The 72089-nt window shown below is 29.1% G+C and overlaps 1 protein-coding gene and 1 long non-coding RNA gene across 2 annotated transcripts; both read right to left on the reverse strand.

Annotated features, from left to right (window-relative positions):
* Window positions 1-9330: 9330 nt before the first annotated feature.
* Window positions 9331-60119, reverse strand: LOC132922807 (uncharacterized). The gene is made up of 6 exons (XR_009661051.1): window positions 60031-60119; window positions 34782-34918; window positions 25451-25562; window positions 16380-16502; window positions 16081-16302; window positions 9331-11318 (listed from the first exon to the last, which is right to left on the reverse strand). It is a non-coding gene; the product is annotated as an uncharacterized LOC132922807 (long non-coding RNA).
* Window positions 60120-68361: 8242 nt separating this feature from the next.
* On the reverse strand, window positions 68362-69959 carry LOC132919011 (uncharacterized). The gene is made up of 2 exons (XM_060980363.1): window positions 69938-69959; window positions 68362-68942 (listed from the first exon to the last, which is right to left on the reverse strand). Exons 1-2 carry the CDS (start codon window positions 69957-69959, stop codon window positions 68362-68364), a joined length of 603 nt encoding a protein of 200 aa, XP_060836346.1.
* Window positions 69960-72089: the final 2130 nt, after the last annotated feature.

A 72089-nucleotide genomic window follows, 5' to 3' on the forward strand; every position in this document is an offset into this window, starting at 1 on the left:
GCAATTTAACCATTGGAATGGCTGGTGTGAATTATGAATTAAACTTTTATGATTACATGAATTGAATATTTATAGATGACCATCTTAGAGTAGTAATAAACTACCCGAAAACAAATACAATATGTTTACATGTTAAAATTTCATCTCGAGAAGAGCTATTGAAAAGGACAAACATTATGTAATAAATGTCAATTAGTGTGCATTAAAAAAAAAAATCACCATTCAAGCAAAAATAATCTATGTATACAATAATCTTGTAAAATAATATAATATATTATGATATAAAAATATTCAAATATGCCAATTTACATTCATAAAAATATTTCGAATTGACCTGTATGATATAAATAAGAGTACTTCTTAATGTATTCTTTTAAAATATAAAGTCTTTAGATTCGAACAAACTTAATTTGAAATAACATATTATATGTAACAATAAATACACAATTACAATATTAATGACTTCAGTGTATTCAAAATTTCAAAATTATATTCTAAGTAATAAATTAACCGGATTTGATACATTGTCGTTATTTGAACATAACTGATTATGAATTTTTTTCATTTAAGATAAATTATTAATCCATCCTAAAGTTGTAAAATATTAATGCATCGTATTCATCACCAAAACGTCAAACTTTGGATAACACGGATTTATAATTAAAATAGAACAAAATAAATAAACTACCTAGTACCTAATAATAATAAAAAAATAACATTTCTGTACAATATTTTTTTAAAATTAGTATTTAGTATAGGTATACTATATAATTATTATTCAAGTATTTTAGTCTTTAATATATTGTTCATTTATTCACAAATTCTTATTAGTTTAATAGAATAATATTTCATATAAAAAAGTTCTTAATGTTTAGCTGATTAATCATATTTTAACGTTTTTAACGAAGACTTGAATTTTTTTCAAGTTTGATTTTTTTCCTATCCCCAGAGTTGTAACTCAAATGTCCAAATAGGTCTTAAGAGAGTTTAATAGTAATTTTACCTTAAAATGTTAATAAAAAATAATTACCTTTGTATATTTATAAGAATTTATGGCTTAAGTAGGTATAAGATACTCACTGGGAATCTTTTATTAAATTTCCCAAACTTAAATATACTAATAAAAGTATTTATGAGTTTAAAACTACAGAATAGTTTTCAATATTTAGTGACTTCGATAAATTTCATCAACAACATTAATTGAAATACATATAAAAAAAAATTGTGTCTATGTATTTTTAATATTTTTATACAGATATAAAAACAACTTATGTGCGATGTTGTTTTAAATTTTCAAAAATTTTGATTAATCAAATATTTATTTATTAGCATTTATGTAAAAAAAAAAAAATCGAAAATATAAAATAATTCAAAATTTCTTATGTCTATAAATAACTCAAAATATTTTGAAAATGTTTTTGTATAATAAAAATGATATTATAAACATAAGTATCTATTGGAATGATTATTATTTTAAATACAAATATCTATCAAATATTGTTTGTGGAGAAATAGTCATTTTACGGGTTAATATCAAATTTATTAATAATTATTGAACTTAAAATGCTCATAAAAATGCTTCAATTGTCAACTTGAAAGGTAGTTTTTGTAGTAAATTGGATCTAATTGGTAATCAGAATTTCTTAAGTAAAAAAGTACTTTTACAAATTAATCAAGAAAAAACGAAAATATGATGCCATCAAAATCATTATTTATTTCTACTCAATTTAAAGGTAAAATGCAGTAGATAATTTAAATATTTTCAAAAGGTTTATAAAATAATTTTTTAGATTACAAATGTAATACCATCATAATATACATTTTTCTTGAACTATCGAAAATTCAAATTTTGACTTCTATGAACGATGACGATAATATATAATAATAATTTATCTTCAAATGATTTTTATTTTTATATTATTATTTAACAAATTTAACTATAGAAACTTGAACTATTTCACTATGATATTTTAAGTTATCATTTTCCATACACGATGGCATTTTAAATATTTAGACTAATTTTACACAATTTATAAGTATTTAAAATTTATTTTTTTTTTAAATATGTGTTGTCAACATATTTTATGCTCTATTAAAAAGCTTGAAAGTTGAATACGAAACACCTAAAAAACTATATTTGTTTCAATTTAAAAATATAAAAACACAAATACGCACAATTATTTTTTTAATCATAAAATATGATTATATTTTATAGATTATAAATGCTGATTTGATAGTCCCGACCACTGTTCTCGTATAAATATGTTTGTCGTTATTGTTTATTCGTCCACTAAACTATTATAAGTTATAATAGGTAGTTATAATTTATAACTAAATAATATTTAGACCATTCTGACATATCACATACATATCATATACTGTGACAATAATGATAATATATTAAAAAATAGTTTCAAAGATTTCACAAATTTCTACAAACATATTTTCGTTAACTTGAACCTGTTCACTGTGCTATGCATCATCACCCAATTCCCGGTATTTACAGCATTGGGCGCTGTCCTTTTTTAACGATGAGAAAAAAAAGTGACTAAACAAATATTAACTGTACAGTGTACATTAAAATCAGTTTTTTTATTTTAAATTTAGATTATTAGTAGGTATCAGATATATCTGGTAAATTATAATTTTTACCTATTGCGATAAGTTTTATGTTAAGCTAATTATTGTACAAAATAAGTATTTGTTTTTAGACACCGTATATAATGTACATTTAAGAATAATAGATGAAAAGATAATAATATAGATAATTTACGATTATATATTTATTAAATAGTTGAATACATCAAAATTCTGGCCTGGAAAACCACCCGAAGATTTAAAACGTATAAAGTATATTAATCTAAGTATGTATTTACTTTAATATATCTGGCCAAAGTTAATTAAGAAAAATAATGTTTTGTGCAAAATATAATCGCTTCTCACTATTTTTAGTATTTAGCTTTGCACATCAATTCAAAATGTCTAATAACCATTAGTCCGAGACCTTAAGTATTTATCTTGGTTAAAACTTAAGGAGTTCTTCTATAGACATGAACATTGCCCATCACTTTAATAGGAAAGTTTTCTCATGCGATAACTTCTCTCATCAGCCAAGCTCCTGCCGCTGGAATGCGTTCGATTGAAAACCCTGGAAAATTTCAACGGGGGAGGCAAGGTTGATAAAGGAAAGAGGATATATATATATATATATATTAACGTATGTGCGGAAGAGTGGTAAAGAGGTATATAGAAAGAGAGAAAACGATACTGAGACATATAAGTAGGAGAAAGATGGGACGGACGAGGGAGTGAGAGAGAACTGTGGGAGAAAGAGACTTTGACGGAAATGTCGTCAGAACTTTGTATAGAAAATTAAATCGCACGGTGTCTGTGGCGGTGGGCGGAAAGCAGGTCGGTAGCAGTGGAGCAGTGGATGGCATTTTCCATGATGGCTTCTTCTTAAAACCTACCCCACCGGTAGTCCGGGGGGTTGGTACGGTAAGGTGTTTGTCAAGGAAAGGGTGGAGCTCCCAAAGTATCTCCGGCATTCTTATTGGCCCAAAGAATTTCCACACGCACGCACACACACGCGCGCGCGCATACATACAAACACACACGCACACATTTACGCACTCGCATACGCACACACACAGAGCATATACGCGAGCGAGCTCAGTTCTATATAAGTATATACAATATACGTAAGCGAAGCACAAAACACACAGAGGGATGAGTTCTGCCGCTACACCCTCTCCCCACCCGTTCTAGTGGACGACGTGTTCCGGGCGTTTCGTGTTAAATTAGAATTTCCCGGAGCCACTGTCTTTTAGCTCTCTTGACGCGGCATACAATTTAATAATGCACGCTAAGACGGCTCGAAAGTAGACCCGCAGGGACCCTTTGTTCCTTCCGAATAATCTCGTATACCTTAATACAAAACCCGAAGACATACACCCTGCTCGCACTACCCCGCCAGCCGTTTGCTGAGCGGTGCGGACCCGGTACGTCAAAGTCCCACCACCCGGTCGGCACCACCACCACCACCGCCACTGTCGACGACGGCGTGCCCGGGAAGAAATTTGAATCGTATTCCTCTTCCGCCGACGCCCAAGGCTCCTTCGTACGAAGTCGCAGTCGTAGTATCTCGCGCCCGCTTCTAATTAATATTTTGCTCAGCGTGTTTTATCAAACGAGTCACTACCCCCCGTCCTCTCCCTTTACAGTACTTTATGGTAATACGAGATAATATACGCGCGCACCACAGCGAGTGTTTACCAACTTGCTGAATTATTAATAAAACGAAAAATGTATGATGTATTATAATATTATTTTAACGTTAAGGTAATATCTTTATTACGATATATATATATATATTAATAGAAAAACAGTCGAGAAAAATAATTAAATATTAAATACATCCAAAACAGTATCAAAATAGTAATATACAAATTTGACTTTTTTATTATATATTTTGATTAATTATATCAACAAGATAATTTGCGATTATTCATATAGGCATACAAAGATAAAGAATCATAATATAATTAATATTACCTAGGTAGCTAAATTGTAATATCTATAGTAGGTAATAAACCAATAACAATATTATCTGTATGCACAATGATGTAAGTGTATTTTCGTGTATACATTTTGTTATTAGATTTAAATTTTGAATTTGAAATCCAACTGCAATCAAATTTTATAACTCTATTGCTGTATTGTAGATTTCTAGTGTATTTTGTAATTAAGTATTTAGTAGGTATTAAGTAAGTGGAAACTATGAGTTAGTCTCTATTTTTAAGAATATTATGTAATTTATAATGTTATTCGTAAATCGTAAATCGTCATATTAATTTTCTATTAATACTATGTAATTATGTAGTATATTATTTTGAATTATTTTTATATTTTTAATATATTTTATTATTAATCAATATAATATTAAATCATGTATTATTTTTATTAACATACAATTCAATACATTGTATCATAGAATGGCACCACTAAGTTGTTGATATAATGGTATAAATGGTTTGAAGTAATAATATTTCTTCAAATGTGTATAAAAAATTATACCTGCATAATGGAAAAAGTTAATACACGTTATATATATGCTCTAAGTATTATATTATATTATTCCTATAGCTCAATAATAATAATAATAATTATATAATTATAATCATAATTATAAAAATTATATTTAAATTCCCCTGCTAATCTCCTCACGGTAGCCGGTAACACCTACCCCTTTGATTTTATATAACTTGTCTATTATCTTTATTATATACCTTAACACACTTTATAATTTTCTTATTATATTCATTTAAATACTATTAATTTTATGTATAATTTTTGTTATATTGTTTTTTTCTTGTTTACTAATTTGTTAATATCTTATGTAACATGTTTGAAATTGTAATAACACTTACGTCCGTATATTTTAATAAATAAATAAATAATAATGATTTTACGTAAAAATATTTCAATTTTTTTTTTTATTTAAATAAAATATGAATTTATGCTCAAACATTACAAACAATGAGATAATTTTTATTTGGCCATCCAGTGATATATTATACGTATTTTTTTATAATTTTATGTGTATATAATATACTTTAGGTATAGGTTTATTTGATAAGATTTGTAACACTAATCGATTTATTAAACGTATATATTATTATATATTAAATTTGTAACTTTGAGTAGATTAATTAATAATTTGTAATGTTTCGAGGCGAATTTATAAAATGATTCAATTTAAAATATATGTGCATAAGTTAACATACATGGATGGTTTTGCTCAGCCCTAAATGTTGACTTCAAATATTCAGATAAGCCATAATATAAGACATTTATATATAATAAATTTAGTCTGGGTTAGGTGCTTAGATATTATAGCTGGATGTAATAAATGCAATCTGCTATTCCTAATTCAGACTTATTCCAAGTGTAATGCCTAGCCACTTAGCTATTTAAAATCGGGAAAAAGTTGGAATTGCAGTTCTTAAGAATTTGAAGAGATTGAGGGTTGGATTTATTTAAAAAATAAATTCATTGACGTATTCTGTTATAGATATTAATATATTGTATACAATAGTATAATGTATTCTTGTACTGATTTAACAGAAGTGTGTATTGAAATACCAATCAACAAAAATCTAAATATCTAAATATCTATTAATGTATTTTATTCAATATACAGTTGTATAAATATGGAAATTTTAAAAAATATATTGTATTCCCCTTAAGACCATGTTTTTAAAAATAAAGGGACCATTTAAAAATGACAAGTTTGTAGTGGTCAACAAAAATAATGGTGAATAAATAAGGAGGGAAATGTGTATAATTTTAAAACCGCGTTGATCAAAGTCTCTTAACATAAATAATGAGTGTTCACTCATCAAAAACATGACTTACCTACTTAATGTCTGGCAGTGGATTGTTTTGCAGTATATATTATTAGATAATAATATAATATTAGATTTTCATAAGCATTATCTGACCGACATATGTAACCCCGACACCCCGTATATTGTTACAGCAAAAAAAAAAAATACGTCTTGCGGACGAACAATATTAATTTACTGAAGATATGACCGAACAAAACAAATTTTTTTTCAAATTTCGAATTCAAATTGTGATCGATTAAAACTTCTATAACTTATACAGTTACGTTATTTGCATCTTGTATGTGCATATCGTAATTATAGAACATTATTACCGTAACAGCCGAATAAAATTCGGTGTCACTGTCACTTATAAAGTGGAAAGAAGAAAAAAATAATTTTTTTTCGATAAAAGTGTTGATTAAAGAAAATATGCGTATTCAATCATTATCATACTTCATCGTATCATACTTCACACAATCATTTCTGTAGTATGCATCCTCCCATTTATGTGAAAATTTGGAGCTATCATTGGCCCCTACGATATAGTAAGAAAGTCGAATCAATAGTTATCAATTTAAATTATAAGAATTTTTATTATTATTACATTTATTTGATTTTTTTAATACGTTTTTGAAAATTTAATCTTATTAATAAGTAGAACACTATTATAGTTTGGGTTATGGCTTAATGTCAACGTACCAAGTTGGCAGGGGCCTAACTTTCAGGTAAAAATTACTCTGTGGAGTCGTGAGATGATTTGAAAATATTTAACATAAACTTGAAAATGTAGTATAATTTAGTAAATTTGTATAATGGATAATTTGATACTGGTTATGGCCACTGGAACAAAAATTTGTAAGGGTTTCGTAAAGTTATCCTTTCCTTAAAAGTTTTAAGTATTAAAAGTTTAGATAAGTGGAGTGTAGTGGTATAATAGGGATACTTCGCTAAATGTTGGTTCACTACTCCCCTTGTTTAAACTTTAAATACTTTTAACTAATAAAGTAAATATTCAAAATTTGATTTTAATAAATTAAAATCCTTCAAATAATATTTTGTTTTGAAATATGAAATTAAAATGTATGCCTAATTTAAAAAAAAAAGAAATAAAAAATATAACAGTAAAAATAGTAAAAATACATTTTTTCTTACAGTGCTACACGTGCTTATATATACTTGTTGAAGTTTCGCGTTACGATTTGTAACGTTGAAAAGTTAATAAACATACAAATGGATGGATATTTTGATAAATCAATAACTTATAATTTTATTTAGTCTGAAAAATAAAAAAAATATTTTAAAAATTGAATGTTAAAAATAAAAAAATAAAAAAATATTGTGATTTAGTTTCTTGCTTATGTTTTTAAATAACGAACTTTAAGATATATCATTAATTAATGGATGGTATAAGTCAGCTTATTTTTCTACTCAAATTTAAATGTTTTTTATCATATATTATTTAGTTTAATATTTAAGTTTATTGAATGTAAATTAAAATAAATATATAACTAGGTACTAAAAAATAGTAATTAATAATAAAAAATAGTATTTTTTTTACGTTTTACATGTATTTAAAGATAATCATTACATTAGTATTTAAAAATATATACTTTTAAATGTGCGTTATACTTAAATATAGTAACTTGTAAGAAATTTGTCCTTATATTAAAAAAAAAAAAATGTATATTATTGTATACCAGCTTAACTTAAACCAGAATATAAAATAATGAATGTAGTTTATACTCGTACATACAATATTTCGAATAGTCTGTGTTAATCTTTATTTTCAATAAGGTTGTTCATATAATCATATGGCATATGTTTTTACCATTCATATTTTGAATTGTATCCATAACGTACAACTTGTTATATTTATAATTATAATATAATATGTGTAGTTTTTGATATTAATTTACTTTTGGAATTTAAAACTATGAATATAAGGTTTTAAAAAAGTAATTTTTAAATATTTTTTCAACTCAACCAATTATTTTTTAAACCTTACGAGTTATTTGTCAAAATAACAATGCCATTAAAGAGTATTTTTCGCTGTAGTATATATTTAAAAATTTTTATTTTTAATATAATTGATTCAAAAGTATTTACGTAATTTTATTAATATTTAATTTAATATAAACGTTTTGTTTTGTAGTTTTGATTAGAATTTGTCAATACAATAAAAAATATAAATGATTAGGTCATACAATTTTTTAATAACAACACTTGTATACATAATATTAGGTATCATTAAACAAATTTGACACCTTTATACAATTTAGGTAGGTACTTAATATATTTTTTTTTCACTAATATCAATAAAAATAAAAAGTATTTAACGTTTCAATTATAATAAATTACAATTTGTTTTTAATTAAATTAATTTAAATCAATTAAAAAAATTAACTTTATAATATCGTCACTACTTGAATATTTGTCTATTTTCTTTGACTGTTAATTTGCATACCTACTGCATATTTGAGTAGGTAATAAAGCAAATAACTACATATTTAATAAATAGTTAATGAGCACTAGATTTAGCTATAACAGTCAATATTAATATTCTAATCAAACTATATTACATAGTTAATAAAATATGATGTATAGTTTGTGAACATTTAAGTAATATAAGTTTGAATACATTTTTTGTGATAGATGAACTTAAATAAAAATTAAATAATTAAAAGTATCTAGTATAGATTAATTAAAAGTTATATTTTAATTGAATATGTTATAAGTGTAAATGTCCACAATTTTTTTTTTTAATTGTGTGATAGTTATAAATACAACCAACTAAATACAAAATTCTTTTAAATTGAATTAAAATATATTTTTAAAGTATATTATTTGTAGTTTGAATAATGTATACAAGGTATTAATATTGCAGATTGAATTCATTAGATTTTTTAAATATAAATATTATGTGTAATAAAAAATCACTAAATATATATCATATTATATATATTAACTAGTTTTTTCATTATAATAATATACAAGTACTTATTAAGTAATTTAAATAAATAAATACAATATTTGTATTGTTTTAATTTTGATTACAATTTTTTAAACTATAGGTGCATAAATATAAGATTTGATTAAAAAAGTTATTTTATTATATAATTAAAGTTTTTAAGTTCAATCAGATCACAATAAAAAAAGAAATATTCACAGTGAATTTATATAAATTTTTAAGTATTTAAATTAAAATAATTTTATTATTATATAACTCTGATAATTTTTTTTAACATTTTTACATTTATTGAAAAAATGTGATGTTATGTGAGAAACAACTACACGTGTCTTATTGTAATGAGATGCCATTATTCAGTTTTATTTGCAATTTAAATTTGTATTAATGTGTCAATAATAACGAATGCTATGTCTCTGTGAATATTTTCTTTTACACTTCTAAAATATATTGATTTTTTTTTAAATATTTCGTAAGCCTCTAGTTCTTATAAATTGTCTTCTTTTTATAAAATATGTATTAAAACAGAGATTTTAAAAACCTACTCATTACACACAGATATAAATTACAAAGTAATCCAATAATCAGGAATAATTTACAATAAACGATTAAGAAAAGTCAATATTCTCAATATTATTGGTTTGTGTTGTATACTATATAGGCATTACAATTTTCATTTTAATGAAACATAATAGTTTTATTTAAATATTATATTACACTCCATACTTTACATTAAAGGTAACAAAATAGAGATAATACTGTATTACATTGGTTTAAAACAGGATATTATATCAATATTCAGTATCAGTTATTACTGTTATTAGTTCTATTTGTATTATACAGATAGCCATGACAAAAATACAATTTTATACATAGAAAATAATATAGTGTATTAATGATGTAAAATTTTTTATTAAACCCAATATAATCTAACGGAATTTTGTGACATTTGATGACTGAATTGGAAGTTTAAATCTTTTACATGGTATAAGAGTTTTAATTATTATTTAATTATTTTGTTTAATTTTTTTACTATTGATGCATATACGTACATGTTTCATTATTCCATTTCAGTATATTTAGTATTAAATACAATAAACATAATATATAGGCTAAATGAGTTGTTGCTTAAAATTGAAATTATTTAAAAAAACATTATGATAATTGATAGTTAGCTATCTATTTATTATTACTACTAATATATTTTGTTAAAAGCACGTTATTTGACATGTGTTGTATTCGTCTTACAACGATCAACACACTGAATTTGTGTTCATAAAAAACAATTTTGTGTTGTTATTTATTTTATTAGCTTGAAAGATGATTAATTGTGCGAGTTGAGCTATAATTTTAATGCGAACTGTGATCATTTTAAAATTGTAATATTTTATACGATTAATAATATATTAATAAAAACTTAAAATATGCCCTAGATAATTATATTTTTAACTTTAAGTTTAATAATAGAGCAATTGTTTAAAATACTAAAATTATCAATTTAAAATTTGTTATATTTAATTTTTATAGTACGGATACAACAAATGTGGGGTTGTGGTGTTCTCTTGTTATGGCATATGGTAACTAAATAATATTTTCAATTTATCGACTTATAAATTAATATCATACACAACTCGAGTATAATATGTATGGATCCATTTTAATTAAACACAATAAATAATTAGTAATATTATCAAATTCACTCGCTAGCTGTCGAGTCAAATATGATGGTCATTATTTTTTTTATAGGTGGTCATTCATTTTTATACAATACTGAGGAACGATGTTTTGTCATAATAAATAATATAATAATAGCTGTAACGAATAATTTAAAGTTCTACGTTTATTAGCAGCATCAGCTTTTAACGAGTGTTCTGATTGCGGGAGATGGCGATGTCCTCGATCGTTCTGCTCGCGACGCATCACGCAGATGGCAGCACACAATGATATTGCCGGTTTACTGATTCCTGAAAGTAAAATAAATTTATATAATTTTCTTGTCTGTTTTTTGACCATTTAAAGTCCATAACAAAGTCCTTAAGTAAAAAGATCAAAATTGTATTAAAAAAAAAAAAATTATAAAATGGGTAATATTATACTATGTTTTATAACTAAAGTATATGCACTCGGCGGCGCCCATCGAGTTTTATATCGGACATATTCGAACTCGCATAAAACCAATTTATCGTAATTGTTTCATGACAATTAAGGTATGTACTGTTTAAGGCTGACGTGTAAAAATATTAAATAATATTACGATTTATATATAAGTAATACTATACTGTTAAACCCAATAAACCATAATATGGTAATATTATTAAATAAATATGCGAATATTATACAGAGTATTGCCTGCGCGATATAAGATAGCAATTTTATAAAAGTTCGGATAATTCACGGGTCACGCCGTTAAGGTCGCCCCGATCGAATTCGTTTCGTTTTTAGGAGACACATTGCGATTCGACGATCCGTAGTTTGCCGCGGTCCGCATACTTCACTATAATATGAGTGTATGTGACACTAGACAATAATTATTGAACCATTCTATATTATAGCCATTCGTGTATTACTCAATAACGGCCAGACTTCCGACGGGGCGAATAGACAAATGTTACGACTTATTACGATGCACAATAATAAAATTACCACAGACTAGCTACGTACACGATATTCAAGCGTAATTTTTTTTGATCAACAGCCCACGTAATTATTTATGTCGACGACGAGACTCGTCTCTTAAAAAGGTTTATATACGTATAATATATGGAATATACGATTTAGGTACATACAAATAGATTTTTTTTTAAATCGCTAATTTTACACAATTTTACATACTTTTGCCTGAAATTATATTTATAGTATATTAATATCTTCTAAAAACGTTTCAACGGCTCCATTAGTATAGGTACAAGGACAACATAGGTAATATTTACATATTCAAAAGTAATTTTATCGGCACCTAAAACAATGATTACTATTATTTATTTTTGAAAATAATATTTTATTTACATATTGTTAAGTCATTCTGCGTCGAGATTTGAAACTAAGAATGTATATATTATATTTTTGTTTAAAAAAGTACAAAACTTCGAAAATAGAAATAAATTTGATTTGTTTCTTAAAAATGTTATGTTGTAGATTGTAACGAATATAGTTGAGTGGAAGTGTAAAAATATTTACAAACAATTTACATTTGTCGAGTAAATTATTGTCTAGTTATCTTGTATTTATATATTATTGATACACACATATCAAATGTCATTAAATATTATTTTTGATATGCGTCATATTTAAAAATGTTTGTCATTTATAGAAGTATATCAAGTTCACTTGATTTTTAAGACGTACATTTAAAATTACTTCTTCGGAATCAATAACCTGTAACCACTTATTCATAGATGGAAAGCAATTTTAACTCCTTGAGACGATTCTAATAAATAACGTTAAATTATGATGTAATTAATAATAAGTTAATTAATAAATTTATTCATTACTTAAGTCATCGTGTTTTTATTTCATAGGTTTTAAGTAGGTATATCGAATATTAATACATGAAAATTAATTTTTTAATTTGAAGTTTTGACTGTCATATTTTTAGTTCAACAATAATACTTAAATTATCAAAGTTAAGGTAAAATGTTGCAAAACAATTTTTTAAAATGGTCAGTACTCGACGAAAAAAAATATAAAAAAATACAGCGAATAAAAAAAATATTTAATAATTATTACAAAATATATATTATTTGCCACTTACTAAGAGCATGAAAAACACTAGTCTTGTTAAAATAACTAGTTAATTATGATTATAAAAAAATTGACGATAGGAGGAGATTCGTCCCTAGCACCTCTACTCACCTCATCACGAGAATACTCAATATGCTCAAATCAAACAATACGTGTTTTAACGTAGTAGTATAGATGCATGTTTATGAATAGATCCTATGATATACGTAGGCCCCTACTTAATTTTATAAACATCTTTTAATGTCATAGAGGAATCTATGGGTGAAGAATTTTTGTAAATTTTAAACATTAATGAAAAATGTATCTAAGAATAGTTTTAGAATTGTTAATGACATGCATGCAAAAATGTTTTTAAGATAAATTAATATTATAGAATCAGCGAATATAACATATTAATATCTAAGTGCTGTAGTAGTCAAGTTTTCCATTTCAATAATTATAGGAACTCTCTTAGTCTTTTCTATACTATAAGACAACTACGTTTAATGTGCGGCGGAAACTTCTGTGCGTTTCTTCAATGCGGTTGCACGGCAGTATTGTGAGCTCTAAATTAAGGCGAGAAAACGTTTTAATTAAACTCGGACAATAATTTTAAGGTTTTTGCAGTTACGAAATACGATCGATTTCATACAACTTTGTTAATAATGTACAAAATATTAGTTGTTTCTAAAAAAATAAAGATGCACTTTATGATTGAAAATTAATATATTATGAGAAATTACAAACAGTTATTGAAATTAAATACTAAACTAAAATACTATGTAGAATAACATACTGTATAATACTCGTAATAGTAATATAGATTAATTACCTATACAAAATAAAATTATGCATTTTAGATTACCAATAAAGTGTTCTTTCTTAATTTTTATAATTAATTTCTATTAATACTTTGCCGGATAGATTGTTTAAAATTGAGTCTAAATGATATTATAATTTTCCGATTTTATTAAAAGTATTTGCATGACTGAAAATATTATCGACAACTGTTGATTCGTTTTTACAAAATGTCACGGGGAGTGGTAATAAATAACCGGACTCGGCTCTAAATCATTATTCGATACAAAGATTTATCATTGTCTTAAAATGTTATAACACTGCGTGCGTAACCTGCGTCTTCGAGGTGAACGACGCGAAGTAAATCTAGTGACCAACGCTTATTAGTAATCTCAAGACAGTTTTTTGATCAGCATTTTTTCCCTCTTACATTCACGGATTAAAATTATAGGTGTAAATATATTTTTTTAGAAGTCAAGTCTATTATATTCCCAGAAAATCGATGGCAATATCTACAATGTCCCGTTAGGATCATACAAAGAGCACAACAGATGTACCATTTACATAAGCATTAACGATTTTAATTATGGCAACGGTCGCGAATCAACGATCTACTTGTTTCGTTGTGGCAATCAGCAGATGTTGCGAGGGTGTAAATATCTTTACCCCGCATTTGGTCAGCCGAACTGTTTAGCGGTAAGTGCGTAAAATGTTGTAATAACAACACCAACGACGACGGAAATTGGTAGTTAGCAACGTAAAATACGATAAACGAAAAATTGTTTCGACTCAGTTTTGAGGCGTAAAATAAACGGTATGACGTATAAACGTGTGTAAAGCACGTAGTGTCGATGTGTAAAAACAATATTAAGAAAAAGGATCAGCTTATCAACATTTGCAAGACACGCAAATAAATTAAAATCGATTGTAAAAGGTGTTGTTTTATCCATTCGTAATATTGTTTAATCATATATATATATAAATATAAATGTTATAAATATATTATCTTTAAATTTTTAAATCGATTGTTTTCGGTCGGACGAACAGGTCGCGAGTGTTGTCAAACATTGCGGGTTGACAAACGTATAGGTCCAACGACTAAGTCCAATTGCACAAATAGATTTGTGTACTAAAATAAGTCATTTTTTTTATTGTACATTATATCTATTTATTTATAAAAAACATTCTTTATCTATAGTCGTGTAAATCACTATGAATTTTTAATTAGTGCATCAGTGCGGCTATTGGACAATAATATATTTAAATTTATTTGTGATTTCAAAATGTTCCTAATAGATTTTCACTATACCCAATCAATATTAAATTCTCCGACTGACGTCAATTTTTTGTTTTTGTATATCACATACACATACAACATTAAACAGAGTCGCACTTTGGACTTTGGTCGTCAATCATTTGGACACAGTCGATCGGACTCAATGAGGTCCGCGAACGAACCGCTTTTGCACTTATTGGTCCGTATATATATATATATATATATATATATATATATAGTGTGCAATGGGTTCTGTAATGCGTCTCTGCATTTCGTCTCGGTCGACGTTCATTTGTTATATCCGTCGTCGTCCGCAGTGCCAGCACACGGCGTACGCGATCGAAACGGATTTTTGATCGCATTCCCGTGCTCCGGGCGATTGCTTCGCCGCCGCCGTAACAAAATAATATACTGCCGACCGTTATCGCGGCGACGAGTCCGCGACGATGTAAACCATTATCGTTTTAACGTCATATAATGTGCACGGGCGACCGTCCCTGCCGGCTCCGCCACACCGCGACCGCCGACGTCGTGGCGATTATATTATTTTCACACGACGATCCGCGTCGCCACCGGTCTCGCGTTAATTCGTTAATTTTCCGACTCATCGCCACCCGTTTCCCAAGTAGGTATCCTCCACACGTATATTTGCACACATATTATATATATAAACGTATTATAGTCGCGCGCAGATTCGGTCCTTAATCGCCGTTCGCGGTGTCGGACGATTGAGTTCAGCAAACGACGACACGTCGTCGGGATACGGTTTAAAATATATTATTATAATACATTACGATGACGTTTTAGGTCTTTCTGTGTGTGTGTGTGTGTGTGTGTGTATATACACGAACGAACCACTGACGACGCATTTAAACGACCATTATATTGTTATTATCTACTGCATTATACTCTATACGTGTATATATACATACCGGCCCGATGCAGTGAACCGCGCGCGGCTATAATTGTCGGAGAAATAATATTGTCATTTGTTATTATATAGTCGCAGAGGATTCTGTCGTCGACCTGTGCAAATCGCTATATTATAATATATATATATATTATATATAATATTATTGTACTGCAATCAAACGCCGCCGCCGCCGCCGCAAGATTCTCGTCTCGCCATCATCTCCGTGCTTCGGGCGCGGTTCCTATATAGACATTGTTATGATATCGTACAAATATTATTTACGTCGTTGTCGTTAATATTCTATACTAGGGTACATACAACTATTAAAATGTGCAATATTTTAGAGCCACAGATTTTGTTTCTTCTCGTTTGGATGTGAATGAAATCATTACGGATGCAAAAGATTTTTATTTTCGTTGACAATTTGACACTATTCATGTTCTAAAAAAAAAAAAGATAAATAAATAAAAAAATTATTTTATTAATTACGCATAAACATCATTTTTTCTATTAACAATTAATTAAATGCAATTTCAACTTTTGTAAGTGTAAGCGTACTTAAAGAATTTGTTTTTAAATATTAATTATTTAACACCATCATATGACATATCATGTTGCGACACAAAACAATTTTTTTTCACTTGAGGCCAACCCTTTTTTACTGCAAATTTTAAAGCAGATTTTTTTTTATGGCAATATAATATTATATCTAAATCAAAATGAGAACGAAGTTTCTGAGTTATTAAAACATTTTACATACTCACTCGAAAAAACTATAAAATAAAATATGATATATTAAATATAGTACCTATCTATAACCATTATACTAGGAAAATTTTTACAATATAGTATATACGGTATGTTATCGTTATGTGTCCAACTCACAAATGGATAATCATATAGCAAAATATTCACTTTTAGTAGTTTCAATTTTGTATTTTAGAATTAAAAATAAGATGAAATTGTTCTATATTATTAATGGTATAAACATAATTATCTTGGATCTCTCGATTGCTTTTCATAGTATTTTAACTTTTAAACTAGTTATGGACACAAGTATTTCACATACATACTTACTATTTACATTATAACTCGTATAAATATTAAAATATTGTAAAAAACCAACGGTAAAACCCAAATAATATCCTCACCTTTATTATTGATATTTTGTCAATTTACTTTATTTAAGCTAACAATACATTAAATTAGAATTTATAAACGTAAATGTAGGTATATTTTAAGGCTTAAGCATTATTAAGATAGAAACTCAATATATCCAGATATGGTACAATGTTCTACGATTAAAAATATTTAGTCATAAAAAAAAAAATTTAATATACAGCATATACAGCTATTTTTTTTATTAAACAATACTCTTCATCTCAAAATCTATAAACGTTTTTGAAAATATTGTTTTTATATAATTTCTACTTGAAATAAAAAAATATTTTTTATAGTTATAATTGTAATGTTTTTAAATACTTAAAACTTAAAATTTCGATTTTTTAGAATGTTGTGTATACAAATTCTCCGAAAAATATTTCGCTCCAGAATATGAAATTGTAAATGTATATTTTTATTCAAAAAAGTAAAACTTAAAAAAATTATCACGATAAAAAATCATAAAAAAATATGTTTTTTTATTTTGACTAGATATTATGTATAAACCAAAATGTATGCATAAAAAGCGCAATAAATAATGTTTTTAATCGGTCAAAGATAATTCGATAATTATGTATGAAAATAGCTATATGAAAATCTATTGTTAATTATACCTTTAAGCTTAGTGAAATGTTATAGTAAGCTATTTCCATAATATTCAACATAAAATTTCTTATTGAAATTATTTGTATACTAACTTTAGTTTTTTGCGACTTTATTATATTCATCTATGTTTCACTATTTATGCAAATGGTTATGCAAATGCTTAAGTGTCGAACCCTGAATTTATAACGGACGATTGAAAATGAGTTCATAAGTAGGTATAGTGTATGCAGATCTACTCTCAATAGTATTATATTATTGTACAATATTCGATATAGCGTATGATATATAATATGAAAGCGCGCGATATAGAACACGGGACGTTCGAAGAAATTTCTAAAGTATTCCTCTAAAATAATAATTGAAAATCCCTCTAGCGTTTCGTAAAGTTTTCACTATATAAAGGGTATTCCGCTGTGTATGGTAACTGTTATACACAACTTCTCATCCGACAGTTCAAAAGTTTTGTAATATTTTCGATATTCGAATTTCTCTCGGAGAATGCCTATGCAATATAGCATGTATCGTAATAATAATACGCAAGTACACGTTACAATATAATAGCATAAATACAAATTACCTTTTATGTAGCCGTATGAAATAATTTACAAGAAATAGCATTAAGATGTATGATAAAATATATACTGCTGGAAGGTAATCGATATTATTGATAGAAATATGATTTCAATATGATTATTATGTGAGATGCGTAGGCCTGTAATATAGAATTTCACTTTGTTGACATAATTTCGAACATGCAATGATTATTAATATATATATATGTATGACGCAATTGAATAGACATAACTATAAATGCTATTAATTCAGTTTATATCAAAAAGCCTTAGTTTGTTCATAATAATATTGCATTGAATTTAATTTAAGATTATGCAGTTTAGTCATTATTGTTATAAGATAGGTACGTACCTATATTAACTGCTAATATATCAAAGAGGCTAGTCTCTATTACTTACATTTAAACAAAGCATTTTGTATATTATACGGATGATATTTTCTTCGATAAGTACTATATATATAGACGTGCAGGTTACAGTGCAATATGATGTATTGCAGTATACTCGTAATGCTCGTATTTATCGTAAATGTTGTTTGTGCACCAACACCAGTTAAAAAAATATAAACAAATCTAATTAAAAAAAAAAAATAGAGTAACCACACAATGCAAAGCGAAGAAGGGCTATTCATTGTTCAACAATAAAATCTGTTAGGAACAAAAAAAAAACACAGGAAAGGGGAGAGGAATAGAGTACTAATTTACGACCACCGGCCATTTGGGTATCACCTGTTGTTGTTATTGTTGTTTTTACCAATCTGTTTTCTACGGTATAGTTTGAAAAGTATGGTAAAGGTTTATATGGACTTTGGATAAATTTACCCCAGTTTACTGCAATTATAGTTTTAATCTAAAATTAAGTTTCAACCGTATTTTATTTGGTATCATTTGCATAAATATAGTTTTTATAAAATATATTTTTAATAGTTATTTTTTTTAAATTTTGATCTGAGGTGCGTGAATCGAATAATTAATTAATTTGTGTTAGTAATATGATATTTGTTTATTTATTTTTTAAATATTATGTACAGGTAAAATATTCCAACGAAATAAGATTATTAATTATGTAAATGGAACATTTGAAATATAGAAATAATTTACATTAAGTTCCTATAAATAACTATAAACAATAATGAATAAAAATAAATCAGGTATGAACAGTTTAAAAAATGTTCTTAATATAAATATTGAGAGATATAATGGTACTAAATTTAAGACTAAAAAAATCAATTGGTACATAATTATAATGATTCATTAGTTTATAAGAGCAGATAATGCATAATAATTAGATTTAGGTTATATATGTTGATATAGAATGTCTTTGGATATTGTATAATGCCTTCAACGCAATACCTAATGTTATTGTACAAAATTTATCTTCATCTAACTTAAAGAAGAATTTATCACAAGTTATTCTGATTAAATGAATGCATTAAATATAAAGTATGATCGAAATGATTTTCTATAGCACAAAGTCAATTATTAATATCTACAATTATCGGGGACTCAATTTTGTTTATAATTTAATAAATCTAAATGTATCTATTATTACTTTTTGAATAGGTGTTCAATTATTAAGTTTAAATTTGTATTAATATAATAATAAAATAAGATTAATTAAATTCAGCGTTCCTTTGTTTACATAATAATATTTACTTACTGTATGTATGAAGGAACTACAAAGCCAAAAGCTGATAAAGCTATAATTTTTGTTTATACAAATTAAATTCTATGTGCTACGATTTACAAGTAGACCCACGTCAAAATTAACTGTAAATGATTATGCCAATTTGAAAATAATATTATATAAAATATGTGTTATTGACAAAATTATATTAGTCATTATATAAGACCGTTATTTTTAAAACTACTGAAATATATGATTAAGTATTTTATTTGTATTTTTATAAGCAATGTATGTGAATAAAATAAAATATATTTGAATGTATAATATGTTCAATAAATTTAAATGTTTTACTTGGGATATTTGTTATCTATACATAGGTGTTAAATAAAATACATTAATATTTCTGATGGGTTTATTTTGGACTACAATAAATCACAGCATCCAATGATTTCGTTTTTCTAAATGTTTAACAAAAAATGAAAATTTAAACTATAAGTGTTTAAATTTGAATTAATTATATTATAATTGGGATATTAAAATTGTTATTAATGATCCAAAGAGACAGTGCCATGACTAACTGGCATACCACTAATATAACTACCACAATGATTTTTACAAATCGGCGGTAACCAGCAAATATACACAAATGGATTTTAAACGTTGGATCGACTCTTAACCTAACATACGAATTATTAAAATATGTCAATTGTTATTTTATAAATGTTTGGTTAATTTTAATTCGTGTTACAGAGATTACCAAAAGTTTGCCGTGATATGAATTTCCGGCACGATATTATATTCTGAGTTAAGCCTTTTAAGGTACAGTAAACTAATTTCAAGTGGTTTTATTTGTCTATGCTAAAGATAAACAAAAATAGTAGAACATATATTGGGATTATCGAAAATTACTTGGTAAAGTGTGTATCTACTCCTGAGGTGGTCATAGGTTTTGATCATTTCGGAGAAGTTTAGTCTCGTGAAAGATCCAATATAATATGTCCAGTCAGGAAATCAAGAAGAGTGTTATGATGTTTAATCAAAATAATGCCACAATACTAAAATATGCACATATATTATTTTTAAGTAAAATTTTATTTTTTCGTAAAAAAATCTCTGCTTTCCTATTTTAAGCTGTAATAGGTAGGTATACCATTAATTGAAATCTAGATATACTTGGATGTACAAAATGTTATGATTATAATTGTTATACATATCTCGTGCATTTACGAATGAAGTGCATTCTGTACTTGAGCAAACCACACTTTAAATGCAATACCCATCTGAGTGTATTATATTTTATATCATAATAGGTAATAATAATAATACCATACGGTGATGCAGCTGAGGTTGTATTAAATACGAGTAATAACGATATGAATGGAGTCTGTCGAGGTAGTGCAATACGAGTAATACTATCGTAAAAACTAGGAACTGAGAAGAAAGGTCGCCCAAACGTTTCTGTATAATATGCGTATCGTAAGAACGGAAAGTTGGAAATAGTAGCGTGCGATATTATATTCGTCATTTAAGAACTGCAAGTTAGTTTTGTTGGACTTTAATTATACGCCATCGTCGTCGTCGTCGAGTCGTTTTGTCATTTCCTCTGGTAGTGACTGGTGCAGGTGGCGGTGCACCAAATTTGAGTGTGGAGTTCGGAGTGTTCGGGTGTGGCTAAATAGACCATGTACAGTGACGAGGCTGTGGTGGTGGTAGAAGAATGGCGAGGGGGTAGTGAAACAGCGGTTGATTAATCCCCGGGTCGAGCCGGAGACAAAAGTCTCCGGTGCTCGTCAATAATTATTTCGACAACAAACCTCTCCTCAACGACGACGACGTTAAAACTGACGTATGTGTGTGTGTGTGTTGTCGTCGAGTACGTGCAGTGTGAGTCCAAGTGTGTGTGTGTGTGTGTGTGTGCGTATACGAAGAAAGTTGCATACAAAACGCGCGCGCTACCGAGTCATAAATTACAAGTTGGAAGTTTCTCGCCTCCCCCGTCGTCGTCGCGACCCGAGAATGGCATTACTCAAAAGAGTGCGCTTGAAGGCAACGAAATTACACTATCCCCCGACCTCATCCACCTAGCCTGTTTACAAAACACGGGCATCCGCACGAGAGTATACGCGGTGGTAGGTACCAACCATTCGTATTCGTGATAAATCGACCTAAGGGGGTGGGACGGCAAGTCAATTACCAGTGAGCGTTCCACCTTGGAATTTCTCCGTAGAACTTTCACCACTGCCGCACACGACTGTATTGTGTACATGTGCATGTGTACACCGCCAACACCACCACCACCAACACCACTACCGTTGCCGGGCAGTACACGCACACACAAACAAATATTTATGTATATATATATATATATATTATGTACCTAGTTCCAAAGAGTATACGTATATAACTAAATAAGTAACGCGTAGAAGAAAGGTCGGCATATAGGTCGTAAAATGGTAAGGAGGAAAAGGCGTGATTGAGATAGAAAGGGTGTGTGCGTGTGTGTATGAGAAAGAGAGTGGGTGAGAGAGAGAGAGAGAGAGAGAGGTAGAGTGAGAGAGAGAGGCCGTTGCGCGCAAAATTGTTTTCTTTGAATGTGCACACCTATATATGATATACACTAGCTATACAGAATATAATATACCGACACAAAAACGGCGCGACAACGGTCTTTACAGCTGACATGTACAGAGCGATTAGAGTATATTATTATATAAGTATAGTACTAGTTGTGTGCCGATTCGGCGGAGGAGGTGGAAACCAGGAGCACTTGTACTGTAACAATCATTCACGCGACATTTTAATGGATATAATATAATATAATACACGTGTGTATGTGTACATATGCCGTGTGCGTATCCAGTGTGTTTGAGCGCGAAGTTCGACGAATAAAAGCAACGGCCGCAGCAGTCGTTTCGATCCGCTGTAGGTAGGTAACTGACAAAATTGAATTTTCGCACATCCAGTACCTACACGATAATTGATAACGATATTATTATCCGTTAACGCGCCTTTAGTACGCTACTTACGAGGTATCGGTCGAGTGATATACGTACGTTAAATTACAGATAGGTGAACAAGTGTAAATTATATATATATATAACTAATGAAAACGCGTACACATATAGGCGTTAGGCCTGATAATATATTAATTTCTTTAAAAGTAATACATTGATATTATTAATTCTGATTCATACACATTATTTTTATTTAATTTCACAAGTTGGTTGACTTTCATGTGATTGATTATAATATTATTATTAGGAAGATAATAATATGGTTCAGTTTTTTTTTTTTTTTTGGTAAATATCATTTTACAAATTACGAGACCGAAATATACTAGGAATTATTATCATTTATAGATTATAAAATAATTTAGGTTTCCCCAAAAGCATATTAAATGAATGACCCATGTTCGTGCGTAAATCGAACAGCTCATTAAAAATGCAGCAAAGTGCTAAAGTTTTTATAATACTCGTAGTTTAAAAAATGTCGAAAAATTATTTTAAACTACTTCTATTGTAGCTTTTAATACGACGTGTACACAAGTACACGTATTAAAGTCGTGTTAGAACATTTAGTATTCGAGACTGATATTTTAATATTATTTTTCCACATAGCTGAACTTTTAGTGAAAATGTCAAATTGATTTGATTGTAACCATCATAATTTGTTATATGTTAATCATTATACATTTTTAATACGAAATATGAATGAAGTAGCACTGGATTAAAAGTATTTATACTAGAATGCATGTAAATTGCAGCTAAGTGAGTTACCCTTATAAGTGTTTATATGCTTTTAAAATGTCCACTCGTGGCAATGGCGCCATCATATTCTTGTGACCGACTAAATATTAAATGTTAATTAAAAATATTGAAAAATATCTGGGCCAGTTTGAATATGGTGGCTGTTAGCTGCATACCCGCATGTACGACCACTGCTATTTTGCTGCGATGAAAATACCATTGCACAATAATATAGTATATTTCTAAGAAATTACTACTCTCTATGTTTAAGAAAAACACAATTTTATAATAAAGAAATTGTTTTTTAATGAATGGTTAACACCCAAAACCTCCCTCAGTTACATCTTTGGCCTCAGTAATGAAAATAAATAACAATGTAAGTTATTGAATGATATTATCGAAAATATTTTAATTGAACCAAAAGGGTTCGTACGTAAAGGTGTCATAATGAACCTCAAAGTAATGAAATCGTCATTATGAGCAGTTGCGATAAACGTAGGTTCAACATTATATTTTATCGAAAATATGATTATAATTGATAGTCGTGACAAACAATAATATATTAACGTTATACGTAAACAAACTATTGTAAAACAAAACCATATTTCTATTCCCGTAAACGGGCCCGACAAGATCCAAGTTTCTGTTTATTAGAGTAGTGTTTCGTTTCGAGTATGTTGTTTGATCGGCGACTAAACGGATACTATAATATTATTTAATATTGTTAATATTTTACTCGATGTCGATGTCGGTACCTTTACGATTCAATAATATTTTGGTGTTTTTTTTTTTTTTGTTCGTTAAGTGTCTGCCGAATAACGTTTTAATTGCGTATACCTGTATTATGAAATATAATTAAGTCTATTGGCAACAACTGTACCATAAAAATATATATCTAACTATCGTCTGTGTGATAATAATATAGCAATAATAATATATACCAATGCAGCGCAACGCTAGAAATGTAAATCAAACTCCTTTTGTTTGCGGGTAATTGGCCAGCGCAAATGTATCTCGGATACGAGTAAACCGAGAAAACGTACGTATTTCACGAGTCCATTGAAAACGGGTGATACTGCTGTCGGCTACATTTATTTATAATGTTAATTTAAATTTGTCACATTGCTTTTTTTATCATGCCTAATGATTGTCCTCGTTTTAAACCGTCAATGTGTAATAGTGGGGTAGCAAGACAAATAATGTACTTACAATAGAAACATTGTATGGGAACTACGACTGCATATTAATATAATAATGATAACAGTATTTATTTAACAACTTATATTTATTATGGATTAAATTCACTTCTTATTATCGTACTATAATCAATCTGAAGTAATTGTACTATCATTGGTTGTGAATCTCACTCGTACAGCCATCGGATTTTTAAGATTTTCATCGTTTGTAATTATTGTTAGATATTATATATTTTGTAATGTTTATTTGTTTAATTGAACACTAATGGCTATTATTATTATTGCATATTAATATTTAGCTAGTAAACCACCTATCTATTATACCTTCTGTTGATTATCACGACGATTTTTTCTATTTTAAGAAATGTAGTTTTTGTAGTGTTTTTCTCACACCTTTAATAAAATAATAACTATGATTTTGAAATTAGAAGCGAATTTATAAAATGTAACTATATAAAATAATAGTAAATAGGTATACATACCTTTATAATATATTTTATAATGTATACTATGATTCTGTGTTTTCAAGCACGCTGAACATTGTTGCCATTTCTTTGATTTTTTTTTCGGTTGGATTGGAAAATAATATGTTTCCTATAAAGAAAAATATTTATTTTAACAATCAATGAGTGAGTTATTATTGTATTCTAAATTATACAATATCGTAATTTGACATATTATTAAGTATTTATATGTTATTGTAACATGCGCCGAATATATTACAAAATATCATCCTCAATTCAATAAAAAAAAATAAAAATATGGAAGAATTTCAAAAGACAAAAAATATGTCAAAGATATTATTATAGCAAATATAATTTGAATAATATTATTAATAATGGTCACCTTTTTACAAGTTTCTTTTGTTTATTCAAAATTTCTCGTATATATTACTTGCTTTAACCACAAACGTTATTTAACCCCTTTATAGTTTTCGGCTTTAAAGGAAAACCGCATGACAGATAAATCGGCCACCACATTTTCGGCGCTTATATCGTTCATAAGCTATATAAATTAATTTTATAGGTAGTTACAGTTTTCTGCTCGAATATGTGCAAGTAATACCCAATTATTGAGTAGAAGATAATATAATATTTTATCCTGATTTAGGTAAACAGTACCTATCATATTATATTGGTACGAGGTTCATAATATAATATTTCATTATCACGAAAGTATACTGAAAAAAAATTGAATTTCAAAATTTCATTCTTTTTAATATCAAAATACAATAAACGATTAAACTTCGATTTCTTATCAAGAGCAAACCTTCAGAACTTTTAGATTGCCTAACTTTTATTTTAAAATATAATTTGACCTTTAGTAGACGGGTAATGCATTAACTGTAACGCATTGAATGTAAATCAAATGTAAACTACAAGCCTTTGTAAATATTTATAAGTTCAATTGCATCGCCCAATAAAATTTTACGCAGTGGACTTTGCTTTTAAATAAAAAATAAAACAAAACAAATATTATCAAATAAGTATCCAATAAATTGTTATAGGGTTTTTAAACCAATAATGTATATTTAAAGTCCTCAAAACGAACGATGTAAATAATACTAGTGTTTAATTTAGTTATTTCACGTGAATTTTCGCACCATATATTTATATATATATATAGCGTCATTCTAAATAGATTTAAGTGTTTGCTTCCACCGGAATCATTACTTAATGGCGTGATGTTGTGGCAGGAAGAGGTAGATGCGGTACTAACTGTGACAGGGTAACTGGTTGAGAAACGTATAATAGGGATTTACTTGCTGGTAAACTTAAGGGGGTTCGCTGGCCTAATTTCCAGCGTAATTTATTCATTTTGGCGATAAGAAATAAAAATTAAATTCCCGCCAATGAACCTGATAATTCAATCTCGAGATATGAACATTGTTACATATTGCTGAATAATTACGTAACGTCGTCGTAATCGTGTCGACGAGCGACGCCTCCGGCACCACTACAACACAACGAGACCAGTGGCGGCAAGGAGATGGGTTGTATGACGACAGCGGCGGCGGCGGAATCCTTAATAATTATTATTTATCCGGTTTTCTCGGGCGCAAAGTTTTCCTCGCAAACTTTCCACCCTTTCTATTCCCTTAACCATCGTCGGCGTCGTCGTCGTCGTCGTCGTCGTTGCCGTCGTCACCGTCGCTGTTGTATTCTTTACCCGCGCCGTTGTCGTCTTTCTCTCTCTTTCTCTCGCACACGTATTAGGGTATATATATATATATATATATGTTTATATGAATATATGTATATATACATACAGTGTACACGTAGTCCCATTCTAAAATATAATGTATTCTGCGAATAATAACTTAGGAATTTTGTGTGCCAGAGTACCCTCAACCAACCTCGGACGACTTTAAGTGTTCGCCATGGCCCACACACTACGCGTAGACAACATATATATATATATATATATATATGTATATATTTCTCTCGTTCTCGCTCGCTCTCTTATTCTCTCTCTTTCAGTCTATCTAGTTGGAAACCCGACGAGTTCGCGGTAAAATTAATTAGTTTTAAACTCGGGGGCCCGTGCCCAGAAAGTCTTAAATTATGGATCCCCTCACCGCTAGTCCTACCGCCGCCCACAGCATTTTCCCTCGTCGCCGACAACACTGCAGTTGGTCCCTCTCTCACACTGCCGACTCGTCTTAATTTTCGCCAACATCGGGCGCTAAATTTGATTTATTACGTAATAATGTATCAAAAGGCGCTCTCTCGGATGGAGTCCCGTAAATCAACGGTATAATACAATTTTATAGAGGATGGGAGTGGTAGATGTGAAATGGAAAGAGGATCTCCGCACCCTAAAGGATACCGGAAGAAAACCGAAAAGGACAAAACATTTTTCAAATGCCCAGAGGTTTGTGTTTGAATTTCCCACAAAATCGCTCTAAAAAATAATTAACGGACATACTAACTTTAATGGTATAGACGTATAGTTTTGTATTTGATTGATTCATGTTATAAATTTTTGCATAATATGACAAATTTGCTATTCGTTATAGCATTGTGTTAATTTATTAAAGTTTAGCAAGTTAAAAAATAATAAATTATTTATTATTTTAACCAAATTTAAATTTTTTACCATTGATGATGAATTTAGAACTTTAAAAAATATTACTTTTATTTATTTATTTAACCATTTCAAATGACAGAATAGTTATATTAGTTTTTAAGTAACGATAATAATTACAATATTTAAGAATTCAAATTATTATATTATTGTACTTCGACCGTTTAACTATTATTGTTTTTCGTAAAGCGATGTTTATAATATATAAAAGCCGTTAAACTTATTAGAATACAGACTTATCGGATACCGTTTATAAAGTCACTCAAGTGTGTTGACTTTTCCTCAGGTGTTATGCTTTCATTATGGGATAAGGTCATATTATATCTATAAAAACATTTAATACGTGAACAAACTGTTTGTATAAAATATTTTTAATTTTAATTTAATAATCAGCTTGTAATATTATTTGGGAAAAAAACTTTGAAAAAAAAGATACTAATGAAATAAAAATTTGTGTAGGTAAAATATTATTTTATTAAAACAGTTTATGAATCTATTAATATTTTACTAACGAATCATATTTTCTATGTAGATTAATTTTATATTACTTTTGATTTTATTCTTTTTTTCTAATATTGTATTAAGCTTTGTTATTATTCAAATTGTTTTTAAAATGTTTGTAGTTATATTTTTAGCTACATAATATATAATCTTTATATAATGATATGTTATTACTTATTTATGTAATTTCAATAGTATTTTAAGAGTTATTAATATAAAACAAAATTTTTATAACTATGCATATTTTTTTTCTTTTATTAAATATTTAAGTAAAAGCAATAGCTATTAATCATATGATAATGATAAAACCTATGCCTTAAGTCAATTGAAATTTTATTTCGCGCTATTTCGTACAATAAAAATGTAAATCATACATTTGAACAAGACAAAATATTTCAATAAATATTTAGGTATACTTATGCAAGTGTTGATGGTTAGTGTCGAACTAATGCCGTGTGTCATTTTAATATATTAAGTAATAAATTGGACGTGTAAAAAGTGTTAAATGTGTATAATTTGTATTAGTTAATACAGTGTGTTTATTGTATTATAGGTATTTATATAGTGGGTAACGAATGTTACATAGTTAATGGTCAATAGATGCGAATATTATGTAGTTAATACGTATAGTAACATATTAACAGTAACATCTATGAATTAAAATACAAATTTTTTCGATTTATTAAATCCAATGCTTTACACGTAGCTTCCTAGGTTACTGGATCTTACGTTATTTTATTAGCATTTTTGGAGATTTATATTAATATTTATATTAATATTTTTAATATTACCATCAATCATAGACGAACCTAAAAACCTATATGTTGCATATAGTGCTGTTAGTAGCAGTTTACTTGTAAATAAGGAAAGTCGCATAATAATTTAAGAGCATCAGAAACTCAATTTCAAATAATATTACTTTATAATATACCAATTATATTATAAAACTTATGTCACCATTTGAAATGTTATAAATAATTTTGAATATGCCTATGTATTTTGTGTTTGATTTAGCAAATAACATAACATAATAATTTGGTCTACATGTTTATGAAGGTGGTCATTAAAAAAAAAACATATTTTTAAGCGAGATTTAAGGCGAGTAAAAAAAAAAATACCAAGAATTTGATATACCAATCATTCTTAGTTCTATGGCTCCGTGTAATAGTTATTTAAAATTATTTCATTTTTGTTATGAAACGTATTTAAAAATAAACGAAATATGTAAACGGTAATGTCGAAATCTGCTTTTCGTCGGTACATAACTTTGAAGTAAATCCAAATAAATTATTGATAATAATTTATTTCATAATTAAATATCGGAAAAAATGTGATATTTCATTTTGATATTCAAACATTGATGATAAATATGACAAACTATAATCATCACAATATTATGTGTATGGGATGATTGTAGATGATTAGATCTTTGTTTATTTTATACGGTATTTGCTGCTGAACGGTAAATACCCAATCGCAATACAACTACTACTAGCGACTACTTATATTATGATAATGTAAAGGTACCTCGGCGCGTATACTGGATTTGCTCGCATAAAACGCTATAGATAAGATTATTAATATATTTTAAATAAGACACACCAAGACTCAATTAAAAGTTTTGTTGTTCTTATAATTTAACGTTTCCGAGTTGCACATGTCCACACACACACACACACACACACGCGCACACACACACACACATACACGCACGCACGCACACACACAGTATATCCGTGCCATAAGAAGCAGCCATTTTGTTTGTTGTTAGGCTTTGCATAAATTTTATCGTGCAAAACTCGAGAAAGAGCTCTTCCTCCCACCGGTGCCCGCAGTGTACGGTGCACGCACCCGGGTCGGTGTATAGAACGTATTCAGGACGCGGCATCATACTTTATACATATTCGTATAATGCGAAATATACCGCCACGCCTTGAATTTCAATCTGACGACGGCGACGTTCGTGTTATACGCGAAAGGCACACGGATGGAATTTTAATATCAACAACAGACATCGAGACAGTGTAAAACGGGAGAAAGAAACTTTGTAGTATAGGAACCCGTCGAGTGCTCGCCGCCTTTGTGACCCCCACCCTCCCGCACCCGCAACGCAACGCGACGCCGCCTGCCGCCGTCCTTGTCCACGGTTGCAGTTGTACGAATCGCGTACAGGCGAAGAGGGTCGTGATGTAGCTCGGAAAACTCGGATGTATATAATAATATAATATAATATATATTGTACACGTGTGCACTGCGTATATTATGTATTATTTGCACAGACACACACATACTCAGAGGTGTGTAGTATTGCACAATGCGGTTTTTATTAATTTAAGACGTGTATTATTTGTTTGTACTTATTCATATATTTGCGATAAACTTTTTTTATTGATAACTCTTTATTTTTTTTAGCTTTCATCTTGTGGTGCTTCTGAAAAACCCTTCCAACGATTTCTATTGTCTGCTTCTTCCAGCTCCTTATGCTGTATCATTTTATAATCTACCTGATTTTAAATCTTTTTTTACAATAAATTTAGCCAACGTTGTCGAATTATCCTTCTGTGATTTATTTGGTCTATTAACTAAAGGCAGTAGTTATATCACCCAACTTTTCGAAGCTCATCATATGGGGTTGACCCATTCTAGTCTTTTCGTGGCAAATATTTTTGGATATTTGGTTCATAGAAGATTCTCTTGATATCTGTACCCGACATTCATGTTACTTTCGTACTATCCTGTTTCCGTTCTACGTATAATATATGCGTGGATCCATGGACTTATTTCCAAAAACATTCCTTTCAAAGGTTGGATACTTTATTTTTTTTTTTAAATATATGTTTAAATAAATAAACAAATTGTTAACAAATTAATATATTAAATAATCCATGTAGAATCTATGCCCATTTAACTAATTCACTGAGAAAATAGAAAATTCTGTAATATATTTTAAATTGTAAAACAATTAAGCAATTTATATTTATACTATACATAGATTAAATTGCAATGGTATGTTTAATTAAGAGTCTTATATCATTTTATAAATTTAATAAAAAACTTTACATGGAAAAATTTCCATAAATCATTAGATTTTAAATGATTTTTAAATAATGTCATGTGCGTAGAAAAAATATATTTATAGAAACTGACTTTAATATTATATCTGTGTTAAATATACATCACTATATCAGTGTCAAACGGGAATTACGTCAAACAGTTTAATTCAGATACAAAGTGTCCCTCGGTGGTTAACTAATTTAAACCGAGGGTAATACTAACTCCGTTATCCTTTCACTTTGAATAAGTTGTCCATTGTCTATTGAATAATAGTGATCAGATCATCATGACAAAAATAAACCGTAAAGTTATTATAATATTTTCTAGGTATGATCGGTTAGATCAGGTATTCGATAATAGCCCTTTCTTAGCTAGCTTCTGTATATGAAAATATAATAGAAACGTATTATAATACAGGTAAGTTCGAAGATAGTCTTCGGAGCTGAGTCAACCGCTATAGAACCTATGGTCAAGCATTATACATAAACAATACGTAGGTATCAATATTAAAAATTTACGAGTGTAATAATGTGGCCAATTATTTCGGTAAATGTCTTTGTTTAACAGAAATATTTTTCATACTCATAAGTCATATTAAAATATCGTATAAATCCAACGTAATAACATAGATAATGTGTTCTTACACTCGAAATTTAATATTTATAATAGATGAATTCGGTGCAATATTAAAGTCGAGAACTCAAAATTCGTTCTGCTGAATTCAAATTGTCTATGCTGTACGTTCGTAAGACTGAGATAACACATATGTGAGCGTGTCTATCCTCCTCGTGAGGAAAAACGTTTTCTCGACGAGTATGAGATTCTATGAGATTATATGAGATAACCTAACCTAACCGATGCTAAGGGGTGTGGGTCAATATAGTGGCATTTTATCGTGCACCGTGTACCGACTTCAAATAACTGCACTTCACATATTATATCCTTTTCTGCACGTATGTTTATACAATAATATATATATATAGGTTTATTTGTGTGTGTGTGTATGTTTATGTGTGTGCGCGCTCGCATATTTATATAAACCGTGTACGGCGAGTAGTTTTAGTGGTTTTCTCTCCAAATCTCTACTTCTCTCTTTCCACCACCGAAGTATTCTTAATGCCCGGTAAACGCGATAAAGTTTTAACGGCCCTTTTGGTTTTACGATACACGTCGAGCTCAGTGGCAACGCAGGAGCAGATAATGAGGTGTGCGGTGTGGGGTGGATGCCTTCTTGCCGCCGTCGGAAGATTTTGTTATTGCCACCGCTTGTACCGGCCGTCCGTGTGTCTCGGTGTGCGGTGGTGGTGCGTGTTTAAATACCATTAAAATCCGCCACTGGGCCCGCCTTATCTCGACGCCTTAACAGCAAACAAAGTTTTGCAAAACGAGAGACGAGACCGTTCGTCGTCGTCGTTCCGCGAGTATGGATTGGACGTGGGTATGGAGGTGGCGGCTGGTAGCAAATGCCGGCGGATCGTCGTCCGTGGTGTAGGGTGGAGAGAAACGGGACGGGGTGAGCGCAAGTAGGTACTCGGAAAGAGGAAAAGCCCTACGAAAAAGTAGCTAAACCCCCCCGCCCGTCACACCGTCATTACGTTGCTTTTATATATTATACGCCCGGACTTTTCGACCCGTTCGCCAATTCCATCTCCGACTGTTCATATTAAAATATACGCACGGCTCGCTTATAATATATAATTATGTATTTATATATATATATATATATATATATGTATATACACACACACATACACACATAATTATAATACTTCAAGGCGAGATGAGACGACCTAAGTGCTATGTGCACGCTCATCGCCCCTTATTGTGATACGTGACGTATTGTATATAATACACCCAGTTGCGTTCACTTGTTTCTGTCAGAGACTGTAGTACCAGGAATCTTATTCGAATAATATATATGAATATTAAATATGCATGTACCATATTATGAAGATCAGTTGACAAAATGAAACGAGAAACATCACGCTCGTATTATTATATTATCATTCGATTGAATTATTTAAATCATTAGGGAGAAAGGACGGCGATGGAAAATGGCGGGTTATCAATTATTATTTCATATTTCATTATGAAAAGAGAAAGTTTTTTATTCGCGCCGAGTAAATCTGAACCACCTTGACGAAAATATATGAAAAAAGAAACTGGAAAAATTATATTTTAAACTCTACACGTGTGTTTCCATCATTCGATTCGAACTGCGACACAACTACTCGTATATGCAATAAATCTTATAAATTCACACAGATGTCAGACAGATGTCTAGATAATACAACACGAAGAACTATTGAACGTATTAAAATATAAATATGAACTGCAAAACTAATTATACAATATATCAATATATGTGCCTATTTAGGTACGCCATAAACTAAATATACATAATACCTACCTATATTCAATATAAAATTACAAGATAATATTGTACATATCCTTGGATAATATAACAGTTATGACCAGAACAAATATACCGATTTCGTAAAACTAAAGAAAATAAATACATTCAATTTTGGTGGTACCCGTCCAATTTAAGTATAATAAAGCAGAGTACTATAATTTGTGCGTGGTAAATTTGAATTGAATGGAAAAAAATAACGATGATTCTGAACGAATACGTTTAAAATTGCAAGTATCCACAAATCATATATTTAAATTACAAAAACATAACTAAAATCATTATTTTTTATTTAAATATTGTTCAAATTTGAAGTTTAAATGCTTATAATAATAATCGTGATTATGTATTTTTTATTTTTTTTAATGTTATTTAAAATAAAATTTAAGAAGATCCTTTTATTAAATTGTCAAATTATTTTACCAAATTTATATTGATAATAATATTTTTAGAAAAAAAAATCTAAATTTTCAAATATCTAAAAATTATTTTTAAGTTATCAATAACTTTAGAGTATAGACTCTTTTTAAAGAGTCAAAATATTGTTATAGAATTATGCCAAAAACTGTTGTCAAAAACTGATTAAAATGTAATTATAAAGCAATGCACAGATCATTATATTAAAATGTATCCATTCATCTGTTCATCATTTAAATCAGAATTTAAACAAATAATCATTAAAGATAGAATTTTAGAACCATAAAATAATTTAATTGTACCTATAGATTATAATAAATTAAATTAATATAAATTATTACCTTGTAGGTACTGAAAATATTTGTGTCCATCTAGGCGTTTTTTATTCTACTAATTGCTTGTTCATTATACCTTTGAATTTCTTGTAGGTATGTGGGTTTCCATGGAGTTGGTTATCATTTTAAATGCGTTCTCAAATCTGAAATAAAATTAGAATTGTTTGAGTTGTCAAATGTTTTTTTTAACGTATATTAAGTGTTTGTTTTAATTGTCTGGGTATCCATATATTATAGTTGGTCAGTTAGTGCATTTAGAATTATATGTAGGTACTAGGTACACATAATACAAATAATTGTAATATTATGATGAATTATTATGTTATCATTGAAATTATACGTAATAGTATTTAGTAGTTAGACCTTGGAAATGTGTTTAGTATTTACATGTAAACTATGAGTCGAGTAGCAAAAATAGCGTAAATAACGACTTACACAATATATAATTTAATACTACATTCATATAACCAACATTTTTCAATAATTAAACCATGATTAACATCAAAAGAATTTGAAACCTTTTTGCATTAACGTACAAATTGTATTCGCTTGAAATCATTATTGTTTGTTAATAATGATGACGTAAAATAAAAATAAAAACATTTACATAGAAAAAATTAATAAAATAAGGAAAATTTGGTTATTTCAATGGTAACTTGAATTATGCACGACAATATTGAATGCTTTTAACAAGTGGCATTTATAAAGTTGTTGGAGCGTATGCAGCTGCGGTGATTCTACTATAAGTCAAGAGAATGAAAGAGGATTTGAATGATGTAGCTAAGTATTTGGTATTTTCCGTTATTGTTCTAGAACGATGTTCTGTAAGAATGATTGCACTTACAGCTATCATCGTTTCTGCAATGCGTAAATACATTTTGAGATTTATCAACTATATTCCGGATTAATTCAGAATGTTCTAATCTTTGGAGGTACAGTAACATAAGGTTCTCACTAAATAACACCGACTAAAAAGTTATTATACCCGACATATTCTATAAACACAATAGTTATTTATTGTATATTTTCAAAAGGTCTTTTTTCTTAAATTATAAAACAAATTATAAGCAGTCTATAAGTATTTTAAAATGAGTTTTTATTTATTTTTTTTTTAAATTTATAATTATAATATATTATATTATATTTATAATTAACTATTCAACTTGACTGCTATTAAAAAAAAAAAAGTTACATGATATTTACTTTTAATTACTTTAAAAATATTCTACTAATATTGAACAAGAAAAAAAAAGAAAAATATTAACCTAATACCTATTAGTTAGTTATAATATATTTTAGTAGAATAAGTTTATCATAGTAATGTACTAAAGTATTAATAACATTTATTATTAAATAAGTAAGTAACTGATTCTTGTATTTAATTCAAGAAAAAAAAATAATAATAGAATTGTTATACATTTATTTTCATTTGACGTATGAAAACTACATAAAAATAAAAATCTAAAAATTTTACATTATAGAGTAATTTGTTTTGTATAAGTTTGGTTATCTAAAAAACTATATGTCAGTATTTGTTCAATTTAAAAATGTACTTGATTTGTGTAATGTATAAAATATTTTTCAAGATTATGAATAAAAATTGATTATTTTATTATGATGGATTTTATTCAGAGATATTATAAATCATACTTTACATATAAATATAAATTAAAAACCTTAATATATATTAAAAATGGCAGGTTATAAGATATTTTTAATGTAGGTATACAATTCATTCAGGTCTAAATTATTCCCAAAAATAGTTTAATATTCTATTATTGATTATGCTATATTTTATTATACATATGACGTATGTATAATATCCCTTATCATGATATTATAAATAGAAATACGATTTTTTTTTTTAATTAAGTAAATTTTGATTCTTCAATGGTATTCATTCATAGTTAATATGGTATTCGCAATTCTATCGATATCAAATAAATTGAAAACTAATTTATTTATTTATATATTTTTTTCATATTTAGTATTTACCTTGTTATCTAAAAACGAGTTTTCACTTAAACCTTGAAAACGATTAATAATAAAACATAATTTTTGGTTTTTAAATGTAAAAATATACGTACTGTAAAAAAAATAAAATGGTAGAAATAGACATAGGTAGGTAATCAAACTTTTTTGAAGACATTTTTTTAATTTAGTATTAAAATTAAGTAATATGGCTTGGTATAGATTAGAGGTTATAATTATATAATATTTATATCGAAAATTAAATTTTTGGTTTTATAATAATTAGAGGACCAAGCTAGTTGTGATTTTTAGCTAAGCTGTATGTAGTAATACATTTAGGAAAGTTATTAATTAAAATCCTAATAACCTTTATTTCCTAAAGATACACAAATTAATCATCAAAAAATATTTATTATAAATAAATAATAATATGTACATAAATAATTTAAAAAATAAACCACATGTTCCAATAGCATTATAAATGCCATTAAATTATAGTTTCAGCCTTTAGTTATCTTGAAATAACCTAAATAATTTAAAAAAAAAATTGTATTTATTATTAATTATGTTTAATTTTTAGTTATATACACTCATATTACTCGAAGATGATGTAAAATGAAATTTTTAATTGGATTAAATTTAAAATACATTAAGTAGGTATTTTGTTAATTTGTATTTAAATTATTTATACGTAAGATATTTTCTTATTTTTGAAAACATATGTTGGATTTTGGGTTTTAATATTTAAATTTTTTATTGGCTTTGATTTATAAAAATTATATTAACAAAAAGGTGGAATAAAAATAATTTATCACTTTTAAATATTTTTTTTCTTATTCTAACTTTAAATATATTTTTATTTTACACAATTTTAAGATTTACAAAATTTTGTATATAAGTAATAAGTAATTACTTATCAAACCTGAAATCATAAAACGGAATTAATTAACTTGATACATTTATTTGTTCGGTTTTATTGAATTGAACATTTTTAGGTAGCTTAAAAAAATATGGATTTTTTGCCAATGCGGCTATTAAAGTGGAAGCAAAATTTTCTAAACCAATTTGTTAGCTGTTGGTCTATGGCAGATAATATATCGTCAACTCGTGGCTATCCGTTTATGCGTAGTGTGAACTGTGTAATTAATAATATACGTTTGCGTGTGTAACTAATGTATAAAACGTATTAGTTGCGGAAATAGTCACGAAAAGGATCTATTACAGAAATTCTTATCATAATGTATATTATATTATTTAAAAGCGACACAAACACGATATACGTATAACGTGTGTATGTGTGTGTGTTTGTGTATATACACACAGACACATTATACATATACATATATATTTATATGTATATTATATATAGCTGTTACTTCCAACTGGCAAGCATTATACGAAATGGCGATATTATGATATAATAATATTATTGTATAAGAAAGTACGCTTTCTACAGCGGCCGTCATAAATATACGTACGCGTAGCATTATTATGATTATTGTTCGCCGTATAATAATATATTTCACTCAAACAGCGCTCCCTTCCCCGACAACACCCTTAAAGTCGGAGCAGCACCCCCTCCCGACAATCCGTCCGTCAGTCCGATTACTGACTCTGCCGCCTTCGACCGTTGAGAAATGCGAGTGGCGTGCGCGCAAATAGATCACGACCTACGTCGTACCGCGACACGTCCGAGGGCGGTTTGACGAAGGTGCGGCCGCCGAAACGAAAGGGTTCATTCGTTATTTCATCCCCACAATGAAATATACATATGATGTGTTTCTTCTAGTAGATTCCTCAAAAGTTATTCTTATACCCAGTTATAGTTACCAAAAATACATAAGCGTATCATTTAATTTCAAGAGCTTTGAATCAATTTAATACCTTAGAGTTGAAAATTTAAAGTTTTTTTTATTACTAGAATAAAAAAAATATATATTAAAGATATTAGCCACGTTCATTTTTCAGGAATGTTTGAATTTCGAATTTCAACGAAATTAGACATATATACGAAATATCTAATAATTTTTGTTTTTATTAAGTCAAATCTTTTTGAAATGACGCGTAAACGGATGATTTCACACAATTCTTAACCAAAATTAAATTTAAAAATGTCATACCTTCCTGATGCAGTAACTCATTTACTCAGTGTTTACCTACGTCCTCGTTTTTTTTCTTTTTCGACTGATACTAAAGGTAGCTCTATTATATTATTACTACTCCGAGATGTTCACACCAACCCACCTACACTATATTATAGTATTATAATAAATTATAATCATATACCAAAACGTGGATGCGAGTTGTATGTGGCCGCAGGGTCAAAGGAACCGAATATAATATATTATTATAATATCGCGTGTGTATATGTGTAGGTATACCATCATATACACACGACGGTGGTCGGTGCCGCAAAGGGGTTAAGACAGTGACGTGAGTGACTGTCTGGGCGGGAGAGGAGTAGACGAAAGGGACGATGCATATTCATGACGACGACGACGACGACGGCGACGGCGACTACTACCACTACGACTACGACGAAGTGCGTGCGTGCGTGTTGTGTGAGAATTCTGTCGACAAGCGCTGACGGATATAATATAACAGCCATGTATAGCTATTCTTCTTCTATATATTTCTCAGACGCTCCGTTCGCGTACCGTCGCCATCCCACCACACTTTGCTGCTTCCACCGCGCTTTATCTATATACACCGTGTCCACCGACACGGTTGTTATTTACTTTGCCCTGTATAAACGTGACGCGCTGGGCTTGACATCTCGTCATTTATTAAAAATATCGGTATTTAATAAACAGAGATCTGGGTTGCTGCTGTACGCGTATGCATTTTAATAATTTCTCGGGAACCAAAACCGAAACCAGTTGTGGTTGGTGAGCTGCACGGCGTGGTATAGATTCTTTAAAATATCGTATATTATTTTATAATAATTTTTTTTTATTACGATACGCATAGTTTTTCGAAAAAAAAATGCACAATAATATAATAATTGTATTAATTTAGTAGATCGTTTTGTTATTTTACATTTAAAAACAAAAAAAAAAAAGGTTGGCAAGAGGATACTGTTTTATTGTTCATTAGACGTCGGTGGGTCGCCTTTAGTGGCGATGGCGTTTTAAATTTGAATTCAATGATATACTTTATTTTTATACAAAAAATGTGATTTCGAGAGGAGACATAATAATTAGATCTGCCAGCCTATATATCACCAAGTATATTTCATGATATGACTTTTTTATAAACTTCTTAAAGACATTTTACTTCTAGTATTACGAGTACATTGGGACTTATATATTTTTTTCTGAAAATATTGCATTTATTATATTATTATAGTATTTAGTTATTATAATAATATGTATTTATATAGATTTATATCATATTGTATAAACGTATATAATTCAAAATTCAATTATATATTTTTGAAATATAGTATTTAAATATATATTGATAATATAATTTACCAACATTCCCGCGAATAATGTTTTTAAATTATTAAAAGTAATTAACATAGTTATTTATTGTTTAAATTATTAGTTTCGACAAATTTTAACTTAGAATGTCTATAAAAAATGATTGCCTTTACATATTTTTTAGATTTTGTGGTTTCAGTATGAACTATTTATGAGGAATTTTGTATTCAGTTTCTAAAACTTGAAATAAAAATAAAAATATGTATGAATCTATAACTATAGAATAGTTTGTAAATTTTTGCAATTTAGTCGAATTTTATCAAAAATCTTAATTTAAATATATAAATAAAAAAAAAAATTTTAAAGTAAAAAAACTTATTACATATTTGCTACTATGAATTACCACTATTTTGGAATATCAAAGTATTTCTACGATACCAAAAGATGATGACTGACAGAAAAAAGACATTGTTATAAAATCAATAAAAAATATTAATATTAATATCCATTGCTCTACTTAGAAATCTAAAATATAATGTATGTAATAATACACTGATATAGTGATTTTTTTTTACTCTTTTTAAAGTTAATCTTGGTACTGTGTAATAATAATATTTTTTTCAAATATTTTAAATAGGTATACACAAATATAAAATCTACACTTATCCTGATCGTTTAATGAATTTAAGATATTGTATTCGTATAGAATGAATCTAATGTTTATACTAACAAATTCGTATAATTATGTATACATATGATATATACGATTTTATATAGTTCAGAGTTCAGGTATTTCTATTTATTTTTAAATAAATATTAATTGTTTCTATAGACTTTTAACATTTGTATTATTAAGAATTATTGTAAAAAAAATTATACGCCACTAACGTGTCTACGTAAAAGTTATTTATTATTATTTTTATTGGCCTAAGGCTTTATATAAATATATTATAAACTCGATTTGATCTTCTCCCTCGTTTTGTTAATGCATATCCGGTGCTTACGTTTTATATAATATGTATGTATAATAAGTAGCCTAATTGAAATTGAGACAAAAATGATTTGATACGTCGCACATATACGGCGCCTGGTAGACATTTATCTGGCACGACATATATACGACACGTGAATACTCGTTCACTCTGTTGCTTTAGACAGGCAGAGCCGCAAAGGATGTTGATTAAATTATTCAACTAGACGGTATCATGGAAAGGTTTTTGGGTGCAAAATGTTGATGTCTTCCAGAAATTTAGTCTGCCCGACACCGTAAATCCCAGACGAGTGCTGCAAGCACACGTTTCTTCTCGCTCTTGTCAGGTTAAATTTGACGTGCCATGACGGGCGAGCACGCGTGACGATAAGTTTTACAATAAACAACGACGGAAAGACATGAATGCACTAGGATTAGGTTGATATTTTTGATGCGTGGCGAATTCGTGATGAGTTTGGCACAGGGGTTAATAGAAAAATACGATTTTGAATAACGTAAATGTAAAATCATAATATAAATTATAATTTCTATTCACTATTCCACCGAAACGTTTATATACAGTAATATTGTGATAGTATAACATATATCTGATAGCGTATTTATTTTATATGATTAAATCGAATGAAACTTACAATATATAAATATAAATTATGTATTAGATATTTTTAAAACTTAGAACAGTTATTGGTTAAATTAAAAAATAGTATATTAGAGACACATAAGTACAGTATTTATTGACATAAATCATAATATATTGTGTTTTTTATATTTTTATCAAAATTGGTTATACATTTAAAATAACTATCATGCAATTAATATCAAATACATAGAATTTGTAAATTACGATGTCAATAACCTAATTTCTGTAATATCTTTTGAAGCTTTATGTGAAATTTCTGAAGTAGGAAATCTGCATACAAATTGCATTATAGGCAGATTATTTATCTTTGTATATGGTTAAGGAGTAATTCTAGTTGTTTTCAATGTCTGTATTAAAATACTTTGAGGTCTCTTGTTTAGTAGGAATATTAGAAATAATACGTAATAGGTATATCCAACTATTAAATTATACATTATACAATTTTTCATGATTATTTTAAAGGATTTAATGTATTATTTATTATTTCTATAATTATATTGTATTTTTTAAAATAATTTAATAATAGTTTATTTTTTGTTGGTAAATGTTTAAGAATAAAATATATCAATTTTAAGGTAATATCAAGATATACAATGTTCCATTTTTTAATAATTAATTTAATAATTTTTTTCTCGATATTATCATTTTATTAGTGACAAATACTATTAATTTTACACTAAACATAAATTATGATAACATTGTATACGTATTTAAGAAATAAATAACGACTTCAGGTTAAACAATTTCTTATTTCGTATAATTAATATTGATAGAGTTGTGAAATCACAATAAACTTAGACCTTGCAATGACTTATTCAATGACGAGGTGTACTTGACACCTTCTATACAGCAGAGGGTTTCTCTACTTGAAGATTTTTTTTTTTTTGGTAGAAATAAAAATATTACAAGTCATAAAAACGGCTGATGGCACACTATTGAAACGATTTTGGCTTTTTTCCTTTTCAAAGTAAGCATTATCATTCATGTAGGTACTATTTTTTTTCTAATACTATACTTAAAACAATATTATTCAATAATTAAATTAAAATCACGCGGCGTCTTAAATAGGCAATTTAGCTACACCATTGTACAGGTAAATTGTTTTTCTGGTGACAAATTCATAAATTATTGTCATTTTTTTATTTTATTCAAACGAACTGTGTTTACTCCGGCTTAAATGTAATTATATCTCTTCGAGTATACAAATTGGTTACGTAGGTCTTATAAATTACACATATACTAAAAATATATACATAGGATATCACACAAATATTTTTATGTTACTCTTACAAAATATAATTTGTATTATATGTGTATTTTTTAATTGCAAATTTATTATTTTAAATTTAAACTTCTAAAAATAGATTTGTATAATATAATGAATAATTATATTATTATCGCATAATATTTCTATCTGAACTATTCGAATATAGAGTTTGTCATAAAAAAAACAAATTGACTATTTTCCAGGCTTATATATACAATTTCAAAGCATTAATAAATTAGTTATTGAAATTGTCTGTATTCATATAAAAAATACATATGACACCATTTTTTAAAACATTGTTAAAAAATTTAAAATATAATTGAAATCGGATTTTTTGTGAGACCCATATATTGAACTTTGAGTTTTTAAGTTCCCCTTGTACCCCTTTAACTAAAACAAAAACGTTGACACAGTTTATCGTATTGTGGTTAAAATGAATAAAGCCACAATAGTTTTATTCTATAAGAATACAATGCCTTATTTATAATTCAATTAAAAATTTAGTTTTCCACATAAAACTTTATTTTATAAAATGCATGCGCATTATAATGATTATATAATTGAAAAAAGAGCATAATATTATTATAACTGTTGGTTGAATCTGGATATTAAAATATAATGGTACATTGAAAAATTATATATATTTATTTTAATAACTATTGCTTGCTAATTATTAAGAATTAATAAATGTATTTTAATACATTTTGTGAGTGTATAACAGTAGGTTTTTAATTATAGCATAACAAAAAGTAATATTTAAACTGCACTTGTCTTATTCATAGCACATAAACGGCTTTATAATTACTTTTGTCATGTATTGGGTTTAATTGACTAAAATTAAATTAATGTATAACAAAATAATATAATTTGATGTAAATTATATTTATATTTATAACAATAACAACTAAATTCAAAATATCATACTCAGATAAACAAAATTAATGAGAAAATATGACGTAATTTCAATTTTGGTTTCAATTTAAAATTAAAATAAAAATAAGCGAAAGAAAGCCGTTTTGTGTTACAATACATTTTACGATGAATAACATGAAATCGAGTACAATAGTGTTTCCTAGTAATTATAACGTCATGAAAATATTAATGCATAATTTGTAACTATAAAAAACTATTGTTTTAGTCATTCACGGTTATAAAGAACAATATTGGTGAATGCAATGTTAATATTTTTGAATGAAAATCTTAAAAACATTTTAGGTTAAACATTAAAGATTAAACGATCAACACATAAAAATAATAATTAACTATGTGATTACACGACATTTTTATTCAACACGCATACATTTTATAAAATCAAGATAAATCGTGATGTAACTAAGCTACATAATTTATTATTATAAAACAATTTTGTTTGTATGAATATTATAGATAAATACACTGTACTTAAATTCGGGTTAATGCTTCTTATAAAATCAAATAATAATTTGTTTTTAGAAATATTTATTTTAGAAAATTTAATACTGTAAACGTAAAAGTATGGCCATAATGAATATGAATTTTATATCCAAATATGAAATATAAACTTTTTAGCATTACATTATTATCTATGTTTTTTATTTTATTATATATAGCCGAATACTACTAAACTCTTTGATTCAAAACATTGCAATAGGATTTTCTGAAACGAATAAGCGTTAATAACATTTATAACGAATACATTTCTTCCTTTTATTCAAACTTTAAGTGCTTATAAAGGAAATAACTGTTCATTTAATATTCAACATTTATTAGATTATTCTACTTCAGATAATAAAGTTAAGAATTGAAGTAAGAGTTACTGTTCTGATCGAGAAATGATGGTAATTTCGCATAATACAGCCAATAAAGGTTTTCTAATTTAATATAGGTACCGTCAATAAAATCTAACTCTAAAATATACATAAAATATGTATTTATCAGTCAATAGTAGCGGGTAAATTACATAAATTATTTATATTTTCTAACATTAAAATTGTATTTTTAAATTAACAAGGACTTAAGAAATTAGCTAATAATTATGCAGGCAAGTGCCTAATCGCAAGTGCTATTTATGAAAAACTGTAATCGCAGAAAATAATTATTGTATTTTAATTTCAAACAACTGACTGAAATCTCTAGTAATACTTAATTTATATTTTAAACACTACACTTGTAATAATTATTGTTTCTATGATCAACATAATTTATAGTGTACAGTTTAAATGTATAATTAAGCAGTCAGCAGATTTCTGGCATGGCCTACGAGTTATCAGTTATCACTAATTGAACTACATCATTTTTTCCCGTAGAGATAATCAAACGAAAAGCTGAAAAAAGCTGAAAGATACAAATCCATGTTCATACTCTGTACTTGGAATCAACTGCAATAGCCGACCCTCAGCGAGCTCTGTTATTTTCAGATGTTAGAACGTAACGTATCAATTTGTACAAAACTTAATTGTTTTGGTAAACGATAATTATACCAACTACACATAGATACGATTAGGGTAAAACGTGTAGAAAAAAGACGAGTATATTATAATAAAATTTACGTTGATGAGCACGATATCAACTTATATATATATATATATATATAATATATATGTACGTATTTTCCTGGATTATAGCAAAAGAGCGCGGAATATTTACAACATACAGTATACATATATATATATTGAAAACATACTAAAATGTTATATATACGTATAATATGTGTGTGTATATAATAGGTATATATAAACAATCGTCCTGTAACCAGCCGTTGCTTGCAGCAGCCGGTACAAGCAATACAATATATATATATATATATAAACATAATATATGTGTGTGTAGATATATTATATATATGTATGTATATATACATATTAGGGGAAAAAATCGATAAGTCGACACACACACGTACGCACAGAGAGACAGGCACGCCGAAGAGCAAAGACTGGGCAAATGGAAATATTCGAAGAAAATCCTGTAGCGAAGAGAATTATTCGCGCAGTAGCCGCGCGCGGAGGGGAAGGGAGCAGAGACGTAGAAAATATATTACATATATATGTGTGAGTGTGTAATCACAAACACACACACACACACACACGCGTATGTACACACAATAAAAGCGAACCCCACACGTACTCTCACGGGCGAATTATAGTATATATATATATATGTGTGTGTGTGTGTGTGTGTGTGTGTGTGTGTGTGTGTGTGTGTGTGTGTACACGGCGGAATGGCAGTAAAAGAAAGGGGTAGGCGGTGGCGACGTAAGGGATTTTAAGCCTGGGGGTTATTACAAATGGCGGCGGCGGCGCGCGGGCGCGGCAGAAAGAAAACGGAAAACGCTGAGAAAATATAGATCCGCGCGGCGCGAGCGGAGTGGGGTCGCCGACTGCGTGCGTGTGCGTGCGCGCTCGCAAACAGGAAACGGTGGAGCGGTACACTGTGTTTGAACTACTTTTCGTAGCGCGCGCGAGACTCCTCCGCTCCTGGCCGCCCGCCGCCGCCGTCCCGGGAATAAGTAAAAGAGGAAAAAGCAATTAAAATCGGTCGCTCCCCATTGGTCGGAAATGTTTTCCACCGTGCGTTCCGCGTGTGTGCGTGTGCGCGCTCGCGAATGCCGTTTCGTTTGCCCGAGGAGGAATCAAGATTTTAAAACCGCCAAACACCTCACCACCCTCCCCCCTCCCCCTCCGCCACCAACATCACCCGCCACGCACACGCTCCTCTCTCGCGCGGTCGCTCGCCCCTCCGAGGGTTTGTCTTCGGTCGGTATAAATATTTTAATAATGCACACGCTGTCGTCCGTCGGTGTTTTTCAAATCCGTTCTACACATTCACAAAATAATTCGTTTTACGCGGAATATTATAATTATACTATATATATATATATGGGTACGCCCGACCCGCACGCACGATCTATCCATATAATATAATATTATATATTTTAAACGGATACCGTTTATCGAGGAAACGAATATTATAAGGTTATTGAAAAATGTCTATAATATTAAAGCGGCAACACGGAATATAATATTATTATGTGCGCGTGGTTAGGCGGCACGACGTGTACGACTCGACTGTATCACCCTCGCGCGGTTCGACCGTCTTCGCGCGCGCCACAACCACCCTAGTCCCGTCATCGCGCTTATTAATAATTATTATTAATATAAATGTTCACCTGCAGCAATCGTCCAACCAGTTACGGGGGGGGGGGGAGGAATCACGACCACCCCCGAAAACTCATCGATCACAACCACAACGGCCTTATAATAATATTATTATACACGTATGCACGCAACTCGGCATAAATGATGTTATTATATACGGTTACGGTCGGTATGGTAAGAAGGGTGTGCGAATCACTATTAAAATAATATTTGAATCGAGTAAACGGACGACCTCTGATATTCGATAAACCGTTATTAAATTATTCAATTATTGGATATTGACGCTTACGAGTTACGAGTTACGACCATAATAATTTACTGATTATATTATATCATAAATAAATACATTTAAAGATACAGTCCTTATTTTCGATCGTGAAATTCGATTTAAATTACGAATTTATTACATCACGCACTATTACAGTCGGGAAACAAATAAGCCGATGAATAATGTATTATTTTATCTGATTCGTCCGTATGTGCAGTGTACTAATACAAAAAATATCATTGTATTCTCATTCTTCAGGGATGTATAATTTGAGATTGCCACTCAACACATTTTTTTGTTGTGTGAATAATTACGTCTCGAAGAAATAAATCAATTGCTCTTAGTTCTTTATAGCAGTCTTTGTAAAATGTTAGTTAAAACAATAAATTACTATATAATACAAAACAATTTACGCAATTTGTTCAGTGTAGTTATGTAATATGTTATGAAAAACAATATTCATTATTTAGTTTTATCAGTAAAAAACGTATTGACCTAAGAAATGGAACAAATATTTGAATGTACATTGTACATATTATCTCCTGAAGTATTCGAAATATTTCTTATAGAACAATTCACCATTCAAGTGTATTATACTAATCAACAACTCAAATAAATACTTTAAAATACATATCTTTTATCTAAACAAAAATCAATGAATATAATTTACTTAAATAAGATTAAATTTATTTGTTGATTATTTTCGTATACAATTTTAACGAAAATTATCTAAATTGTAAATTGTTTATTTAACTTGTACTCACCTATTTCAACTATATCACCTATTTATTAAACACATATTCTGTTTTAAATCAAATATTGATACAAATTAATCATATGAATAGTACCCACTATTTAAAAAACGTGTATTAAAATACTCTTATATTTAAGTTTACTATACTAAACATAAATAGGCAACTAATAATATTTATATCAACCATCTCATATTTTGATGTATAGATAAAAACTAAATTATAATTCATATAGGAAGCTATTTCCTTTATATTATTACCTATTGAGCATTAACTAATAATAGGAATGTGGTAAGAAATTCTGTTATCTAATTATATATAAAATTGACTTTAGATCACAACTTAGTTTTTTTAATCTATTATAAAACACTGATTTTTTTTACAGTGTACCTTTTTAAACATGTACATTATTGTATACAAATGATTCTATGTATTAAAAATATTAACAAAACAATGAACATTTTTTTTTTATTGTGACATCTTGCAAATTAATAATACAACAAAAATGTTTACAAAACTCATAAAAAAATTCTTAAAAAAAATATTTAAAATTTGAATCTTTGTTTATTTTTTCATATCATGACTATTAAATGAGTACTCCAATTGCACATTTGACGCCAAAGACGAGCAGATGATTTGAAATATTGGATACAATTTAAAAAAAATATATGTAAATAAAAAAACAATTAAACACAGTTTATTTTATTATAATAACTATACATTATAAAAAAACGCATTTTTCTGTTTTTTATTTTGTGAAAATAATTGAATTAATTATCTTTGTTACGGGCTTACGGCGACACTTTAATTAAAATAAAATACCTATACTGTGATATAATATATTATATTATATATGATTACTAAAACCTTATAAAAACAGCTAGATAAATAATAAATAGCTGATTAGTAAAGATTAATAATTACATTTTAGCACTGTTTTATTACACAATTCATGATAAAGAAATATTTTATATTTTATGTTCAACTTAATTCATATTGAATTCTTAAAATATTTTAGATATTCTCATAAAAATTATAAAAATATTTTTTCTAAACATATATACTGTATAGTTTATAATAAAATTAAATGTATTTAAATTTAAATTTTAGCTTTTACTACGTAGCTCTAAAAGTAATCGATCCAATAAAATAGTATACAAATTAGAACTATTTTGTTAAATATTTAATACGACATATCGGGTTACACAATAACAGTGAGTTATTCACCACGACTCACGAGGCAAAGCTTGTTAGATGTAAACTAAGAAGTATTATATAGAATGAGATGGATGTCTTCTGGCTTGACACGGTTAATTATGGTAAGAAATGAGTTTTAGAGAGTGTGTAGGAATGGTCCCTATATTGGTGATTAAGCAGGAGAGATTATATTGAGATGGTTTAGACGTATTCAAAATAGTAAAGGAGCACAGGGGAGTTGAAAGGGTGTTTGGAATAGACATGAAAGGAAACCCGAGAAGAAATTAATAGGAATAATCAATATTATGATGTAGAGAAATGGGGAGTGGCAAGATGGAGTACAAGATTAATGGACAAGGAGTAAAAGAGGAATGGCAATCAAAAGTTCAGGGGAAAAAAATAACCACCATGCCAATGTCTGAGATGAAATCGTTATCGTAGATAAATAAATATCGTAAATATATATCGTAAATATATATATATATATATATATATATATATATATATTTTAATGTATTTAAATTAAGATAACCAAACCAAATATTAACATTAACCATGAATTGATTAAGTATTTATAATATGTATTTACATTGGCCATAACATTAAATGTATGTTTATACCTTAAAATATATTATACTGAAACACTAATAATAGTTAATACTTTAATAGAAATATAGAATATTTTTACATTTAAAACAACTATAGACATTATTATTGACATAGGTGTTATGTAGTATATGTAATATTTTCCTATATTTCTCTGAGCACGTGTATTTTAAAAAATACGTTATAAATTATAAATGCATACATTGTATCAATGGAAAAGAGTAACAAAATGAGCATTGCAAGAGACATGCAGTTACACAACCGTAATAATGCCGTACTAAATGCGGGGTAAAAGTAGTTCCGTTTTGCCAACAGTTTAGAATACTTTTTGAAGAAAGAACTCTAAATTTCGATAGTCTTTGTGGTGTACATATGGTAAACGATTGAAAAACTATAAAACTATTCAATAACATTGAATATTTTATGAGATCCACACCAGTGCGATTCGGTGGCTCTCGTTTTCGGATGGGTAGTCGGCGGCAGGGTGGGTGACGTACATAACGAAACTCGTGTAAGTGCGACATCGTATTGTAACAATATAATAACAATCGGCGAATGAAAAGGAAATGGATGTGATGGCTGGGGCGGTGTTTGTGGGGTGGCGGAGTAAGAGCCAACGTAACTGTAGGTATACAGGTGCTCGTAATTACTGTCGGCACCGTGCACGCGGCGCTTTAACGCATTGTCGGCGAAAGGGTTTTTCCGGGCGCACCGCGTAATTGCGCGCGACTGGCGCAAACGGAATAAGAAAATGTAATTTGGGCTTCGCACCCCCATACACCTCCCATCGCCTCCCCGTCGTCGCCACCCCGACACACGACCAAGACCTGCGTGCCAATACGTGCGAGACCTTCGAAAAAGACGCGGCGGGTGGACTGCGAGGTACGAACAGCGGAAAACCAAGAGAGCGGCTCGTCAACTAATTAGCTAGTAGTTCTAAGTTTTAATAATAATTAAAAGCCACGCGGCAAACTTGGAGGAGAAACGAACGAGTGCTGGCAACGACGACGGAGCGCGCACGCTCGCTACCCCTTCCACCATTTAATTATAATGTACATGCACATATATTAGATATATATATATATATATATTTGCGTGTGTGTACACTATGTATACACATTCGCAAGACTTTGAAGCGAACAAACTTAATCGCCACGGGCGTATAAATATATAAATATACGGGTATTTGAAACAACACAGTTTTATCTTTTATTTTTGTGTGGCGGTGTGCTCTCCTTATTAATGGAAGGAAAGAAACACTCTCACGATTTATACTTTATGTTTTTAAGAGATAATATGTAGCACCATTTTAGCCATTCTAACCGGTCATCGCAAGAATCACAATACGCGTGTGTACTCGCAATAAGGGTAGTTTCGACCGAAAAATACCCCCTACCGGTACAACATGCGGAACATTCGATTTATACCCGCGAACTATTAACTCCGATAAACATAGCGGCGTACAACGCTCCGGATATGTAAAATGTATATAATTATTGACAAATAAGAAAATGTTATTTGCCTATTGTATATAGGTAGGTATGATAATATGTCGTGAATGTCTTGATGATTTCTACCATTGACGGAATTCGTTTTAATATCTGAAAAGTTGCTTAACAAAAAAAAAAAAATTTTGATTTTCGTTTCGTTTTCTGTGATGAAGACGTATATACATTCCAAATATTTTAGACTTTAGTAGTGTAAAATTATAATATTATCGACACAATAAATTATACGATATACAGAGTAGGAGCTTAAGACGTTACGCCGACGTTTTCTTCGATTATATTATTATATAAGTTTGCGCGTGAACGAGTCAGATTCGATAACGCGTCCTCGGAGGACCACGATGGCGCGAAAGGACTGTATAGCAACAACAACAACAACAACACGCGCCGTCTTCTTATCTACGGTACCGAGCTCGTTTAAATTATTGGCGGCCGTTATGTTCTTGGACCGCGATAAGAATATTCTCAGGGGTATAGTTACACGAATGAAACATTAACCGAACTATTCTATATTTTAAACCACTGCTCCCTTATTATATTATATGCTTCTTCCGCGATTACAGTTCACCTGTGATTTCCATACTTATACGCCGATTTCCTTTCCTCGTCGAAAATACATAACCCTTTCCCCGAAAACGTTTGATAACTGTATTTCCAGCATCCCGTGCCGTCACCGTCGACGACCTAAACACGAGCAAATAACGAATTATAGTACTAAAAAAAAAAAAAATGTCAAAAGTGTCCGGAACGACCGCCGCAACCCGACGACTGGGCGACGGAGTATCTCACGCGCTACGTGACCCCGCCTATAAATGTATACACGACGTGGGCGACGGTGACGTTATCCTAAACTTTTGGTCGGTTTAACGTAGTGCTACGTGATGGAAATAAAAACGACATTTTGATAACGCGATTACCGTGTTTTTCCTTTTCTCCAATCGTGTACGGCAGTTAACGACTCGGTCGCACACTCCGCCAACAACTGTTACAAACAAAATGTTTTACAATAATCAAATAAATATAATGACATTTTCAACAGAATATTTAACCGCCGAACCGTTAATTTAGACCATTAGTACAACAATTACGATATTTACGAGTCGTCGTCATTTTCTCTAGTGCGATGTGTACATATCCAATATAAAAACGGTGTTAATCATTCCACATAACGTATTTCACGAAATCAAATGCGCGTTCTATGACACTCGACGTTATGTTTTAAAATATTCAGATCACCGTTATGAAGGGTGATGATATGGTGTTAAAACTCGAGTCAATATCATTTAGCTTTCGTGGCATAAAACGTGATGACGTCGCGAAAATGCCAAATGACGAATACTTGAATATATATTTCTTCGGCCGTTATTGTACTTATAAGCTACCACACCATTTTAAGTTTTAACATTTTATACTTTGTAAAATAATTCTATTATAGGGACAAAAAGGCACGAGCTGGTAGCACTGCTTAGCGGGGAGTGTGTTGCACCCACCCATTGGGAATAATATTGTCTCTAGGTAAAATACAAAGGTTGAGGATCCATACACTTTTGGGGTTACAGAGAAAGCATATAACTTATACATATTATATATTATATATATATATGTATATTCATTGTGACCGAAATCCCCGTTCCTCGTTACTCGCTACTGTGGCTACTGCCGTTAAAAAGGGATTTTAAATCCCTTTTCCAAAAAAAACAATGGCCGGTGGAAAAATTAATATTTAATTTCCACCTCTTGTCCAACCGAGGCGGTGCTCTCGAGAAAAACCTACGCGTGTATAATATATAAAATAATATAACGCGTCCAATTACACAACTGCCGGTCGTGGGAATTCACTTTTTCATAACCTTCTCCGTCATCCCGCGCCATGGGCCCCTCGGAACCAGTGGTTAGGGTTGACTTATACAAAAATATCATATATTCAACGCACACTTTAGAAAAACATTATGCCCGTGTTTTTGCAAAATGTATTCCGTCGCCCTTTTTTGGTGGGTATAAATATAGCCGGGACAAAAGTGCGCATTAATTTAAACGTATGTATATTGTATACGTATACTCGTTACAGCACGAACACGCACTTGCCGACCATACAGACCCCTCTTCTGAAAAATGTCCTCAACAATTATACCAAACACGGACAACAAGTCTAATGACAACCCCTTTTCGGCTATCGTAAGACGTTATCTTCGCAGCTTTGTAGCACGCGCTGCACTATAGTCATCCCACGGGACGTTGACTCAATTTTCTCTTTATACAGTATATGGTATACGTATAAGTATAATACATGTAAGGTACATGTTCTCAAAAGAGAATTAAAATAAATAAATAACAAACCGGTCACATTTTGTACTGGAAAATTAATTAAATATTTTTGACGAATTTTAAAGACATTCAAAAATATAATTTATTGTTTGTTAGACGAAAGTTTATTTGAACCACAAAATAAACGAATGCCAAAGTTCTAAATATGCACATAATAATATTATTAGTAATGGCAATGCAAAAATTTGTTTACACACCAAAAACAACTCCGAAACCAATCCTTTTTACTAGGTATTGAGGTACTGGCACGTCGTTTATATATAGAAGAAAACCGTTAAGCAATCCTGACCAGAATGATATTATAACATCAGTACACAATGTTTAATATATAACATTTAAATGTATACACTACTTAAAAATTTATAATGGTTATTTTTCTAGTTTCAAACTCTGGTACTTTAAATTATAATTGAATCATAATTGTATAGATTAAATAGATTAGTAAAACTCCAGATACTTGAACATTCAAATAATTAAATAATTTTTATAATATCGACATAAATAGTTTTTAAACATTTTAAAATATAAACTACTTTACGTACTAAAAATTTGCATTATGGATAATTATGATTACGGATATGTAGATGGATTAGTAAATATACGTAATAATATACAACCATTGTTTAAAAATTATTTCACTGATGCTTTTACCGTAATAATAAATTAGCTTAGTCCGCAAATTAATAATTTCAGATTTTTAATACGATACAATAATGTAATATCCACATTAATACTAAAATAATATATACATATATACATATATATTATAAATATAATGTATTATATTTAATTATGAACTATACAGCATTCAAGAATGTAAGTTTGATGTACAGAATGCTATTTAAAATGAATAAATAAATCTTAAACTACTAAGATAATTCGGTATCCAAATGTACTGACAACGATTCAATTTACATTCGATAGATACTTTTATAGCATTGAATAAAAACAAAATAATTATTCAATTCAGTATTCTAGTACACAATAGTGGGGCTGGGATCTCTCAGTCTTGAAAGCAAATGGAAATTAATTACGTTTTCCACGTATGCCCGCCAAAAAGGTTTCGTCAATATATTATAATAAACCTACCCGAAGACTGTAGCTATGCAATATAATATATATATACATTATACATTATATCTATATATATATATTAATATAATAGTAATAGTAATAGTAATATGTCGTAGGTACGCGTCGTCTTTTACAGCGCCGGACACGAGTGGGACGGCTTTTAAAGGACAACGTTAAATTCCCAGGCTGCACATGTACATATCATATACGTATGCTATACACGCGTGCACGGGCCCTCATCTACCACAGTGAGTTTCTTTCGGTCGAGTGAAAAGAGAAGAGAGAGAGAGAGAGACACACACATACATACGTACATGCACACAAAGAGTGAGCAAGGGACGACGACGACGATACGTAGGGAGAAGAAGAGTTCAAACGTCGTCTCAGTCGCCGTCTACGCGCGTATATATTATAATAATAATGTGATAAAATTACCCGGGCCGAAAGAGAGCGGAATAAGAGTAGAAACGGGAGAAGAGAAAACGAGGGTGGTCCGTGCGTGTGTGCGTCTTGTTGTCGGGCACGATAAGGGACGCGAAACGGAGCTGCAGAGCGGCGACGGGAAGAGAACTCGCGCGCAGTATAATATATATGTATATGCACACTGAAACCCGGCAGCAGTTTTAAACTCGTATACCACTTCGCCGCACCCTAAGCCGAATGAATAATGGCGGCAGCGGCGGCGGCCCGGGGGTAAAGAATCCCCTATTTTCTTTGCGCCGCCCCCTCGCGCGCGCCACGGATTCTTTGGCGGCCGAAAAGGGTGGCGCGGGCGGTGGCGAACTATACATTCTTGGTGCGCGCAACCCCCCTGCCGCTGAACTTGCCCGCCACTATATATATATATATATTATACTTCCACGCCGACACGCCGCTCTAACCCTTTTTGCGCGCGAGAAACATTTTAAAGGCATCTTTGCCGTTATCGGTGTGCAGTATCATCGTCGTGCACGCGACACGGCCCGACTACCATAGACATACACACACACACACACACACACACACAAACACAAGATCATATTATATATGTGCACAGTACACGGTGGGCACGAAGGGAGGATGGCCTCGTCGAGGGGGACCCGTATGAATTACGGCCGTAAGGTTATAAACCGTGCCAAGAAATCCTATTAAGTATAATATGAAATACTTCGACCACGCCGCTGCCGTTTCCGAGCGTATATATATACCGTGTGTCTATGTGTGTGTGTGTAGGAATTCGACGATAACAATATTCCCGAGCTCTTTGCTATGGGTATTATTACTATTATTATTACCGTCATGTCGTAAGCGCCACAATAAGAATCGCCGTACATATATCTATAAAGGTTTTACCTGTCAGAGGAATGCGCACCGCTTCTTCCTATCTGGCCACGAACCTGCGTATTCATTATTATTATCGTCGCACTAAACATTGTTATACCTACGAACTAGGTTAGGTCAGGATAAGCGCGGGTAGATACGTGCAACGACAGAATGGACAATTTTTTTCGAAAAACTTGTTAATATACGTAGGTATATCACATCATAATGTAATTTAAACATCACTAAGAAGCCAAATGATATACCTAATATAATAAAATACATAATAATCGTAGACAGATTGAAACAAACATTTATTATTGGTTTACAGTAAACAGCGGTGGTCATTTTTGATTTAATCTTAATATAATAATTTTTTTGATTAAAATTAAAATGTATTTTTTTTTAAGTCCATTGTTGCCATCAATGCATGTCCGTGGGTATTTATCAAGAGTATTTTATTTTAGATGTTATGTTCACTGAAAAATTGAAATTATACCTTAGATTTACGGAATAATATCAGCTAATAATACATAATACATAATACATAATACATAAGGACTAATAGGACTATATAGATAGAAATATTAAAGGGAAAAATACCTACATTTATTCAATTTCATAAAAAGTTATGAATAAAATATATCTTCGATATAAGATTAGATTATATTGAGATGAATAAAAATAAATAAATATTTTAGTTAAAAAAATCCTTAAATGTATTAATTTAAATAATCTATAATCTCTATATATATATTTTACACACTAAGTATATAACTATTGTAAACTATTTTATGATTAATAACGAAGTTAAACGTAGTAAAATAATAAAACCAGTTAAATTACAAAAAGTAAAAGAAGCGAATAAAGTTTATTTTAGTTAAAATTTACTATATAAAATCCCAAGGGTAATACAAAAACTACTCCGACAAGTTTTATTTTATTATTCATTAGTACCAGTATGTGTTATTAGTTAGTTTTTAATTGCCAAGGATTGTGTAACTATACATTTCTGAGTACACTTTTTATATTGATCAGTATAAGATTTTATGTGTGAATACTTTTTTTCTAGTAAGAACATTCATAAAGTTGCATTAAGCCTATCAAAAATATTGTAAATTGAAAAACTATTAAGATTATTAAACGTAAGGAAAATCTATCGACTAGCGTAAAATGGTTTTGATGAAATGTCAGCGAGTACTTAGTTTTAACTTTTAACCAACATATAATAAGAATCAATTTTAGAATATAATAATTATATTAATAATATTCCATAGTAGTCTTTTTATAATTTTTAAAGTTTATACACTAATACCTAAACTAATAAGTAATAAGTAAAAATATATTATAAACTTGCGATTTTAGATTTGTATTTTTGACAGATATTTCAATATTTTTAATATTAGCTTATTATTTTATTAGAGCGGGCATCGAAAATCTAATTAAACAGTAACATTATTAGAACAGTATTTCTCACAAATGTCTTGAATAATATTATTATAGTTATAATTTATTAATAAATTTGTTAACCAAAATTTGTACCGGTGTAATATCATTCACAATATTATTCTTTTATTTTGACTATAATCGTTTTTTTTTCTAATTAAAAGAGAACCCCGAAAATTCTCAGTTTTATATCAAAAGTGGTTCTACTTTAACCTTGAAATAGGATATTAATACATATTTGATCAGTTAGTTTTACCGAGCATAATATTATTATTTATTAAACAAAAACTATAAAAAAAAACTGAGAAAAAAATCACGGCAACTCATTTTTAATAAAGTATTATTTGTTTGTATTTTAATACAACATAATTGTAATTTATACAAACTCGACACCGAGTATTATGTAGATGTTTAATAATTTTCAAAAAAGGGACTATTTTCCATCTAAATATAGAATTTTTAAAGAATTACAACATTTGTATTTATATTATTTACAAATAAATTTAACTTCCATTTACCATCATAATATACCTATATTAATATATTATTAATGTAAATGTTTAATTATTGCCAATTATATAACATCACGTAGATGCTACTAAATTCTTCATGGGCCCTAACCAAACATAAGAAATAGAGATTCAAATTAAATAAACTGTTGAGATTAATCGTACTTGGAAAAAGTTACCAGTGTCGAGAAATCGTTTCCGTTATATTTGTGCAACGATATGTTTAAATATTATTATTATCACGTGTTTAATTATTGCTATTAGTCAAAGTCAATTATCGCAATGGTAATATGAATTCATATATTATGCGCGTGCAGAATGGACGACGTATTTTAACGAAACAAAAATAAATCGTTTCGCCGACATTGACACTCTACGGCACGATCAAACAATGTGAAAAATTTGACGTGTACCGGCAGTGTAGCAACTGTACGAAGGTACATAAAGTGGTAGAAACGTGTAACGGAATTCGAATGAGAGTATGAGCGGGCGGATTCTCGTAAATGGACAAAGCGTGTAGTAGAAGTCTGTTTAAAGTCGAAGGGAAAAACTATATGTACATTTGAAACGACGTCGGTGGTATAGTGGTGGCGGTGGCGGCGGCTGTAGTAAGGAAAGGAAACGGAGGGATCTTGCCGGCGGGGAGGTGTGGCGGTGGTCTGGGTCGATAGATAATTTATGCGATGTCTGTAAGAGGGTACGGTTCGAGTGGGCAGGGTAGAGGGGGAGAGTCCGCGAGGAGACGAGACGAGACGAGACGTGGCGGCAGTGCGGCAGAGAACGTCCTCGGAGCCGGGGCAAAAGGAGGCAAAAATGGAACGTCGGGAGTGCGGCGGCGGCAGAGCAAAGGAAAATGTTGACGAGAAAACTTTTGTATGAATAATGAAGCCCGCTTGCTGCAAGTCGAAGGGTTTTTCGGACAGGCGGCGGCGGAGGTGGTGGACGGCGACGACCGGGGGTTAGATAGCAGCGGCAGGCAGGCACAATGGCTGAACCCCGGGAAAAGAGGGCGAACTTTAGTTTTGACGTGCAATCCTCTCTCTCTCTCTCCCTCCACGCACGCACATACACTATACACACATATTATACATTATACACTTGTGTGTGTGTGTGTCTGCGTGCGTGTACCATTACTCTCTGTTATATAATATGCGTAAGCGTGTGCGTATTTTTGCGCGCGTAGATGTATACACACGTTGAAAGGAAGCATTATTCGCGCACAAGCACACACACGCGCGCGCGTTATATTTATATACATAACGTGTACGCTCGCGGGGCAAAAGACGAACGAGCGGGTGAAATAATTCTGCGAGTCGTTACGGCTCTGCTGGTGATAAAACGACGGCGGTGTCGACGAAGAAGGCGAAATATAAAGAGGACCCGTCGTAATAATAAAGTTTCCGAGCCGATTTATTATAATGTTATACTGGAGCACACGCGTTGCCGACGGAAAGACGACGACGGCCCCGTGGCACAGGCGACGTCAACGGCGGCCATGGCGGCGACGAGATGTGTTTAATATTGTTATTATTATTATTATTCCGAGAAATTGTTTTTAACGTCATCGTCGTGCGCGCACACTAGAGATTTGTGGTATATTGTATTAAACATAATATAACCTCGGAAGACGATTGTCGTCACGCGTTTTTTCAGTATTTTAATATTATTCATATCGATTAAATATAAACAAAAAAAAAAAAAAACGGTATTATTCGATACACGAAAACGCGCGTTGAAACATTTCAACACCGATACGATAGACAATAAACCGATATCCGACAAAAAAAAGAAATCCGGAACCAATACGCGTAAAAACTCAAAAAATATAAATAACTGATACTTACGAATCGTTTTTTAACGCGCGTTCCCAGATCGTGACATGGCTAAGGCTGAATCGACGATCGTACTGCGGTGTTTGAAATCCGAATGAACGGCCAGAACCGATATACGATAATAATATTATACATCGCAGAGAAAAAAAGGGGTTCGATCGGGTTTTGCCGAAGGGCCGATACCGGTCGTTCCTGTCAATCCAGTTTTATATTATTATTATTATTTTATTTTTTATATTTTATGGCATGTCGTTCTCGGGACATCGAAAGGCTATCGAACTAGTTTTATCGATTGTAACACGTTTATATTGTATTGTACCCGTGGTTTCCACTGTGGGACCGGAATTACTCGTTCCGCGGCTGGACATCTGGTCCCCTATTTTTGACCGTCCGCGGTCTTCGAACCCCGAGGGAAGAACCTTTGTGGCCAAAATTTAGAGAAATACACATATACGCACAAAGTAATAATACAAATCACAATATACGCTTCGTCGTCGGATCGACGAAAGCCCAGCGGCGAATTCGCACAGGATACCCCACGGTCTTTGGATACGCCTATCTACTGTGTTCTTTCAGCTCATTATCGGCGATTGGCAATATAACAGTTATAGGCACATATTTTTACATCGAAATAAAAATAAAAATCTGTAATAATAATTATATAATATAATAAACATACACATACATTGTTGTATAATATATCTAAATAAAATTAATGTAATTATCGTTAAAATTAAAATTATTTATACAATTTTAGTGTACTTTTAGTTTTACGAGATAAAAATGTTACTTTTTATCTCAAAGATTAAAAAATTGAACTAGAAAGAACATTTTAATATGTTAAAATAAACCTAAAAACCATAATAAATCAAGTTTAAAATTATTATGACCTAATGTTTTACTATAAATACTAATTATTATGAAATAATTACGCATAGATACCTACAAAATAATATTAAAAATGTGTAATGTTTAATGTTAAAATACTCTATAAATGTAAAATATTATATTAAGTTACATTGTATTTTTTTCTTTTAAAACTATCATTTATTGAATTTCGGAACATAATAATACTACAGATTATTCATTTAATTATTTATAAGCATTAGATCATCAAAAGTGTTAATTTATTTCGTAAGCTTATGTCCTTAAAAACAAAATCCAATTAGTATTTGTAGGACTCTTTTAAATAATGTCTAATATATGCTTTTCCTCCTTAAAACTTGCACATATATTATATAACATACAGCTGACATTATACAATATTAAAATATTTTCCTTCTTGAAGTACGTAGATGATACCTAAATCAATAATAAGGCTAAAAATACCATAAATAATTAATTATTTAAGTTAAAATCCAAAGAATTTAAAAAAAATAAGGGATTACTGACAATGTACACATTCTATCTATATTTATAAATTTTTAAGTTAACCATTTTTAGTGAATATAATAATATAAAGTGTATATGTAATATTGTAATGTAATAATTTAAAAAAGTGAATAATACATTTAAATCAATGATCAAACTAATTATTGTTCTAAATATTTTTTATTAATTCCTATTAAAAATATTTAGAAATAAAAGTATACATAAAAAAGTTGAGCAAGCGGGTACCGCACTGCTGTATATTTATAGTGTTTAGTAGGTTACTATAATGGGTGTGTTAAATTTGAATTCAATGATATAATTGTGATTTTATTGTATATAAAAAACGAATCTGAGAAGAAACGGTTTGTCAACCTATAATATCACTTAGTATATTTCCTAATATTATGCTACTTTTCGATATTAATATTAAAGCGGTTTATTTTATATTAAGTATTACGATAATTTGATATATTTTTATTTGTAGTATTTACCTATAATAATATAAATTTATACCATATTATTATGAATATTTATATAACTCGAAATTAAATTTTATCTCTCCGTAAATACCGCAATACAGTGAAAATAAATTCATAATATATATAGATATATTATCTCAAAATAAATAAAAATATCATTGCGTATAGTAAAACTCATAATATTATGTAATATACGTAAAAGTTTTAAGTTTTCATAAATAATGTTTTTAAATTATAATTACATATTAACATCGTTATTTTTCGTTTAAAACTTATATTTTTACCCATTTGTAATTTTTTTATTGACATTTATAACACAAACAAAGAATTTTGAAAATTATAAAAAATAATAATACTAATACTTGGTGGAAATGTCAAGCTTTTGTAATTATTCGTTTTTAAATTATAACAAAATAAATAAATAAATCAATTTAATTAAAATCTGGTTTAATATAAAAATTCCCGTTTTCCTTAATTTTAAATTTTTTTTATTGATTATAAGAAGAAAAAAAACAGGGAATTTTCAATTTTGACTTATTTAATGCATAAACTATTTTAATTTTCTATATAAATCTCATACACACAAAAAATAAACTCGAACGCTCCGCTCAAAATCTAAAATAGCAATCTACATCAAATAAGTTTGTTCTAAATAACCATAGCTATACATGTGAATATTTTTAATATAAAAATTTAATTAAACTAAAAGAAATAACAAATTTAATTTTATAAAAAATGTGGCCGTAAACTATACAACATTTTATAAAATATATTTATAACTAAATTAGTAAGTATATCTAATATTTATTGACGTACATTTTATATCATTGTTTTAGAAAACTCTTGCACCTATCCACTTTTAAAAACATGAAGAACCAAGCTAAATTAGTGATATTATGCATTTATGTACTACGCTTAAACGTCTTATCATTTAACAATTGTATAAATTATAATTAATGAACAATTTATTTTTATTATAATAAGTAATAACTGATTTTTGTAATTTATAACTTATAAGTTATTTTTTAATTTAATGAATTTAAATTTGAGTACTGAGATGAACTGAGTTTTTTATTTGAATCCGCACTAAAATAAAAAAAACTATTTAAACAAAGTTTTTAAAAAAACATAAAAAATATTTCAAAAGAAACAAAAAAATATACAATTTTAATTTTTATCTATTTTCATTAAATCATCAATACAAATATTAATTTATTTTCTTTAAAACGTAATTATATTAATAAGCACTTGGTCCAATTTGAAAATTTAAAACTTTTAGTTTGATTTTTGATGAAATTGTAACAAAAAATATAATAATAACACAATTATTGATAGTACTTTAAAAAATATAAATTTTTATTAAAATATAATAGCGTATAACCAATGATTTATTCGTTTAAAAATCTAAGGTGTATCTATTGTAAGCAAATCGTTACTTTTAATAAATGTACTTGAAGTATATAAATTGAATTTTTTAACGAGATTCAGTATATTGCCCGATGCACGAGCAAGATAAATAAAATATAAAATACGTTTGAGACGACTCATCAACCATATACACGTATAATATATCGTATATACACCTGTCTATAGTTACCAACGACATCTGTGCGGATCGTACCTATCGCTCGTGCATGTATATACATATACGTGTATATATATATATATATATATATATATGCGTATGAGCAAATTACACTGTAAAGTGGAATCTTCTTTGAACATTTCTATAATTTGTCGACAACACTTGCAGTGTACTTGTCCCGAGTTTCACACGTACGAATAGTTATTCGATTACACAAAATATCTAAACGCGAAGCAAGCACATACACGACCATGTATACCTGCAGGCTATAAGCTACACCGCGATCATTATATTTTAATTTGGAAGCGAATCGTCGGACGTATTTATACTTTTACAGTTGACAGCCAATGCTCATTAGGGAAACCGACATCCGAAACGACGTTTGTTTGCACGTATACTGTTATAGATGGATGAAAAACATATATATATATATATATATTATATAAATGTATTGTCACCTGTAGTCTCTGCACAGTATCGTCAGATCTCCAACGAAAATTGATGATAACTTTTGGGACGGGTCACAGGCGTCACATCTTTCCAGGCCCAACGGCGGCACACGAGATTACGTTAATTGGTATTTAGTTGCGTCTTAACTCTTGATATTTAACGTCTTCGTAAGCATGCGTCTTGTCAATCACGAGCAATATAATATTATATTTACGTAGACGCGTGGTGTCAGTCATCGTTAACAACACACGTGTATTCGAATATAATAGAATAAATAATATGCAATATATATATATATATATATATATATATATATCAATAATCTATGACGTGAACGTTATATAAAAATTTATTGCTGAATTTCAACTATCTACAAAAAAAAAGTGTTGACAGTTTACAACTAAAAAAAACATCTGTGTGATTCCGTTCTTTGAGGTACTAAAATGAATACTATTAACATTTTAAATCAATATAAATACCTACATACAATCCATGTTCTAATAAGGTTAGGTTAATTTTATATTCACATATTTTAATGACACGTATTTTAATAAAATAATTTTGTATAAGGTTTTACATAACTAAATATAAAGACACATGTTATACATTTATTTTTATACAAGTGTAAGTATTTACACTATAAATATAATATATTATGATACATGAATAGTAGACATACGTTTCAAGCGGTGAAATTAGTTAAGGACGAACGGTATTCCACGTATAAAATGTAATTAAAACATCAAAATACTTACATCCATGTCAAAAACAACGAATTCAAGGCCTATATGTGACTTAACAGTAAACAATCCACATTCAAATAATTAAAACAACAAATACAATATATTTATACATTTTAATATTAATACAATTTAAAAAATATCTCTCCCTCTCCGCAATGAATAAAACATTAAAATGTACCCGTGACATCTTTATTTGTCTATAACTATCCTAATTGATTATAAATAATCGCACAGGCAAAAATTAAAAATAAATAAACAACTAAATCATAATTGTAACTTTTAACAGTTATGAATTATGAGTTATTAATTATAACAAATGTAAACACACACCGTAGACACAACCCTTCACGTTTAAAATATATCACAATTTTGTATAAAAACTATTAAGATAATTAAAAGGGGAATATAAAATAAAGATATTTAATTCTCACACACAATCCACATAGTATTGTAAACTATCATAATATAGTGATATTAGTAAGTGGACAGTGTATACTAATCATCATTAGTTGTTACTCATCAGTCATCAACAATTAAAATATCGGTTATATAAAATAAAACGTTTAAAGAGTTCTTAGTAACAATTAATTGTAGGAACAATTATTATTGTTACAAATACGTTGTACACTTTTTATTACATACATATTTTGTCTTGAATCATAAATAACTGAATTAAAGCCACTAAAATTTGAACAAATTTCAAATTATAAGTCTTTTTTTTATTATATATATTTTTCATATATTAAATATAAATATATTATAATATGCATTTAATATTTATGCATATTAGTTTTTATAGGAATATTAGGTACCTATAGTGCTCAATTTACGAGAAAAATAATAAGGTTAAAAAAAAAATAATGACGATAACTCGTAATGTTTAATCCTATTAACTGTATTAATTTGTTTTTTTTTGCATACGGAACAAATAAACCTTTTGTGGTTGTTGACAAAATTAATTTTCACTGGCGAGAGTTATGATATACACGTATTAAAATGAAAAAAAAAAACGACCCAAGTGCATATTTGTGTAGGTAAATGGTCGGAAAAAATTAACTTGTAAAAATATCAGCCTCAGATAAAAAGGGTAAACAAGCAAATAAAAAAAAAACCACTGGCACGCGCTCGGAACCCTATCCATTGCGTTGAGTGACGAAGGGGAAAACTGGTAAAAAAAAAACTTTATGGCGACCTTTTTTCCAGTCTGTTGACACTGTCACTTAGCACAGGGATTTACACGGAAAAACGTTTATTTTTTAATAAAGATAAAAAAGGATAATAGTTTTTTTGTTTGGAGAGGATTTTCTTTTATCAAACGTCCAACTAGTTCTCTCCAGCGTGTCATTACGTTAAAAATAACCATCTGAAGCTATAATTTAATAATACCTATTTCTTAGTGTACTGTCTATTGATGTCACTACTCACTTAAAATTCAATGAGACTAATTTATTTATATAGTTTAAAATTCACCAAAATATGTTCAACTCGATATTTGCATATATTTTAACATAATTAAGTAGCTGTCAAAATATGTATACAAATTATGATGGAAATATAATTTTAATCGAAGTATAAAAATATTATTTTAGCGTCGAGACTGTTAAATTAAATTGAATTAATTATTTTTAGACGTTTTCATAATTTTACATTTTTATTTTTATTTTCTCTTAGAATATGTACATATTTTATTACTATTTAGAATGAAAACAACTCGTATAGCTGTATAACAATTTTTTCTAGTGAGTTAAAATGCATTAAAAATTAAGAAACATAGGTACGTAATTTCGTATTAAATATTTCAATGATAAGTGTGATTTTGACACTAGATATTTGTAGCTACATTGATTTGCTTTATCATAGGAAAACGCGCTAAAAAGTTTTAAGATAAATACTATAATTACGACATATTATATTATTATAATATTCTCAGATTCGTTTTCACCACAATGATACCACGCGCATCTTTTGAAAATATATTGTCAAGCGATAGTGAAATATGTGAGACTGGCCTTTTAGTGCTCATAGATAGTTGGGCGATGTTAAGTTTCGCTGCTGAAGTATAATCTACTATTTACTTATTTCCGGGATTGTAAGTAGTTTCTTTAGCAGGGCGAAACGACGTTATCTTTTTAGGTTTCCATGATATAACTCCATCTACTGGTGTCCAATGGTGGGAGTCTGTACCATGACTACCATGTTCATATGTGTGTATGTGAGTATGTATGTATGTTCGACTACATACACATTTATGGGTTTAAAAGGGCGGGGGAAGCTCGGTGGGATTTCTACTTCTGACTGCCTGCGCTTAAAATGCATCTCCCTTTTAATAAATTCTTCAAACGGTACGCCGAGGTTTTGAAGCTAAAACAAAATAATTTATCCCGATGAAAGTAATTATTTAATATTTGCTATCGAAAATGTATTATTTTATATTTTCCTATATTTACAAGTTTGTTTTTTTAAGTTAGACAATTGGCAAGTTAGCTTTTCAACTCACGTAAAATATCATGCATTCTCCGCAATAAACATTTATATAACGAGCACACAAATAGACATCGAAACCAACTGAAGCGAAATATCCCTAAAAGCAAGAAAAACATAATTTATGTGCATATTAATATATGTATTTGATTTAATTTAATATATTTTTTTAATTATTATAAAGTGTCCTGACAAGGTCATCTAACTTATTGATAATATTAATCAAGTAACATTTTTTTAACAGTTTAACAAAATGATAATGCATAATTATTACAATTATTTACATCGATGAATATATGATGGTAAAATATAATAGAATAAATAAATACAAATTATTAAATTAATTATTAGAATTGAGATAGGGCAGTGACGATAACGTCCACGCGTGAGAATTTAATATTTAAACATTATATTGCTATTAATTTTACATAATATTTCTGCTACCTTTTAAAGAAAGTAAATTACATATTACATTATTATGCAAAGTGATAAAAAATTTTCGGTTCCACAAATTAGTGAATTGTTTTACGGGATAACACTGGAATTAACCAATTAACGCTTAAAATAAAATATGAATCACAGTGCCCTTTGCCGTTTTATGCCACTTTAAGCCTTGTATATACATATATACTATATATGTATGTATTATATTTGTGTATATGTTATGATTGGGAGATGCTTTGGAGATATTATGTGAAACCAGAGCTTCTAGAATTTCAAAATCACATCGTTATGACAAATAGCTCCCTTATGGGACGACTATCACCGTCATCGTCGCCGTTGCGCGTTCGTAAACTTCTCTCACCAGTACTCAAGCAATTAATTACCATGTTTGGTATGTATATATATAATATATTGTAGTAAGGTGTAGTCGAGTGAGTGGCCTTGGTGGCGGCAGCACCATCGTCCACGCAATTAGTTTCTGATGACTTACAAAAAATTAATTCATCAAAACTTAAAATACATATTTTATAACTAATCAGGGCCGGATTTAGGAATGTGGGGGCCCTGGACCCATCCTTAGAAGTAGATATTTTTTTCGATTACATAATAATATATTTAATAACCAAAATTCCAAATAACTAGAATTTTGGTTAGGAAAAAACAATGATTTGTTGTAATGAAACAATAAAGATAACAAATAAGCAAATTGCATTTATTAGATTATAATATGTACTATCAATCATCATAATATATGTACAGAACTTAAATAATAATTGTTATAATAATATATTCATATGATCACTTTGCGAGATTTTGTTGCCGCAAATTTTTCAACTACTTGAGAAAAATCTAATGATCTAAGTATGTCACTTTCAATACTTAACAATGCAAGTTCTGATAGTCGTCTTTGTGTCATCGAAGTTCGTAGTCGGTTTTTTATTAACTTCATTTTTGAAAATGATCGTTCTCCACTACAGTTGGACACCATCAAAACCAAATATATACGCAGTACTACTTCTATATTAGGAAATGTACATTGTAAATTATTTTCCTCAATAATTCTGTATAAAAACATTTCCCATTGCTCATTATCTTTACGTGTTTCTATATATATTTTTACAAATGAACCGAACTGTATAAGTTCGTTACCGAGTGAAGATTCTAAATCATTAGAATAAATGCTAACAAGATAATTTGCAGCAGATTGTAGCTCAGAAGTTTCTAATTTTTCAATTTTATTTAAAAAACCAAAACGTTGACAAATTGTTTCATAAGCACCTATTCTTTCGGTTAATGATACTATCAATTGATCAACTACTGAAATAAAGCTTTCTATTCTAAATTTTTCTTTTGGTGATAACTTGGTTGTTGCTGTTTGATACACAAGTTGTATATGTATATTTATAACTTGTTTTTTTTTTATCAATATTTAAAACCATACCAAATTACGAATATTATTTAATCGGGATTATCCTATCCTATACATGTCCATAATAATCGATTTTAAATTTATATTTGTAAACTCGCAACTTATTTTTATGAATTTATAATATACAAGTATATTAATAATAAGATTTATTTATATATTTATGACTTTATCAACGATTAACATTTTTATTGAAGTTGTGGTTTTATCTATTTTTAAAATATTATATTATCCCGTTTTATATTTAAAAAAATTCCACTGAGAAGAGGCCCTTATTTTGTGGGGGCCCGGGGCCCGGGGCCCCCTGGGCCCTCTCCTAAATCCGGCCCTGTAACTAATGATTTATTCTTATGAAACTATTGTTTTGTAACGATTTTAAATTATTAAAAAAAAAGTACTTTCAAACGTATATCATTTTCGATAAACCTAGTGAGTTCTTACTGTTATAAAAATCTCCAAGTTTAAATATATAAAAGGCTGTCAATATATTATTAAAAAATACTAGATATTTTTATTTCAAATATTACGCACAAAATGTGTAAAATGCGTAACATAGTAAAAAGGCCATATCTTTTCATTTTTTTACCTACAAATGAAAATAGAAATTCAATTATACAATTCTCAATTTAATACGAACTCAATCGTTATAAATAGTCGAAAATTCAAATTTGATTTACGTATTTTCAAATTGAAATACGTTAAGGCGGAACGTAGTAAAAAAGTTATATGACCATCATTATACCACATAATATGACAGTTATAAAGTATTTATTGATATGTTAATATTAGGATAAAAGTTACTTTTTCTTATCAATAGTTATAGGGTACAATTTTCGTATTGAGCGATTTAGATGATAAGGATTGTTTATAAAGGCATTTATATATATATATTCACATACATCATAAATGAGTGTTACAATTTTAAAGCGTTCACTGTTACCGTGTATTTTCTTGACGAACATTTGCACAATCCCGATATAGCTTCAAATTAGTACGCGAAAATTTCATATTGAACATATTAGTCAAATTTTATGAATGGTCTCAGGTAATAGAAACATACGGTGGTGGCAAAGAAAGGTAATAGTCTCCACTTCCGGCCTCATAACTTTATATTGTAAGCAATGCATGTTATAATGTAATATTAGAAGAGTTGTTGCGGATTAGTTTTCAACATGATCTTACAAAATCGTAGCAAGTGTTTCCTATTTAAAAATAGCATTTTATTATTATAACTATTGCCCCGTAGGTTAGGTTACAGCGTGTCTGTACAGATTAGGAAGTTAAAACATATCAACAATTACCAATTATTATAAAAATTAATAATTATACATTTTAGTTTCTTTAATGTTTGCACTATTTAGTATTTTTTAACTAGTTTTAAATCATTAGATTATTTTTTTAATGCCCTACTTTATAATAACAATTTATTAGTTGCAGTTGTTTAATTTATAAAACAAAATATTCAATAAATAACATAATAACATATAGGTACTATCGATTTATTTTGTATTATCGAAGTATTTTCAATTACAATACAACCCCTATATTATAATCATTTATTCAGTATGGAAATTTGCAGATGGTACACATAGTTTCAATTGTACCTTACCCTATCAATAAAATCCCCTTTCTATTAATACAGGTTTGTCGAGTTCGACGCCAAATATATCCACGTGCTCAGAATTGATTATACATATATAAATAGAGATAATACAATACACACAACCAGGCACCGGTTAGAGAACTGGTTTCACAATAAATGGACAACATAGCCCTTTTTGAAATTTTTAAGTATACATTTTTAGCGTGTATTGGTTTAAAAAATATATACATCTAGATATATATATTTTATTGAAGTTGTTGTTGTTTTTTTTTATAACTACATAAACACTTTTTTTCATTAAAATTTTCAGTTCCTTTTATTTTCTCTCATATTCTCCTCGCAGAATTTTTCATAAGAAGACACTTCCTTCGATATGTTTGGTATCTATTTGGTTTATTTAGTTAGTTAGTTTTTATATCTCAACTCGCACTTCTTTGATAATTAAAAAAAAAAAATACTATTATTATTATTATTTCAATATTGATGTATTTTATTCATATGACAATAATAGAAATTGAACACATTTTCTGCAAATATTTTATTATATTTTATGACATTTAATTTTAAATAAAATGCCAAAAACTGTAATAAAATAATTAAATTACAAAAGTATATAAATGTGTTTTAAAAATGATTAAATGCAACGAAATTATAAATGGTTAGTCATGTATATATAAAGGTAGTAAATAATTTTCATAATAAATTAAAAATATCTTAATGTTCGTTATTATCAATTTTAGTTAAATTATTTTACTATAAATTTATGATACGTGATGCCAGTATGCCACAGGTACTAAAATATTGATGTATTTTACACTATTAATATATAACATATTATCATATTATGAATATTATACATAACACCTATAGGTGCGCCATTTAGAATAACACTAGCTGGTACTTGTTACACATTGACCGCAATTTTAGCAAAATACTACGTATTGACCAATCTTAATTTTATACTCGCGAAAATTACAACCAAAATTAGAGTAATTTGTGAAATAAAATAAATAGCTAGGGAATATCGTATAAATTATGTTAGAATAGATAATTTTTAATTACGTTTTTGAATTATTTTATTGTTTTATCCGAATGTTTAGCGGTCATGGTCTATATAAACACATAAAAGTAAGTAGTTTTCCAACAACTTTTACATTTTAATAAAAATAAGTTCATGAACAAGGAAATGGGCTTTATGCTTAGCAGGATTCAAATAAATTTATTTTGTATCCTATGTAAAAAACGGAATGACTCCCTATCTTTTTACTGTCACTTTTGTGGCCTGGTTATGTAAAAGTCTGGTCCACCTAAAAATGTTTGTAGCCCTATTTTTAAGTTGACACAATACCACTGCATACATTGTTTATAAGTAGGTATGCTAATTATTGTATAATCATTGAGGGTAAAAATTACTCTTAAGCAGAAAGCTTTAATATTTTCCTTTAAATTATTCTATTTATTAAACAATATACCAAATTATAAATTATGT

The sequence above is a fragment of the Rhopalosiphum padi genome, chromosome 2 (assembly GCF_020882245.1).
Source record: "Rhopalosiphum padi isolate XX-2018 chromosome 2, ASM2088224v1, whole genome shotgun sequence".
Taxonomy (NCBI): domain Eukaryota; kingdom Metazoa; phylum Arthropoda; class Insecta; order Hemiptera; family Aphididae; genus Rhopalosiphum; species Rhopalosiphum padi.

Excerpts from the sequence above, each read along its gene's own strand:
- LOC132919011 (XM_060980363.1), bottom strand. The coding sequence starts at position 69,959 with ATGTTCGTCAAGAAAATACACG. Across the intron at positions 68,943-69,937 it reads GTTCGTCAAGAAAATACACG|CAACAACCAAGTTATCACCA; the intron begins GTAACAGTGAAC and ends TGTATCAAACAG.